The sequence below is a fragment of the Equus asinus genome, chromosome 21 (genome assembly GCF_041296235.1).
Source record: "Equus asinus isolate D_3611 breed Donkey chromosome 21, EquAss-T2T_v2, whole genome shotgun sequence".
Lineage (NCBI taxonomy): Eukaryota > Metazoa > Chordata > Mammalia > Perissodactyla > Equidae > Equus > Equus asinus.
The window spans coordinates 94930619-94999663 of NC_091810.1; the positions used below are offsets into that span (position 1 = coordinate 94930619).

The following is a 69045-nucleotide window of genomic DNA, read 5'->3' on the forward strand; positions in this document are numbered from 1 at the left end:
CTCCTGCTCCCCGGCCCTGCTTCCTGTGCTCGCTTGTTCTCTCATCTTGGTACAGTCCTGACTTCCTGGGGCGGCAGGTCAGGTGGCCCAGTGCCCACCACCGTCTGTCTGTAGTGGGCACGAGTGGAAGCATGCAGGAGTCTGTCGCATTAGTTCAGCTGAAACATGATCGCGGCTTGGACAAGGACATGTGGAGGAGAGCTACACAGAAGTGGGCAGACTTGGGCTGTGTTTAAAGGCGGCGTTGACCAGAATTGCTAAAGGACTGGATGGGGAGCCGGCGAGGAATGCTGGTTATAGGAGTAAGAAAAAGGAAGAAGCACAGGCGACCATTCTTCCACTCTCTCAAGAGACCATGGTTGGTCGCTGCTCACCACTGAACAGGTGGCCTTGAGCTAGGTCATATCGGCGATGGCCTGCCTTGTGAGTTTGGGGGTGTGTGAATTATTGGGGTTTGCATGAAGTTTTCCAGAAACTATGGGCCACGAAGATTCTCTGGGAGTAGGTTTAATTGTGGGCGGGGTTGGCCGTGAAACCAAGCTCTTACAGGGATGGATTTGAGAAAGGAGACCCCAGCCTTAGGAGGCCAGACAGGGCACTGCAGGACTCAGATGGTCACGAGGCACCTTCTGTGTCTCTGACCTTGGGTTGGGCGCTGGGACGTAGGGAGAACGGAAACGTGAGAGAGGGAGGAGGCTGTGAAGGGGACGGTGAGGGGACAAGGCTGCATCATGCACCGGGTGGACTAGGGGTAGTCAGGGAGGGCCTGCTGCTTTCTCTCTGCACGTCCTCCCAACCGCCTCAGCCTGCAAAATCCTCTCCCCCTCTCAAGGCCCACTGCACACAGCGCCGCCTCCTGCAGCCTCCTCTGATCCCGCTTTGAACCCCGCAGCAATTTGTCTGTCTTCTTACCTTACTTTGTAATGACATGGTTTATGTAGTCGTAGTTGCATATTGTGTGTTATTGTAATTTGCTTCTTTGTCTTATGCTTTCAGACTTCTGCTAGACTGTAGAGTCTGGATCCCAGCCACGTTTGCAGGCAGCAGGGCTATTGGAAGAGCTACAGTCCTGGGTTTGAATCCCATTTCCACCACTTGCAAGCTGCGTGTCTTTAAGCAAGTTACTTAGCTTCTCTGAGCCTCACTTTCTTCATTTGTTCCTGGGAATGATAACGCTCACCTCAAAGTGTTTTCTGAGGCTGAGATTATATCAAGGATGTACAAGCATAGGACCATGCACAGAGCGATGTGTGTTGAATGAGAAGAAACGAGTTAGGTCTTGGCAAGGAGCATTAGCACAGCCAGAGAGATGAGGGAAAGAAAAGTGTGTCACGGAGGTGTGCCCCCATCCCTCAGGGGACAAGCAAGAGTGTAGCTGGCTAGGGGATGGACAGCCCGACAGCATGCCACACGCTGGACGGGACCTCTCTCTGTGTTGTCAGCAGAAGCCACTGTAACTCTAGGACTCGGCAGCCCCAGCACTCGTCTGGCGTAATGGAAACTGCCTGCTGAGCTGCGGCTTGCTGCTTCCCTGGTGTCACTGTCCTGGTGTCCCCGTCCGGGGACTGGGAGCTGTGCTCGGGGCTGGTCTCTGGGGAAATGGAGTCCAACAGGCTTCTCAGCAGCTGTCACAGCCCACCCTCTCTCTCCTTGAACCCGATGTCTTGGGCGTTCTTGAGGAGCTCCCCCACCGTGACAGCCCCTCCCCAGCCTCGTGTCCAGGCCCTACAAGGTTGGCAGTCCTGGGACACAGGCCGAGTCCCACCCCACAGCCTAGATTGACACATGTGGTGATGGCCCTGGGAGGGCCCTGCAGCCGGCCTCTCCTTGGGACTCCGGACTCAAGCGAACAACTGTCTGGTTGCTGCCTTCAGCCCAGTGTCTCTCTGGATTTCTCCCCTAAACTGGCTTTGTCTCTTCTCTTTCCCTTCAGTAGGTGGAACTGACCTGGTCACTCTGGGTATACTCCCAGGAATGGTCGCCTGTGCTTCTTCCTTTTTCTTACTCCTATAACCAGCATTCCTCGCCGGCTCCCCATCCAGTCCTTTAGCAATTCTGGTCAACGCTGCCTTTAAACACAGCCCAAGTCTGCCCACTTCTGTGTAGCTCTCCTCCACATGTCCTTGTCCAAGCCGCGATCATGTTTCAGCTGAACTAATGCGACAGACTCCTGCATGCTTCCACTCGTGCCCACTACAGTCACCCCTCTCCACTGAGCAGCTAGAGCTGGTTTTAAAAATCTCAATCAGGGGCCGGCCCCATGGCCGAGTGGTTAAGTTCGTGCACTCCACTTTGGCGGCCCAGGGTTTCCTGGTTTGGATCCTGGGCACGGATGTGGCACTGCTCATTGGGCCATGCTGAGGTGGCGTCCCACGTGCCACAACTAGAAGGACCCACAACTAGGATATACAACTATGTACGGGGTGGGGGGGCTTTGGGGAGAAAAAGGAAAAAAATTAAATCTTAAAAAAAAATCTAGATCAGATCATTCACGTTCCCTCTTAAAATTCTGCAGTCACATAAAAAAAAAAATTCTCCAGTCGCTTCCCCTTGCACCTGAAAAGAAATCCAAACCCTTTGCTTTGGCCTCACAGAGAGAGGACTTGCTCCTTACTGACCTCCCCTCCAACTATCCTCCCCACGTCCCGGCTCCGGCGCCTCCGTGCTGCTGGTTCCGCCTCAGGCAGCCTCACTTGTTGTTCTTGCCGCAGTGCCTCCTTCCAGGTGCTGTCTGCATTCTTTGCATTCCTTGGCCTTCTCTGGCCGTCTAAAGTAGCTGCCTGCTCATCTCTAGCACGTGACCCCATTTATGTTCTCTGCAGAGCACTTCTTACTCTCTGATGTTTGTTTGTCTCCTCCACGTGAACGTACGTTCCATGAGACCAGGGTCTGTCTTTGTGCCCTGCTTTATCCTCGAGACCCTGTATGGGGCTTCGCACACACTGGGTGCTGTCAGGTCTGAGTTTGATTCCACCCAACTTTCAAGCTAGTAAGTTAGTCTATTACTATTCCATGGATAATGGCAGAGACGTGAGACCCCAGGGTCAGAAACAAAGGACGTTGTTACTCCTAGGACAGCAAGCAGCCTGAGCATCAGCTGTTTGCATCAGGTTCCCCTGGCCTCCGGCTCTCACGGGGGAGGCGGGAGACAGGCCACATGGAGGCTGTGCGTGTAGCGAGTTTGTGCTGCAGGTGAGGAACGCTGAGCCTGGGGAACCCACGACTTTTCTAGTAAGCAGTAAGCAAGCCTGCTCTTTGTCCCCAGAGGAGACATGACCTCATCCTTCAAGGTTGCTTGCTGACAACGCTACCCTGAGAAATGGCCCAGGTAAAGAGCAGTCAGGCCTTGTATCCTTGGCATACTCAGCAAGGTGTGTAGGAGCATGAGAGTCCCATGGAGGGGTGTCTCCCAAGAGGTGTATGGTAGATGTTTGTTGAATGAATGAATGAACGAAAGAAACCTAGCCTAGTGGCCAGGTACCAGGTATTGATGCCTGCAGATGGACTCACCTGAGGTCAACACCTGCCCGGGTCACTTACCTCTTAGATTCTCTTCTACCACTGCTCTCCTCAGCCCTCACGATGCCTCACTCCTGCCTGCACTGACTGAGGCCGCACACATGCTAAAACTGGTAGCATCTTCCGTTACTGCCTGAGCCAGATACCATCGTCTGCTTGCTGGATGGGCTTTCCCCCAGCGTCTGTGGCTGCGTCTGTGCCTCAGAATCTGCCCCGCCCCACCACCACATTGCATTGCTGTTAAATGGCCCAAGGCTGGCCCCGTCCCAGCACATGACAAGAGGAGTGTTAGCAGTGGTGCTGACGACGGCATTTTCTGGTACATCTTGGATGTGCCAGCCCAGGGGTGTCTGCTCAGCCCTCTCACTCCTCACCCGAGAACGGACTCCATGAAATGGCATTAAATTCACCTTTCCCATAATCCAGAGTCCAGACTTACAGATTTGGAAAGTTCACACTGACAGTGTCCTGGGTCGACATAACTTAGTGATGCTGACTGACCAACAGAGCTCTTAGAGAATGAAGAAATGTTTGAAAACCAAAATTAGCAGAAAGGTCTAACTATCAGATAGTTAGAACATTTGCAGTTGTCTGCCCAGAACATTCGCACCCTGTAAGCAAACTACATGGGGAGTTACATTGAATACAGAAATTTGTCAGGAGGCACAGAATTAGACCCCACCTACGAGAGGCTGACGAGGTGATAGGGAGGTTTAATGGCATCCTGCTTTGGAAGCCTCACGCTCCTGTCCTCATATTAGAAACACAGGTCAGCTTGAGCCTATGCTGTATCCTAAAGAGCTCTTGGTTAGGAGCCAGTCTGCCTGTTGGACTCTCGTTTTTCCGTGTTTCTGGGGTTGACAGTTCTCCCTGTTTGATCAGCACATGATTTTTCTCTCTTTGGATTTTACTTGCAGTTGTTTTCTATTCTTTGACCATACAACTAATATGTGAATACATTTTGCTGTGAAAGATTCAAGCAGGGGGCCGGCCCATGGCCAAGTGGTTAAGTTTGAGCACTCTGCTTTGGCAGCCCAGGGTTTCACCGGTTTGGATCCTGGGTGTGGACCTGGCACCGCTCATCAGGCCATGCTGAGGGGGTGTCCCACATAACACAACCAGAAGGACCTACAACTGGAATATGCAACTAGGTACTGGGGGGCTTTGGGGAGAAGAAGAAGAAGAAAAAAGAAGATTGGCAACAGATGTAAGCTCAGGTGCCAATCTTTAAAAGAAAAAAAAAGATTCAAGCAACACACAAATATAGGGAAAAAACACATGCAAGTTCTGCGTCCCATGCCCCCAGCGTCCGCTCTCCTGTGCCACTGTCAGTGGGACCCTGTGACAGTACAGTAAATGCAGAATTGGACAAGGAGACCTCACTGTCTCACTGGGCATCAGTCACTATTTCTGGGAGAGCAGTTTGTGAGTGGCTTTTATTTTTTTCTTTACATTTTTCCGTATTAAAATTTTTTTTTTAAATAATAACTCATATATTACTTCTATAATAAGAAAAAATTTTCTTAAGAAAAAAAGAGCATGGCCATTGGAGTCTCACAGAGGCGGGTGGGAAGGCTCGCTGCGGTCCTTTCTGTGTCTGTGTCCATGCCGCTTCCTTCTCTGTAAAGAAGGGGTGTGACACCTCCTCCCTCCCTTACAGGGTTGTTAGGAATAAAGGAATGAATAAAGGAAAGCACCTGACACATGACAGTCACTCACCAGATCAGTTTCCTTCCTATGAGCAGAAAATGCATGGCTCCCTGGGACCTCTTTGCAGATCACTTCTAATTTTAAATGTGAAACATTCCAGAGCCGCAAAATTATGAAGATACTGAAGATGCTGTGTACACATCCGTGTCGGTGTGTGCAAGAAGAAAAGGAAGTATGAGAATAAAACTATTACAAGGATGCACAACTGTGTGAATGTACTTAACCACTGAACCATACACTTAAAAATGGTTAAAATGGTAATTGTGTGTTAAGTATATTTTACTAAAAAAAAAAAAATGTTGAAAAAAAACCCTGCTAAAAGGAGAGAGAGAACTCCTCTTTCCTTCCCCAGCCCGCTGAGCCCTGGGCTCTCTCAGGTGAAGGTGCAAAGTCACATTTTGTGTTTTTGTGTAGTTTCAGCCATAGTGAAGGCATTTCTCCAAAGGGGCTATTTCTGCCTGTGTTGATTTCGCTGTTCTAGTAAGTGCAAGTCAAAATGTGGTATGGAAAGTGTTTTTTGTTTATATGTTTTTAAAATGCTAACAGTGATTGTCCATCTTTGAGTACTGTCACCAGCTGGGTCTACCATCAAGGCAGCAAGTTGGGGCCGGCGGAGCAGCCAGGGCGGGGCACAGGGGCTGGAGGTGGGGCATGGAACAGGAGTCCCCTTTGACTCCCTTCTCTGTGGACCTTGCTCTCGACTGGTTCTTCCTGCATCTCATGGCCATGGTCTCAACCGCAGGCTCCATCTTGGAGAACACGCTGGGCAGGCCCTGTGATGCTGTGGTCCTGCGCTTCCCACGCCGCCTGCGCCTCCCACGCCACCTGCCCCACGTGATCCGCCTCAGGAGGATGGGGGAGCCCCCATTTATCAGAGTACCACCTCGCGCAGACATGCTTTCCTCCTGCTTTGTGTGTTTCTCCCAGGGAGTGTCTAGGAGGGGTTATCATCCCCAGTTGATAAATGTGGAAACTGAGGCCCACTGGGGCTGGTGATGCGCCTAGAGCCCCACTGCTAATAAGCAGCAGCCTCAGGATCCAGACCTTGATCTGTTTCCTCTCTACAGTCACCCTCTTTTCATCTTACCTGGTAGGTCACTTCACCTGTTTCAACTGCAGGTAAAACAAGGGAAAAATAAAATTAGGCAGTGGGCTTGGACTAGCTCAGTGTTTCTCAGCTCCGGCTGCATGTCCAGCTCTCCTGGGGAGCTTTGAAAAGAACAGACGCTCGGCCTACTGCCAAGGACTCGAACTCAGCTCCCGGTGTGCTTTAAAACTCCCCAGGTGACTCGAAAGGGCAGTGGGTTGAGAGCCCCCTGGTCTGCAGCAGGGCTTCTGATGCTTGCATTGCATCCACAGCCCCTGGGATTGTGCTAAAATGCGGATTCTGATCCAGTACGTCTGTGGTGTGGCCTGAGATGCTGCGCTTGTAACGAGCTCCCAGGTGATGCTGAGTAGCGAGGGTCTGACTGATCTCTAGGTTTCTGTCCCCTTCCAACATGCGGTGACGATGGAGAAAGCCGTTCTGAAGCACAGGTTCTGTGTCCACTGAGCGTCCCGCATTGCTGTAGCCTCTTCATCCTTATCTGCTATGCATAAGCAGTATTTCTGTTGATGGACAAAATATGTGAAAGCCAAACGCCAGTAATGGTGGATCATGGGACAGAGTGAATGGGCGTGGATGCGCAGTGGGTTCATATGCCAGGTCTGTTGCTTATCAACTGTGTGAGTTTACGCAAGTTACTTAATCTCTCTGAGCCTTAATTTCCTCAACTTCAAATTGAGGATCATAAACCCTTAGTGTCTTGGGATATCAGGAGGATGAACTGGGTTAATATAGACAAAGCACTTTGTACCAAAAGGTGCCTAATAAACGGCCAGTGCTGTCATCCTGGTAGACTTTGCAGCTGATCTCATCTTGTCATCCAGTTCTCTGCAGGTCAGAGGAACCTTGATCTGTGCCCTCTGCAAGGATCACCAAGCACAGAGCAAAGTCTGCCTTTGGTCTGAATGTCAGGTGACTCTCCGACATAAGGAATTTCAGGGCCCAGAGCCTTCAGGCCAGCGTCTCTGTCCTTGCCTTGAGAATGACAGCGATGGAGGAACTTTTCATTTCCTCCCTTCTCTGGATTATCACATTATCTCCCCATGGCTCCTCCCTGCCTACTGCGGCAGATTCCCCAGTGAGTTTTGGTATAAAAACAGAGAACATTAACTCGTAAGGTGTTGGCTTCAGTGCTGTTTTCAGACCGACCATCGGTGGTCGTTTATTCAATCAGATATTCATCGGGTGCCCAGGTGCTAGGACACAGGGATGAAAAACTTCTCAGTCTCTGTCACCCTGGAGTTTGTTGAGTGGGGGGTCAGTGTTGAACAAATAAAAGACACAATTGCAATTGTGGAAAGTGCGATGAAGGAAAACGACAGGGTACCCTGAAAGAGAATATTAAGAGCTTGTGACACCATCAACTTCCATTAAGAAGCGCCTTCTGACAGATGCCACTCTGTGGACTGGGCTGGAGCAGGGCGAGACGGAGGAGGACAGACAGGGGCTCTCATGGTGGCCTGGGCCCGGGTGGTGGCGGGGAGCTGGGGAGAAGTTGGTGGAATCAAAACTGGGAGCAAATGCCCTTCATTTGCTTAATTATCATGAAGTGTCAGGGTGTATAATTCCCCCCCTTTTACTTGATACAGAAGACAGTATGTCATCATCACCAAAAATTCTAACCGGCTATGTGGTTTTGGGCCAATGGTGTTCCCTCTGTTGGCCTTTTCATTCATTCATTCATTCATTCTTCATTCTGTAAAATAGTGGTGGTGGTAGCCGGTGTTGGTGTCAACAGGGTCTAACATTCTTCTTTGCCCTGTTATTTGGGGACTCCAGCACAAATTAAAAGTATTCGCCGATAAGAAATTTTAAGCTTCAAATTAGTAGCAGAAGCCAAAGATTTAACAATACAGTGAGCTTTAAGAACTCTTGACTCCCTTTCTTCCCGGCCAGCACGGGTCAGTGAAGTTATAATCATCCTTCCAGCACAGAATGCGTGAGTCAGGAAAGGCGAAGGCCGCAGGGCGCTCAAGCCAGAACTACAGGGCGAACCTGGTGCTGATGCCCAGGCACCATCGCAGCTCTAAGCCATGGGCATCTGAGAGGCAGCGGAGCATGACCCACCTGCTAACACCGACGCAGGCTGGGCCACACCTTTCTCAGAACCGCCTCCCTCGAAGCCTGGCTGGAATGACCTCTTTACCTGGACTTTAAATTTAGATAGCTCAGTTGTCTCACAGAAGTTAGTACTCCAGTAAAAACATCTAGAAAATAAACCTTCAGATATTGCAGGGGAGGAAACTTGGGACCAGAGAGGTCAAGTGATCAACCTGAGGTCACACTGCTGGCTGCGTGGCAAGTCCCAAGAACCTGCAGTTAGGTACAAGGAAAACGTCCTTGGGATGGTCTCATAAGGGGGTTGCAGGATTCTGCTGCTAAGACAGAGTCACTCAGCCATGAGTTTGAATCTGTTGAAGTTCCGGGTTCTGCTCGGGGAGGAGTTGTGAGATGACGGAGGCCTCAGTGACTTCTCCTTTGAAGGTCCTGTAGTTGGCAACGGACAATGGACAATTCGCTGCGAGGACTCCACCCTCTTAATCCTCTACGTCTTAAGGATGCAGGGAAACCAAGGCCAGTTCCTCTTTACAGAAAGGTTGGGAACCCCTGATCTCAAGGTTGATTGGCTTAGAAAACTTTTGAAAATACAGAATAATGCACATACGAGTCGAACATACACCCATGTAGCTTCCTGCCACCCAGAATTAATGACTAGTAATCTTTTCTCCCAAGGTATTTTGAGAATCTTTTTTTCTTTAGAATGGCTCAGGCATCGTAAGACACAGGGGGAATCTACCGTCTTGCTTGATCAGCCAGATTTCTGTCAAATCAGAATATAGAAGTAGGATAGGAAAGAAAAATTTGTTTTATAAAAAATATGGTACCTGAGTGGACTGTGGGATGAGTTTTGACAAATGCCTATGGCTGTGTTTTAAATTGCATTTGCAACTGGAACTACATAAAAAGACATTTTAATTTACATAACCTTTCTTTTTTTTTTTTTTTTTTTTTTGCTGTTTTCACTTCCTCTTAAAACAGGGAATAACCTGGGGGGTTTTTATTTGTTTTCTGGCAGAAAATGCTTAGTTTGAAAAAAGCCACAGAGTAAAAGTTAAGTTTACAGATTTTCCAGTGAGAGATAAAAGGGAGCTGAATAATTGTGGAAAGTAAAAGTTCAGAGTTTTGTTGCCTAAAACTATATTTTCATTTGTTAAATTCTAGAAATATTTTTGAATTGAGAGTCAGGAAGCCTGAATTCTAGAATCAGTGCTGCCACCCACGCACTGTATGGCTGCTGGCCCATCGCTTTACCTCTTGGGGCTGAAAATCGAACCTTTTGGGCTGTTAGAATAATGTGATTCCACTATCTCCATCTTTATGGTCTTTTGATTATGGCTTTTCCCTTTGTACCTCGTGGACTAATGGGTCCTGATTCCCCATCACATATAACACGAATGGTAGATGACAGGTTTCTTTATGCACACAACCCATTGCTGGGTGTCCTGCGCACACAGGACCAGCTCTGCCCCTGGGGCTCCAAGTCCACCTGCTCCTGGATCCTGGTTTCACCCCCACGGCTCCTGCTAGATACCGGCTTGACATGTGACTGGTGTGGTGCCAAGAGATGTGGTTTTCATTCTTTTACCAAACATATTATAAATACCTTTTTTTGTTTAGGACACTATTTTTCAGCTTTATTTGAAGAATATCCTAGAAGATAAGTTGCTTTAGCAATTCCTTAACTGCCAGAACTCTGTCCTGGCTAAAAACTCAACACAGGGGCCGGCCCCGTGGCGCAGCGGTTAAGTTCGTGAGCTTGGCTTCGGTGGCCCAGGGTTTCGCTGGTTCGGATCCTGGGCACGGACATGGCACCACTCGTCAAGCCATGCTGGGGCGGCATCCCACATGCCACAACTAGGACTCACAACTAAAATATACAATGATGTACTGGGGGGATTTGGGGAGAAAAAGCAGGAAAAAAAAAAAAAAGATTGGCAACAGTTGTTAGCTCAGGTGCCAATCTTAAAAAAAGGCAAAAACAGCCTCAACACATTATCTCACCTAAAAACCCAAAACGACTGTAATGCCATCTTCCACCTGGTACTCTTCCAGTGCCATCCGGCCGCTAAGGTCGAGTCTTCAGTCCTCACTGAGCATTTGGGCTAATATTCAGAATTCTTTTGAGAGTTTAGGTTTGGGACCGAGGGAGTGGGTCATCCTGGCTCAAACCCAGTACTCAGGACATCAGCTTAGCCAAGCCTCTTCCTTCTGAGTCTGCAGGGCAGGAGAAATACTCTTCTCTCACCCGCGCTAGCACACTCAGACAGCACGGGCAGCTCCAGGGAGACCAGCGACACTCCATCGTCCAGAGGAGCGAGTCTGGAGCCCAGTGCTGCACTGACCTGCGCTCCGAGCTTGGACAAAGGACTGTGTGCTCGGGTGGAAAAAGGAAGGCTCCAAGCCCACATGGTGGGGGAGCTTTGCTGCACCTGCACACAGTAGGCACCCAGTTAATATACATCGTTCAGGTCACAAAAGGAAGCACGCCATTCATTTTTGGAAAATATTTATTAAAAAACTAAAGTGAATGTGCCAAAAAAAAACCCAACACAAACCTTTAAATAGCAAGCATATGACACTGGTTATAAAGCGTTTTCAACTCTATTGATCTAGTCTCTCCCAACCTCTACAGTCAAGGAGGGCCTCCAAGGGAGCCACGTGTGAACAGGTCATCGGTACTCGTGAGGAGCAAAACCTCATGACGTGAGCACTGTCAGTGGCCACATGACTCACCTTCCTAGGCAATCCGCCCCAAACACAAGAGAGTGACCAACCTCAGGCGTGTGTCCTGGGGCTGTAGTTCTGGTTTTAATGTGGGGGTGGGGGCGGTCGGGGGATCAAACAGTAGACAGACAGTGTCAGTAGAGGGCAATCTTTAAGCACCTTTAAAATCTGGACCCTTTTCCACAATTTAACCCAGCAATTCTCAAACTCTTCTGTTGTGAAAGAATCACCTGATGAGACTGTCGAATTCACAGGCCCCACAAACCCTCCTATTGAAGATGGGTACTCCGGTGCTTCTGTGCACGCTGGTTAGTCATCCAGTTTGAGAAACACCGTTTAAAATGCATTAAAACAATCCCTACCCCCTAAAAACAAGATAAAAGTAAAGTTAAAGAATCTGCTGACAGTCACTGTGCTTTTGTCAACTTGGAGGGACCAACATAGGGGGGCAGGAGCCTCCGATTCCCGACAGACTGGTCTACAGGAGCCCTGAGCAACCTGTCAAGTGCTGTTCAGCAAGTAAATAAAAGTGAATAATCAAGTTGATTTTAGCTCACAAGGCAGCCTCCGAATGACTAACAGGCCAACCCCATTCATCCCAGTTTAATGAACTCTGTTGGGCCGATGCCAGACGGGAAGCTGCTGTTCAGACAGAACACAGGGTAACTGGGTCCCGACGTGTGAAGACATAGTGAATAAAACATCTATAAAAACCTTTATTAACCAGAGAGCACGATGCCCGAATGATTTCAGGGCATCAGGGACAACACGTAGAAATAGTCACATTGATTCCAAGGTTCCCATTATCCGCAAAAAGGTGTGCTATGGCTGTGTCAAACACAAGGCAGTCGCTGTTCATGATGGCTGCAGCCACGCCGTCGTGGATGGACCGGGGCGTGGCCTCCCAGGTCAGTCTCCGCCGGTTCCCGTTCAGCTCCAGTCTGTAGGCAAAGTTCTCGGCCTGCTTGCGGGTGCCGATGAGCAGGACGATGGCGAAGAATTGCTGGTGGCCTTCGTACTTCTCCTGCTTCTCCAGCACCAGCATGAAGTGGTGGCCGAAGCACGACTGCATCATCACCCAGTCGACGGCCCCCGGCAGGTTAATGTCTGTAGCCAGGAAGACGATGTCTTCTCCCTGGAGGGTGGTGATGCTCTTGTGGGCGTGCATGAGATGGGACATCACGGCTTCCAGGGAGCCCTGCCACTTGCAGGAAGCACCAGGACAAGGGCAGGAGTAGGGCCGGTATTCACAGATGTCTTCGTGTTCCGGCTTCTCCGTGTGGTGCAGGGTCAGGGAGCAGCCCGTGGTGGCATACTGCAAGGAGGAAAGAGACACACTGAGCCATCGGGCCTCAGAGCCTCCACAGGTGCAGACCTCAGGCTTCCGGGGCTTAACCTGTATTCTCATGTCAGCTACTTTTGCTCCAGATGAGTTAAATACATAAAAGTCTCAGTTCCTATTCACCATCAGTATTGCCAGACATGAGATCAGGGGCACCTCCTGAGCCAGCAAGGTACTGCATTCCATGCCCCCCATTCGTGCATTAAAAGTGTGAGGACTAAAGTGCTCATACTATAGACACTTCAGACAACATCGCTGAGCCAGCCCTGGAAAGCCTGACCTGCCCCCTTATTTTCTGTGAGTTTAAAGAATTTTTTAAGCAATTTAAAGTTGCTTAGGGCTGAGGCTGGGCAAGGAATGTGGGTTATCTCCAGACTAGTTCTCACCTAAGACCATTTTGAAAATAGCCTAACTCCTCTTGGTTGTCCTCTGCACTTCTTCCCGGCTTCAAGTGGTGACTGGCAGGCCGAGTGTGGGGAAGGCTGCCCTCTGGACCCCCCAGGAAAGAGGGCTGGAGGCCCCTGACATGGCTAAAGTATCACCTCAGCTTCCTCATCTTTTAAACCCTCCCCCACCAGGGGCTTTAAACATACTTTTTGGGTAAAAGGAAATCACATCCAAGAGCTACTTGACCAACTCAGGAGACTGCGGCCAGTTTGGCTCCAGCCAGTGGAGGTTAAAATGCGAAGGGCCTGAGCCCGCTGGACGTTGCCCAGGCCGCTCCCTCAAGTCCAGTGCACCTGGCTTCATGAGCAGGGATGTCAGGGCCTCATGGCAGGCCCAGGAGGAAGGGGAACCAAAGTGCGCCCCGCAGTGGGCGCCTGTCCGAGATGAGTTTTCGGACATGGTCAGTCAGCCCCTCAAATGCTGCCTTAACAGGGTAGCAACAACCCCTTTTTCCCCTTGGCACCCGGAATGACGTGCCCAGTGGATAAATCACACCCATCGTGGAAAGCCCACAGGAACGACCGTGTGAAGTCCCAGGTGCCGGGGGAGAATCGGCCACAAGTAGACACTTGCCCAGCGCATAACGCTGGCATCTTGTAAAGAAGAAGGAAACCTGAATCACCTTTTTTGGGTGAAACCAGATGTCAGCCTCATCCCCTCGAGCACACAGTGGCAGGTAAACTGCTGTCTGCGTGCCCCACCTGGACTCCCCCACCCCCTCCTGAGACATGAGGACACCAAAGGAGGGCAGGGCCAGGTCATTTTTCTAAGATGCTGTGTCCAATTACTAACAAAACCAAGCAACCCCACAGCTCTTGTTGCTTCTCCCTACCCTGCCTTCGGGGATAAACCCCTTACGGACTTCCAGCGGGTCCAATTCTAACCTGTGCGGCTGAATTTATCACTAGCAACGTGCAGGCGCCGAGCACCTTCTCCATAGGAGACCCGAAGCTCGAGTCTCTGAGAGGGCAGGAGCAACGAAGCCGGTCTCCACTCCTAGGGAGATGAGTCTCCCTAATAAGGAAGAAGAGAGTGGCTTAGAGAAGGAAATGCAGCTCGCTCCTCGCCCGTACCTAAAGCGGGTCACAGTAATCTTCAACAGAAACTGGCAGAACCATCTCACTGTTACTTACTTTGCCCAAAGGAATTGCTTATTCATCTTTTTTAACCATGGACTAATTTTAAAAGCATAGGTGTAAAAAACTTAATCAGAAGGCAAAACAAATTTATTTATTTATTTATCCATATATATTGATGCTTTGTGTTCCTGACAAGAATAAGGCCCTAAAACACTCATTCCTGTTAACTGTGTTTGAAGTCTCGGGCGCAGCTAAGAACACAGAGCCTGCCGATGTTCTTCTGTGAGTGACGGTGAGGCATTTCTGCCCAGAGTTTAAAAACACACACATGCACCATAAAAATAGCAAGAATTAGCCCAGAGCCTGGCAGATCCTCTGGCTGAAACAGGCCATCAGTATTTGGATCTGAGGACCTCTCAGAATGGGCTGCTTCCCACAGCTGCCCAGGGATAGTTCCGGGAACGAGATGAACTTTGGCAGCGAGGCCGGAGGAGCACCACCCCCGTCTCCCGACCACTCCATGTTCACGAGCTCCAGCGTACGCAAATATTTATCGTCTAGCAGTCATTTTAGAACTTTTCCTTGAGTAACTCCAGTAGAATATTTAGATTCTGAGTTGTATTTGGTTTGCCTTAGAAGTCACACCCTCTCCCTTCAACTCAAGTCTAGAGGGCAGGGAACCGTCGCAGACTACACCAATAGGAAAGGGATCACCTAGCGTCTGTGTGGACGGCGACCTTGTGAAAGAGACCTTGCCGAGCCTCTGTGAGCTCAAACAAACATACTGTTGCAGTGCCAGGTGACTGCTTTGCTCTGCTTGTTCTAAAGCTGAACTTTAATGTCAATCTGTTCCTTCCCTTTTCCATCCTGAGGGAGAGCGTGTCTTCATCACCACTGGGGCCGCTTTATGACGGCTGGACTAGAGATGATCTCTGAAAAGATCTAGACTTTACACACGTGCATGCACACACACACACGCTGCTGCCACACTTCAAACTGGTAACAGTCTCAGCATTCCTGGAATGACATTCCACAGCATGGTGGGTGTTCTTGTCGCCTACAATAGGGGCTGTCATCGGAGAGATCAGAGGGCAGGCTTCGGGGCCTGTGAATTCCCTGAGACCGTATGGCCAGGGGCCTCTGAGCAGCGACACAGACTGCGCTGGCCCCTGGGCCGGTGTTGTCCTGACAAGCTCCAGGGGTTACTAAGGGCTGTGATTCTCCATCCTAGGACACAGAGATTCCAGATCAGCCCCAGATCCCACCCTTGTGTTGCCTGTGTGCAACCACAGACAGCTCAAATACAGCAAAATACAGAGAACCAAGGAAGACCAGGGGCACAGGTGATTTCACAGTGGGGACAGTGAGGAGGGGGAAGGAAGCTTTCACTGGACAGAGTGGAGTGTGGGTGGAGTGGTTCTCTCTGTCTAGCACAGGCTGGGTGGGGATAAGACCTAACTGGGAAGGCAGGCCTAGACTGCCAGGGCCTTGACTGACAGATTAGTTTACGTCAGAGCTTCTCCACAGTGACACTACTGACATTTTAGACCAGATAATTCTGTGTGCTGGGGGCTCTGCTGTGCACTGTAGGATGTTTAGCAGCATATCTGGCCTCTACCCGCTAGATGCCAGTAGCAAGTGCCAACCCCCCACCCCCCGTTATGACAACCAGAAATGTCACCAGGCATGGCTGAACGTCTCCTGGGGGGGCAAAATCACCCTGGTGGAGAGCCACTAGTTTTTCAATGAATGACAAAACCTGGCCAGGCCATACAACCACAGCTGGCGGAGCGCCATCCTGCCCCCCTCCCCCGGCCGGTCACTGCCACCCCATGTGCACTCCCAGGATGGCCCAAGACACTGGAGCACGGAGGTGGCCAGGGAGCTGGTTCGGCCAGTTTTACAGAGTGACAGGTCACTCGTGGCCACGCCAGGGGTAGAGCCTGCGGCCGTCCCCGCTCCTCCTTGGGCTCCCTCACTGCACCAACTGCTTAAGAGTCAAACAAAGAATCAATGTTTTGAGAAAAAGAAACAATTTACATCTGCCGTGACCCCCTGCCCCCAACCCAGCACCCGGAAAACCCAGGGCCCACAGCCTTCTAATATTAACTTCTTCCTGGGTTTGCCAGGAGAAAAACAGCCTCTCCCTCAGGAACGGGGCAGCAGCGCCTCACAAATAAATAACCCCCAGGGAGCCCTCCCCGCCTTCTCTGGCTTCTCGAAGGAGGTCCTGAGGCTCCACTTTGCACAGCCTGAAAGGGCTCGCCACCAGGCGTGCAGGGGCCAAGGAGCCGCCCGGCCCTCCGCTGCCCACTCTTGCTCGGGGCTGTTCGAGGAGGGCTGCCTTGTCTCCGGGATGGTCCACAGCCGCCAACGAGCTTCTCCGCAGGGAAATTCTGCTCCTGTCCCCGGGGTGGGGTGCAATGGGAATTCGCTGTAAGTAAACCTCTGGGGGGGAGGGCAGCTGGTGGGAGGGACACAACCACACACAGAAGCCCAAAGCTAACGAAAGGAGGGCGGGGAAGATGGCCCAGCAGAAGGAGAAACAAAGAAAGGTTGAAATAACATTTGTGACTTCTCTCTAGAAGCTTTCCGCGTTGCAGCGGCTCAGAAGTCTTGTGCAAACGTGTCCTGCCACGAAAGGCAATGTGTGACCTGGGGCCTCATTCTAAGTCCTTGAAGAGAGCAGTAAATAGTGCCAGTGCTTTTCCTCGGCATGGGGTTTGAAGGCTATATTTAAGCTGGAATTTGGACAGGGTTTTTCCCTTTTTGACACAGAAACCCCTTTACTCACAAATAAACATGACAAGATAGGTCAGAAACACAGTCAAATACTACACAGCTGTTAGTTACCTAATAACCACAGTCACATTATACTTGTTTATGTGTGACCATATAAACAGAATAACCCTTCTTAGCCACGGTGCTGTGAAGGTCATGGGTCCTGTGACTGGTTTAGAACAAGTCACTTAACCTATTTAATTAAATTTGACTCTCTGTGATTCAAGAACAATTTGCCGAACCCCGCCCCATGGGGGCGCTGTGAGCTCCGCGCAGAAGCAGGTCCCCTTGGGGGACTGAGGTCACCTGCTGCCACCTGCTCACCTCCCGGGAAACAGTGAAAAGTGTTAGCTAAGTGTCTGCCAGCGCCCCAAGTGAGAATGTCTCAAGAAAAACAAAGCACAATTGATATTTTGTTGTTGATGCTCATAAACTTTTGAATTAGATCCAAGAAATGCCCTGGTCTTGGAGTAAGCAAAAAAGCAAACCGCACTTTCCTTCAGTCTGCGTGAGCTGTCAAGATCCAAAATGCGCACCGGTCGGTAGGCAACGCGGGACCCTGGACTGGAAACCAAAGTGGCTACAAAGGGCGTTACTGGGGCAACCACCGAAATCTGCATATGGCCTGAGGATTAGGCAATAGTGTCTCCTGCAGGTCGCACTTCCCGATTTTGATAACCGTACCATAATGAGTAAGAAAATGTCCTTGTCGTTGTTAGGAGAAACACAGTGGGTCAAGGGGCAGCATGCCTGCAATTTACATTCAAATGGTTTAAAAAACACACGTACTAATGGAGAGCACACAAGTGGTAAGGCAAATGGGACAAAAAGGAGACAATGGTGAATCTGGATAGAGCGTATGTGGGTATTTTTGGTACTATTATTGCAGTTGTTATGTAAATTTGAAATCATATAAAAATAAAAACATTACAGAATCCAGGGGTTGAGTTGGCATATTTATCCTTATGGGACAGAGATTCCTTTTGCAAAGTTGGTTGAATGAATTAAGTTTTATTATAATAGTGTTTTGTTTTTTTTTTTAAAGAAAACCTACTTTCAACTCCACATCCACATGGAAATACAACTAAGTTAGTAATTTTTCTTTTTCTAGCTCTTGGGACACATTTTAGTGAACCAATAGCTGTGCAGTGCAGACGTCAGTTGGTGCAATAACCAACTCTTCTTTCACCTCCACAGAAGACAAAAGTCTTCTCCACTGCTCCTCTGATCCTTCTGAAGGTCTGTGGGCACCTGACAAATCTGGGGCCCTGGACTATGGTTTCCAGGCTCCGCGGTTTCCTTACCCACCACCCTGAGTGGTCCAAGGAGAACTCCTATTCGACTGCGGACCACATCTGAAGAGGAGCTCCAGCAATGACTTGCCCACGCCTCCGTCCTCTACACGGGTAGAGGTGAACCCAGAGATGGAATCAGAGCTTGTGAGTCCAGCTGGAAGGATGACTTCCTGGCTGGATAACTTTTTATGTACAATAGGGACCTACTGGTTGGAGGCTCTCTCCTCAACATTCTTTAGACTTGTTCAAATAGGAGTTGTAGCTATACCTGGTTTAGACCCAAAATCAGGGCAAAGCTTACATTTTAACCAGCAGTTAAATTTTACCACTTCTTAAAAGGACTTCTAGCAATTCAAGTTAGCTCCTTTGTTACTAAAAATGTGTTTATCTGCCCTCAAAATATCACTGAATGATCGCAGGTTATTTTCCAGTTAATTTATGGGCCTATTAAGTTTGTTAATTGGTTTACTGATTTATTGTCTGCTTCCCACCCACCCAATATTTGTTGGTAAATGAATAAATATGAGGTTTATCTGCAGAGGATGATTGTTCTCCACCATGTTAATTTTACTGTAATTAAAAGTTTTACTGTGGAACTTAGAATTAAAAAAAAAAGATTCAATACACCTTGAGATCATGCAAGGCAAAATGCTTATTTTAGACTTCAGTCACTATGGGTTTGTTTTATAATTTTTGATAAAGGCATTTCACACATTTTATTTACATAAACTATTTGGGGTGGGGGTGTTTATAGCTTTTCTGAAACCTTACACAAATGGGGAAATGATGACACTGTTGTCATTTTGACAGCTCTATGTCCCTCTTGCTAAAAATGTGTTTACGATCACTGGTCGAATAGCTATGATTAGAACTCAAGTGCCCAGTGTCCTGTGTGACCTTGAACCGAGCCTACCATGTCACTTCTGAGTGGGTCTGTAAAACTGCCTACAACTCATGCCTTGAGTATCATGAGCCATGGAGAAGTTCAGGCTTGGACAACAGGACAAAGTGAAAGCTCTTCTTGTGACTTGTACTTAACCTGTATCTGTCTAGTATCTTTCCTCTCAGAATCTTAGCGAATTTTCACTTAACTCAAATGGCAGATTCCTCACGTATGCTATGAAGTAGTGCAAAGAGATATTTATCAACCAATAGTGCAGTAAGGGTTCCACAGATAATTAAATGAGAAGACAATGTCACTCAGTACCAGGACTGTCCAACAGTGGTGAGACTAAAAAAATACTGACACTGGACTTTATCAACTTTGTTCTGGAGAAGGCAATTCCAATGAAAATCTCAGGCTCAAAAATTCCTCCTTTTTGCTTAAGAGAAAGTTGACAAACCCCACTTTGCAGTGATCTGAGAACATCCTGCTGTTGGGGGTGGTGGCGTGTGGCCTTATGAAGACCCCCTGAGCTGGCAAGGCTTTATTTTAAATCTTAGAAACTTTAAACAAAAGTTGAGTTGACCAAGTCTGCTTCTCATCTGACCATAGCCAGAGTTAGCAGGTGGCCACACACTGTCTTGGAGAACCAGTTCTAAGTCCCTTCAGAGTGAGTGGCTTTATGCCATGCTACCAGCACCCTGGCCACCTTCTCGATTTGCCCTCACCCTTCCATGCCAGGCCTCCATCTGCATCATCACACTGACGGCCCTGACCACTCTTCACAGTGCCACATCCCTCAGCAGTCTTTATTCCTCAACTGAAGCAGTCCAATTCCCCAGAAGACTTAAGTGGTAGGGTTGCCAGATTTAGCAAAGAAAAATACAAGATGCCCAGTGTGTCCCAGGCAATATTTGGGTTACACTTACACCAAAAAAATTATTTGTTTATCTGAAATTCAAATTTAACTGGGCATCCTGTATTCTACCTGGCAATCCTAATAAAGAGTGCTCTTCTGGTACCACTGCTGTCCCTGCCAAAGCCACCACGTGAGTCTGGGGCTCACTGTTCCTCAGCAGGGTGGAGTGGGCAGCAGACACGGCGGGAGGCCGAGGTGGGAGACACCGTACATGTCATTACAAGGCCATTCTGGAGCTTCTGCTCCCCACACTCACAAGCTGCATGAGTGTGGGCCAGTCTCTTGCGGAGGGATACCAACCGTGTCCTATTTCCTGTTCAGAGTAATTAGCAGGATAACATGAGATAGTACACCTAGTTCAGACAGGTAAACAACGTCCTCTCGAGCAGCTCCACTGGCCTCCCCACCTCACCCCATCGGGATCTTCCTTCTTCACCAGCAACCTGCCGCTCATCTTCATAACGCCGCTCCAACACCACCTCTGCAGGCAGGTCTCCAGGCCGCTCTGCTCCCCCGACTTCAGAAGGGCTCTACTGGCACCTCTCTCTCCACCGAGAGACTCAGAGTTTCAGAAGGACGAGGGCGGACGGGAGGCAATGGCTGGCTAGGCAGATGGTGTGTAGGAAGGAGCGGGCTCGGGGCTGCCGGAGATCCAAGGCAGATGAAAAGTGAGTGGGTAATGAGGAGGAGCCAACTGTGGCCTGAGGTTACTTCGGGGAGAAGCAGCAGGCAGGAGCACAAGAAACGAGCATGCCAACACCCACTGTGGGGTGCTGAGAGAGTGGGCCGCACTTGTCAATGACTCCCAGGGAGAAGGCAATCTGGCTCTACTATCAGAAGCTCTGCACTTCTGCATCCACCCTGTGGCCCCACCACTCAACTGCTAGGAATCTGTCATTAGGAAATAATTATTTTCTTATGCACGAGGATTCAGTTTAGCAGTACCTTTTTTTTTTTAATCACAGTAAGAAGACAGAATGACTTAAATGACCACAAACAGGAGCTTGAATAAATAACTCTGATACCATTGTGGAATTGTAAGACTACACAGTTCTTAAACATGACCTTAAAGACTATTTAACAATGTGGAGAAGCAGTCATGATGTGTCAGATGAAAAAGCAGGTTATGAAATAGCCTGTGGATTTCCTGTCCTACCTGCTTTGTTTTGAGTGAAAACTCCATTGATGTAGAGGTAAGTTTGCAAGGACATACACAAAAATGGTATAGGGGTTATTTCCAGGTGGGGGATTACAGGAGATCTTAATTTTTTATTACTTTCTATATGTTCGACATTTAAAACTAAAGATCATGACTTTAAAAAACATATTTTATAATGTGTAAAATAAAATACACAATTAAAAAGTGCTGCCTAGTCTAACTGGCTTTCCCTTCTAAAAGCATTGAAGAAACGAAAAAACGTCTCAGCACTGGACACCAATGCCGGGGCCACCTCAGCCGGCTCGAGGAAACCCTCCCCGATCGGGAGCGGGGAAGAGAATCTCGGAGAGGGAATCCACGGAAGAAAATTAGCAAGATTCCAGTTTTTCTTTTTAAAGTTAATGCCTGGGCCTGACCTCAGACGTTGGCCATGTGCTCTCTGTCAGCCTCTCGCCGTGACATTTATTCAGGGTTCACTCTGTGCTGGGCTGTGTGTGGCGCTTCACATGAATTAATGCTGAGTTTGATCCTCTGAACAAGCTAATCATCTCCCCATTTTACCAATGAGCCACTGAGGCTGGGAGAGGTCACCAGTCTGTCACAGTGGGGACAGATGGGGATCTGACCAGGAGACTTGAGTAAGGCCTGCCCTCAACACTAGCTGAGGAAGAGGTAATCTGGGGGAGGAGTGACCCAAAGACACTTCCTTTGTTGACTCAAGGTTGTGACATCGGGCCCAGGCCCACACACTTAACACAGGTGTACCTTGCACCCATCTCCACAGCGTCTGTGGCTAACACTGGGAGGGTAACCTTTTGTCTCAGTCTAATATTCATCACCTACAGTCTTTACCCAACTGGAAACGAGAATGACAAGTTTCCCAATTTTTAAGAAATTAATGGAGAAAGATGGGCATCTGGGGCAAAGTTGATGAAATTCTGCTAGAGAATTTTCAGTATCTCTCCTAAGCCTTAGAAAGCACACTCTAAGGTTTAATGTAAAGATACATTTGATCAGGAAAACGTCTTAGCTTTCTTATTTTCCTTTTCAGGATGTCCGGAGTGGAGTCACACTCCAACGCCCCGTGTATGACCACGCTCTGCACAACTCACCGCAATACACATGCCGGCACTCACTTCAGCAAATGTGTACCTACTATGTGCGCCTTTCAAGGAGTGGGGACATTATGGGTTTAAAGGAGAAATGCCGTTCACAAATTTTGTCAGATGTGCAAGTCTGGTTCTGCAGACATTTTGCAGGAGGTCTTACTATGGTCCTAGTACGTCACACTTCATATGGGGCTTCTGGAGGGCTCTCACACAGAACAGGAGAATTTAATCAGTCTCAGACTGGGGACTTCCCAGGCCACATCTGCTGTTCCTTTGGTTCGCCTCCATTCTAACTGTCCTAGAGATCAACCTTAAGTAACAATGATTTGCTCCAGTTCCAGGCTGTGGTAACTTGTGAAAAATCTTTGGCCAACTATGTGTAGAGTCAGCATTAAACTTCAGTCCTCCTACCTGGCATTCCGGCGCTTCTGTTCCTATTTTACACTCAAAAGCTGTCCTGTCAATTTCGTTCTCGACGATCTCGCGGGCTTGGCTGCAGCCAGCGCAGCTTTTATGAGACAACCCACTCAGCTCCAGCCAGTAGTGAAGACCGCGGGGACAAGTTCCAAAGGAAATGATTTGTGTCTTAGGAGAATTTTTGAGGTTAAAAAGAGATCTTTGAAATGGTTTTGGCAAATCGGCTATCCCCCCAGGCTTCTAGGTGATTGATCACCCCTCACCTAGCAACCACCCCAATACCAGCCATCCGCCAGCTGATCTGGGGAAGCAAAAGCCCCCTGCAGCACTTCCGACCTGACCTCAGAGCGCCCCCCAGCTGGGCGTCGTCTCCATTCTCCTTAACGGAAGAACAGGCTCAGGGAGGACTGGACGGCGGGCCTCCAGAGCCAGGGGGAGGACCCTGTCCTGTCCCTTGCCTCCGATCTTTTCCCTGGGACAGCTTACTAGACTGCGCAATCTCAGGGCAAAAAAGATCCTTGGTATAATCATTGAGCCCAACTCTTTCTCTCTCTCTTTTTCTTTTTTTGGGAAGATTAGCCTTGAGCTAACATCTGCCACCAATCCTCCTCTTTTTGCTGAGGAAGACTGGCCCTGAGCTAACATCCGTGCCCATCTTCCTCTACTTTATGTGTGGGACGCCTGCCACAGCATGGCTTGCCAAGTGGTGCCATGTCCTTACTCGAGATCTGAACTGGTGAACCCCGGGCCGCCAAAGTGGAACATGTGAACTTAACCACTGGGCCACCGGGGCAGCCCCCCAACTCTTTCTCTTAAAGACACTTGGGTACAAAGAAATAAACTGACTTTACAAAGTCAAACATCTAGTCACAAGACAACAGTTCAGGTCTCCCAAAGGCCAAAGGAAATCGTCCCTCGGCAAAATAGAGAGGAGAAGAAAATGAGCTGTAACCTCATCTACAGCTGGAGCCTCCTGGGGTTCCCGAGTTCACGTATGGGAAGAGCTCAGCGAGAACTTCCACTCGTGACCGCTCCCCACAAGAGCCCCAGATCAGGGGCTGCACAGGGGCGGGTGGAATTTGGTCTCCAGACATGCTTGGATTGGCCTGCAAGCGCTGGCTTTAAATTTGAATTTGGCCAATGTTAGAAAAAGAAAAAAAAAGAAAGAAAGAAAAAATTGAGATATTTAACATTTTAAAAATCTAGACTTATGGCTTTTCTTGAAAAACTTCAAAGGTGTGGCATGGCTGCATCCACATCCCGACCTGGGCCAGTCAGCCAGAGCTGAGCCGAAGCTGCCCGCTCGCAGGCGGCCCGGGGTCCCCAGCGCCCAACCATCTCATCTGCTCTCGAGGTCTCCTGAACCCGGAGGCCATGGGTCAGAGGCCACGCCCCCTGCACACCTGTCCCTGCTGGTGTTCTGAGTTTGTCTCCACTGCACAAGATGAGTCCACAATGAGGAGCTTTTGGCTTTCCACTGGGTTATCTGACTTGCCTTTTTGTGGTTAAGGAACAAAACAACACTGTCACGGTCCCGCTGCTGGGAAGACTCATCTCACCGAGGCTTTCCAGTTCAAGAGCCACCTGGAGATATGCTACGGGAAACTTGCAGAGAAGACAGAGAGAAAACGGAAGGAAAACGTATCATAGCCTGAGTGGGCTGCAGTAGGTCAGCATTTCCCACCGTTGTGGAGAGAAGTGCCTGGCCGATGCTAAAATGCACTGCTGAGCAGGGGCACGTGTGTCAGCCTTCCTTTCTCTCCTCCACCCACACTCCACTGAGACGGGGGGTTTGAGATACGGGGACAGGATGTCAAAACTCCTCAGGCGTGCAACAAGCTGTAGAATGGACTAAAAATACCACAAGTGGAAGACAGCCCTGCCCTAATAGAGACCCTTTTTTTTAAAAGGGGACCAGAGCTACTAGTGCATGTGGTGCCCTCTACATGAAAGAGGAGCTGGCAGCACTCAAGCCTGTAACCCAGGGGCCCCACACCTAAGTAAGGAAGCCATCTGACAGCACCGCCACTGTGGGGCCAACTGAAGCAGGAGCAGTTCAGAGCCGTGATGAAATCCCCCCAAAATGAGGTTTGTAGCCTACTTCCCCCCATCTTCCCAACCCACATGCCCTACAAAATTCCCACCAATGAATTTTACAGTGAATTTATGTTGTCTCACTGGGATTTTCCCATCAGAGGCCCATCTGGGGAACTCGTCAGTCAGAGGGTTTTACTACTGTTGTCAGCCTTCAGTTATGATGTACACCCTTGGAGTATGAGCTCACATTCAAAAATCCCCACATAGTGAGCAGTACAAAGGTGTGATGTGTGCCTGTGGGGTGCAGGTGCATGGACTGGCCACTGCGTGACCTTGACAAGTCACTCAACACTTAACCTCTCCATAGACGTTTGTTTCCTCACCTGGAAAGAAGAAAGGCAATCTAGTAACAGTCAACCCAGCAGAGAGGCTGGCCCCTTGAGGGCGCCGCGGAAGCAGCCCACCCAGCCTCCCTTCTTTTCATGGAATGCTAGAGGCTACAGGTCCTTGGATGTCGGGCAGTCCGATCTCGTCATTTACAGAGGAGGAATCCAGGCCCCCAGAGGTGGTCTCCCAGGCAAGCAATGGCGGCTCCATGCAACTCTGCAGACCTGGGCTCTGGTACTCTACCCAAAACTGGTTTTCTCACATGAGCCAGCCCATGGGAGAGATCTGAGGGCAGGCAGGGGCAGTGACAGGGAAGTCCCTATGATCTCCAGTAGCAAGTGCAGGCCACAGGGCCAGCTACACAGACCTGTTTTGTTGAAGCTGACATAGGCCTTACCGCTCCCGATTGCTCTCATCCTCCCCAGCTGACATAGCTGGGTTGCCTGCTGGGCCTCTGAATACATCCAGGTTTGGTTTATCCAAACGAACTGGCCGAGCCGCCCTGTCCACAGTTTGGATTCCTAGCCAACCAAAGCTGGGACATGCATACTTCAGCTTTATAACTCTCACCCACATGCACACACACAGAAGGGACCCCAAAATCACTTTCTTGGTTCCTGGTCTGTAGGGGAACAGCTGGCCCTGTTTAATTTCAGCTTGCAAAGTGACGGCTTTGCCCAAGTGCATCCCTACAGAACAGCGTCTTGGGACATCACTGACATGTACAGAAATGCTGGGAACCCCTGGTTCCCAAGAGAACTAGTCTTCCCGAAAGACTTCACTAGCACGTTACCCGTTAGGAAAGAACATACGCTTCAACAGGAACCAGAATCCAGATCCTGAAGGTGAAACCTCACACTTCACACAGAGTAACTGCTTCCTCCTCTTTCTCTTGGGAGCAACACAATGCGCTTACAAGATTGCTTTTTAAAAATAAGTTATGGAATACTGACTGATATCAAATGCTCATTTGTGAACGGTAATTCACCTGAAGCCATTTCTTCTATTGGCCACGGAAGGTTTGGGGGGAAGTGAAGGGCTGAGGAGATGGCTCCCCAGAAACCCTGTGGGGCATCCCCCACCCCCACAATATACCTCAAACATCAGATATCCACTCTTAGCTCAGCTGTCACCAGGCTGCCACCTTCTTCCTGACCCTAAGAAAATTATGGAACTATTTTGTCTAAATTGTATGAGAAACAACTCCTGGGCCGGGGGAATTAGTAAACATTAGATGAGGACTGCCTGAAGGCAGAGTCATTTATTACGACTGCCTGAAACCCGCAGCCCAAACATGGATTCAAACCCTTATTTGAATATGCTATTTTAAAACTGATTTGTGGCAGGGCACAGACCAAATTAAATCACTCATTTTACTGACTTGAGTCCCAAGCTCAGTTCTCTGGTGGATTATTTTTAATTTAAAAATAAGCTGTTGCCCTATAAAAGTAAGCAGCACCAAGGAGAAATGCAGGACAGCCCAAACAGCCCAAAAGGCAGGGCGGCTCCTCTCAACAAACTTGAAAGTATTAGTGACATTACTCCCATTTCCAACTTTAGAAAACGAACTTCATGGTATAGCCCTAGGTTCTAAGAGGTGATCTAGACAGGTATGTCTCTGACACTGCTCCTGAAGATTTTTAAGAGACAAGAGTTATAATATGACCACATGATGTAATACCGTGTAGCCAGTTAAGATACCATGAGGTACAGCTCGGTTTCAGACACAGAAAAATAGGTGTGATAACATGAATTTAAAACAGCAAGTTGCAGAAACCATTTTTGGAGAACAACTTATATCTATGCGAGTGGATATATAAACCTTCCAGGCATATACTGACATCTACGACTCTATACTCAGCTGTGAGGCTGTATCTACCTGTGTTTAGAAACCCCTATAAAGATGCACACGGACCCTAACAACAGCGGAAGGAGGCCAGACGGCTTGCTCTTTCCCTTGACTTTTCTTGTCTTAGTGGTTTGCATTTTTTGCAGGAGCATCTATAACTTTTTAAACTACATAAAAAATAAAGTGATGGGATTTCAAGAACCGTAACAACAGCTCCCGCGTGCCCTTCCTGTGAAATCCTTGGTCAACTCTTGTTTTCACCCTACTGAGCAAAAAACACAACTCGCCAGTCCTTGGAAGGCTAGGAGAGGGAAAGGCGTGGCTTGCAGGGTTTTCTTGTGCTGGAGAAAAACAGGCTTTAGGCGCCCTCCTTTTAGCTACCCTCCCGAGGGCTCCCACGTGTCAGGGGTGCGCAGACGGCAGGCGCGGGGAGCAGGAAGAATCCAGGACCAACCCTTCTAAGCTGAGCGCTGGTAAAGGGAGCGTTTATCTCGCCCATTTCCTCCGCCTCAAACCCCCATTGAGAGTCAGCTTCCCAGTCCAAGTTGTAGTTGAGCGGCCCAGCCCTGCCGAGCACAGCCGAGTACACGTCTGCAGAGGCCGCGGGCACCGCGCGGGGAGAGTGGGGATGCGTTCTAATCACGAGCGCGTGCCCATTAGTCTGGGGTCAGCGCTCGGGCAACCGTCAGCCCAGGGCTACTCCCAAAGCGGACAGGTGGGCATGGGGAAGGGCGGACAACGGGTACACTTTTTTTTTTTTAAATAAAAGATATGTCACCTGCCTCTCAGCGCCTGCGGGTGGGCTGGAGGACGCAGGAGTTCCGGGAGGTGACCGGGCGGAGTCGCGCGGAGGGCACCTGGGCTTACCTTGCAGGGAAACAGGACCGCCGAGGCCACCTTCTCCATAGCCAGGTTCCTGATGCTGGGCGTCAGGGCGCCCCTGCACGTCGGGCAGCAGCTCAACTTCTGGCGGCATTGGTTACACACCAGGTGCCCGGCCTGGCACTGCAGGATGGGGGGCAGGACATAGTCAAAGCAGACCGGGCACTCGAAGAGCGAAGTCAGCTCGTGGTGCTGCGGGGACACCGGGCCAGCCCCGCCGCCGCCGGGGCCCGAGATCACCGCCGCCGCGGCGGGCACCGCGGACGAGCCGGGGCCCGCAGCCGAGATGGTGGCGGCGGCCGGGGGCGCAGCCGGGGACGGGGCGTGCTGGGGCTGCGGCGGCGGCGGCGGCTTGCTGCAGGGTTTGTTAGCGCTGGGGCCGGTGGAGGACGGGCGGCTCATCGCGCTCCGAGCCCACCATGGAACTGCGGGCGCCTGCCTGCCGCGGGGCCGCCGGGGTCAAGGCGGTGCGCCCGCGGGCGCCGGGCTCCGGGGCCACGCCACCGCGCCCAGCCGGGCCGGCGGGGGACGGCGCGCCGGGGCCGGGGCCTGGGCTGGGGCTGGGGCTGGGCCGCGCCGCCGCTCTCGGCCCCGCGTGCCCGGTGCCCCTCCGCGCGCGGAGCCCTCCTGCCGGCGGCGTCGCGGGCCCGAGCGAGCGGAGCGCAGAGCCCCGGCCCCCGCCTCCGGAGCGGCCGCTGACGCAAGCCCCGGGGGCGCGCGCGGACGTGACGCCTGGACACGTGTGCGGCCGCCCGGGCGGCGGGGACTGGCAGAGCCACCCTGCGCCGGGCGCCGGCTCCGCCCGACTCCGGCTGGCGGCGCGGGGGACCGCCCTGCGCCGGCGCTTCCTGCGGGCGGCGGGCCGGCCGCCCAGTGAGCATGCCCGGCGCCGCGACCGCGCGGGGCGGCTGTTCCGGGGCGGGGCGCGGCCGCCCCTCGCCGAGGCGTCGCCCCAGTGCCCCGGCCACACCCCGGGGAGCCGCGCCGACGCGTCCCGGGCGCCAACCAGAAGGCCGAGTTGAGGCGGGGCGGGGCGCGGGCCCCCTGGACGGCTCGGAAAACCCGATCTCCTCCGCCCGGGGTGTGGGGGGGGGGGGTCCCTGGCGCGCGCGAGGGGGCCGCCCCGGCTCGCGGTCGGGATCGCGGGGTCGGGACGCGGGGCTTCGGGCCGGAGTGGGGTCGGGGCTCGGTTGGTCCGCAGCGGGCACGGGACCGTGTGCCGGGCTGTTCGGGCCACCCCTCGGTCCTGCTCCCGGTGCGGGGTGGGGCGTCAAGTCTTTATTCCATTCTCAGCGGACCTGCCGAAGGCTTCGGTGGATGAGCGCCTCTGACTTGCAGAGCAGGCCGGGGAGGGAGTTCATGGACAGCGCCTGCCAAAAGGAGAGTTCGAGATCGCCTAGGAATGACAGAAATGTGGGCTGGGTCGTGAGGCCCCGGGAAGACAGTGGGTGACCCTCCAATACGGCGCGCCGCGTCCTCCTCTTTGAGATCCCGCCGAAGTCCAAGGCTTTGATGCGACGTGTGGGCTCTCGCCCTGCACCCCAGTGGACGCCCTGGAGAGGGGTGACAGCCTGGGGAGAATCACATGTTAATTTAATGTGTGCTGTGTGCTCTCAGCTAAATTACTTTTCTGCACACTTGGAGCCACTGGCGCTGGAATTGGGGAAGGGGCTACCTAGAGGGAATCGCATGCTTCTTTGCAGGAGAGACGGTGGGAGGGAACCACAGTCGCGACTAGGGGAAGAACGGTGCCCTCCGCTTACCGACTGTGTGACTTTGGGCCAGTTCTTTAATTTCTCTACGCCTCAGTTTCCTCATCTGTAAAAGTGGGATAAAAACAATACCTATTTTATAGGTGGGATGATAAATGCCAAGAACCTGGCTCATCGTAAGCACTGCTTAAACGTTAGCTATCTTTTAAGAAATATCATTATTGAATGTTTAATATTAATGTTAATGAATATCAGTGAATAAACACTGTCCAAGAAATATGCTGTTAGAGCCCAGAAGAAGTTTAATCTTAGGGCATCTAGAAAGACGGCAGGCATGGAATTGGCGAATTTGATCTAAATCTTGAAAATAATTAATAGAAGTGATGTCGTTGAGTCATTCAGCAGGTGTTTCCCGGCATTCGGCCTGGACAGCCGTGTTAGGGCCCTGAGAATGGCTCTTCTGCAGTCTCCATTCTAGTGAGGGAGCAGAGCTGTAACCAAACCCTGGTGGGAGAGGATTTTGGAGGTTAGGTGGGGCAGGGGTGGGGGGACACGTTGTAGCAGGAGATAAAGCGCAGTGAGAATGCATTCGGGAGGGCACTGGGACTTGGGGAGTGGGGTGTCGCGTGGGAGCCCCAGTCTGCCTGAGAAGACCATTAACTCAATGACCAGGGGTCTCCACTTTAGGTTTTTGAAAAGCACTACTGCATGGCTGAATCTGAGTTTGTAGAAGGGTGTTTGGAGGAATCCAAAATGATCACTAATGTTTATTGAGTGTCCACTCTGTGCTGGGCACGGCTGCTTCTAAGGACTTCACAACAACCCTACACTATGGGTACTATTGTTGTTATCTCCATTTTGTAGTTGAGGAAACGAAGACACGGGGAGATTAATTTGCTCAAGATTGCAGAGCTGATAATGTTGGAAAAGGCTCCACAGCCGTCCGTCGTAACCACTCGTCTCTATCCCCTTCAGCGAGCCCGAGCCTCCTTACAGGCTGGTTAAGGCATCAGGGTTAGTGGGCGCCACAGTCAGAACACAGGGGCACAGCCTGTAAGAAAGCCCTGAATTTTGTGGGCACGCTTTACATAAATTCTTTCCTGAGCTTGTCTTGAGAGGAAAAAAGTTAAATTGTATTCCACTTATTCCATTTTTACCTTTTTATAGCAAAAAGAACATCATACTGACAACAACAGAAAGAACTCACCCACAGTTTCACTTTTATTGGAGAAAATAGAATGTTTTCCACTTTTAATTTAAAACCCAAGCAAGTGGAATTTATTACCAGAATTTATTTTCTTTCCCTCCGCCTCTGGCCTCTCAGTGCGGGCGCCCCTCCCATTCGCAGGGCTCGCCAGCTCTCACTGGAGCACGGGGTCCCCACCCTTGCCATATTGACGTGAGCTTTCGGTGTTCCAGCCAGCTAGGCCCTGGTCGTTCAGAGAGCAATTTGGTTTCAGAGGTGTTGAAACAAAGAACAGGAAAAGCAATTCTCTGCAGAGAGAATTTGCCTTATTTTTCGAAAAGTACAGCTGACCCATCCACTCTTAGGCTGGCAAATGCCCCTGTGGTGTGGCGAAATTTCTCCTTGCTTCCTCCTTCACATCACTGCTCTCCTGATTAAGTCGACCAGGGTCATTAAAGAAAATGACACCGCTCTGGGCAGTTGCTGAAGGTGGGTGGACAGGCCTGCTGGCTGACCCACATCACTGACCTCTCCAGGCTGCCAGACTGGCCTTTCCAGTCCTCTTTCTCTCTTCCTCCTTCCTGAGGCTATTGCATCAGAGCAAGGCAGCCTTTGTACCCTGGGCGCGTGAGCCAGAGCATCTCTATCAGGGGTCATGGGTGCAGAGTTGAGTCGTGTGATGTTTATTTGCCCTTGGGATTGCTGCTTTGCTGGGCTTGTGTTTAATGGGTGACTTTGTGGCCTGGGGGTGAGGGCGGGGGGAGGTCTAGCCTGCGTTATCTCCTGGCTCATGACTCATTTACCACATCTGCTGCATGACAGGTTGGCGCCCGTCCCCCACCCCTGGGCATCTGGGATGGTACGAAAGGACACCTCTCCTTACCCCATCTCCCGCTCTGTGCCACCCTTTAAAGGCTAGGGGTGTACTGAGTCATTTTTCTTTCCTTCAAAATCAGGGTGAGTCTTGTTAAACAAAGCTCGCAGGTGGGGCACTCCTCTCCCCTAAGCTGCTGAGCACGATGCGGACCGCCCCAGCCTGGCAGACAAGCTCTCACCCTCCTTTCTCTAACTTAGGAATTGTGTAGTTTTGCGCATGGGGCAACTTCTGCTTTCGGCCGAATGGTGTGCATTTTCAGAGCAGAGTGTGGTCAGCTCTTTCTGTTTAGGTTTAGAGATGACTCAGGGGTGCACCAGAGCTTGCTGCGTGGAAATTTCTGATAAGGGGAAAGCTTGTGGGAAATTTAGAGGTGACTGAGAGGCCCCCTGGTAATTATGGTAGGAACTTTTACTTTTATCAAGAACTTTTGTTTCGGGGGTAATTTCCACATGCTCAACCTTCTTTTGAGTAACTGTGTGTCATTTAATGCAGGTGTTTCTTGAATAATCGCCACGGAGTTGGGACTGTCTGTGGCACCGAGTAGGTGTATGTACTTGCGTTATTTTGTGCCCGGACTTAGCTACTATTTCTCTCACACTGTGCGCCAAGTACTGTTCTGAGCACTTTACACGTTTAATTCTTTTAATCCTCACTATGTCTCTTATGAGGTAAATCTTTACAGATGACAAAACGGAGCAACAGAGAGGCCAAGTTGGTTGTAGTAAGTAGCTTTTATGATGGCTGTGATGGTCCCTGCCCCTGGCACCTGCCCCCTGTGTAATCTCCTCTGTTCACGTGACAGCTGGACCTCCCAACTCACTTTAAATGAATAGAATACAGCCACAGAGATAGAATGTCACTGTCCAGATTAGGTTACAAAAGGACTAAGACTTCTGTCCAGCTGTCTATCTCTGCCTGTCCCTCTCTGAGCCCTGTCCGTGGGTGAAGCCGCCTGCCACTCTATGAAAAGGCCCAAGCTGCAAGGAACTGATGTTTGTGGGCAACGTCCAGCCAAGACCCCAGGCCTGGCAGACAGTTTGATTGCCCCTATGAGACCCTGAGCCGGAGGACCCAGCTAAGCCGACAGACAGAAACTGTGAGACAATAAATGTTTGTTGTTTCAAACCCCTAAGTTTAGGGGTAATTTGTTACACAGCAATATGTAACTAGTACACTTGTCCAAGGTCCAAAAGCTTGTGTGTAAAAAGAAATGCAAAGTATAGACCCTCTATTTTTTTCTCTTATTTCTATTGTAATGCTACTTAACTATATAGAAACAACCTAGGAGAAAGGTTTTTGTGATTATTGTATATAGCTATAAAAGCAGAAGAAATTAGAATACCAAAAAATCCAGAATTCATGTTTTTATTTCTTATTTTGATATTCCTATTTTTAAAGTGGTAATTTCATGTGATGGAAGATGTACTAAAATGAAATAGTCGTTTATTTTGGAAACAACCTTGATGTCCATCAAGAGGAAAATGAGCTATTTAAAGCCATCCTACAAAATCCTCTGCAACTTGGAAAAGGTCTCTGAGACAAAGTGCTATATGAAAAAAGCAAGTTGCAAACCAGAAACCCCCAAACAATCCCATTTATGTAAAAAAGAACCATGCAAAACAAAACTAGTATTTCTTTACTTGCTTAACAGGGACTAGAAAGATCTGGAAGGACACAGTGGACTGATGACAGTGCCGGTTTCTGGGGCGGAGTATGAGTGGATGTCAGGAGCTTTTGCTTTGTATTTCCTATATTTCTGCAGTTTTTTCTTCTCTCTTTTTCCACAATGAGAATTTATTAATATGTTTCTTGTGTAATTTAAAAAAAGTGTTGTCCTTGCTTTTCTGGTTTATTTTAGTGTGGCATTTATTTAGCTGGAGGGTCGGTGCCAAAGGAGTGATACATAGATCAGCCGGCCAGCAGAGGTGGTCCTGACTCCGTCATGGAAAGACCGAGAGCTTCAGTCCCATCTTTGGATCTGGGAGGTGACTTACTGAAATTGGTACTTTAATAAGAGTAGCTCAAAGGCAGTGTGCGAATAGAACTTGGAGACCTGGAGAGAAGGAAAGAGACAGGCTTGGGGGCCTGGTGAGCCCGGAATGCTTCCTGGGACAAGAAGAAATTCTGTCCTGGGGCAGAAGGGAGAGTGAAGCTGTGAGCCAGGTAGTTGTGGCCCCTGGTCACTGCCCAAGTACAAAGATTTATGCAGGCGATAGTGTCAGGTTTGGAGGCCAAGGGTAAAGTCAAACCCAGGCTTGATGTCTTGGGGAGTTAGTGGCCCAGAAGGGGGGTGATATTAATGATCGCTTGCTCTTACACGGCACTTGCTGCACGTCAGATACCCTTTCAAGCATGGTACATCCAGTCCTTATGAGAACCCTATGAGGCATGTACTTTTATCTGATTTTTTAGATGAAGAAAGGATGGATTTTGGAGATTTAATCCGTTGCCCCAGGTCACACTGCTGACACGTGGCAGAACCAGGATTTGGCTCCAGGTGGTTTCAGCTGTGGTGTCTGTGCTCTTAACCACTTGGCTATCCTGCCAGAAATCCTTTTGAAAGTCTAATGCAGTGTGATAAATGCCATAATAGAGTTGGGAAGAAAGGAGGGTGAAACTAGTGCTTCCTGGACAAGTAAGAGGAAGATGTTAAGATAAAGGGACATTATTTGAATTGGGTCTTGAAGCAAGAGTAGGAGTGTGCTAAGCAAAGAGGGGTAGGGAATGCAGTGTGGGAGGGCCGTGGACAGGAGAGGGAGGGCACATGAAGGGAGGCGGGCAAGGGCAGCTTGCACAAAGGGGAGGGCACATGAAGGAGGAGGGGTGGTTCACAGGGAGGCATGAGGCTCTTACAGCTGTTATCTACTGTTCCGGCACACGCCCAGCTGGATACACAGTACAGGATAGGTTGCCAAGAGACCAAAGAGAAGACCTGGAGATGGCAAACGAGACATATGGATTTATTGGGCAGTTTCTTACAGGGAAGGTCCAGTGGCGGCAGCTGACGGAAGAGTACACCACTGCTGTCCCCTGGGAGAAGTTTGTTTAAGTCGGCAGAGGAACAAAGGCTGCGTGCTTGCCAAGGGGGGTTCTCCCTGCATGACCTGCATTCTAAGGACCAGAGCTCCCCCAGAGGGCCTCCATGTTGTCTCAGACCGCGCCGGTCTTTATGGCAACCCTCCCACGAGAAAACAGCTGGATCGGCCAAGCCCTGGACTGTTACTGTGAGTGCTGGCCTGTAGCCCAGACAAAGGGCTTCAAGGATGCATGGCTCTTACAGGGCACAGAGGCTGGTGCCCCTACATCCACCCAGGAGTCTGTTGTCCTCTAACCCTTGTGCAGCCCCACATCAGACCTCTATTGTGCCCCCTCTGAACTGGCTGTTGAGGTGGTGTTCCCTGCCGGGCCCCTTTCCCGGGACTGTCTGTTCTCAAATCTTTCCCTGAGCAGGACAGACACCCTTTAGTCCTCAGTGGAAACTGAGGAAAGGCAGAGAGGAGGGCCTTGAGTACTTTCCCCACTCCCCCCACATCCCTAGGCATGATCTAGGATCTCCCAGAACTTCATCTGTGTAGGGCCCAACACCACGCAGAGTGTGGATCACTGAGAACCAGCAAAATTGACATCACCTGAGGCCTCAAATAATACATTCCTCTCCTTCAACATCAATTTCATCAGATTAAAAATCCAATAACAGGCTGTCATTGAACCTGAGAAAAGAGATGATAATAAAAAGGAGATTCTGACTCCATAATAGAAAGCAGGTGACCTTTAAAATTGGTTTCTCCAGCTATCTGTGCTACAGAAATGCAGAACAGGTGGAAAAACCTGTGCTTGTACCTTTCTCCCCAGTTCCTCCCATTTCCCCACAGACCTGCTCCTTTCCCTTATGTTTCCTTGGACTTGGTGAGTGGCCACATTACTGCCCGTTTACCTGGCTGGGACTCATGGAGCCATCCCCACTTCTCCCTCCCACTGGCTTGGCTGAGTTCTGCCCCCTCAGTGTCCCACGTCCTGCCCTTCCCTGCCATTCCTGCTGCCCTGCCTTTACGGGGGCCCTGCTTAAGTCACCTTGGGCCTCCGCCACCCTGTCACCAGCCTTCCTCCTCCAGCACCTCTTCTGCCACCTCTGAAGTACAAAGTAACTCTGGCAAGTGAATGGCTGGATACGGTATAATGAGTAATAACATGTAAACTGTTTACCTTATTGTTGCATTTACCAAGTGTAAAAGTGAGTGCTTCCTTGGGTTAGGTCTGCCTAGGCCCTTTGGATTACAGAAGATGGGACTTATTTCAGACTAATCCAGGGGGTCTCACATGGAAAACAAGGGTCGGCAGTGCTAGCAGGCCTTGACATTGGAATGAGGAACCAGAAAGCCTGCAGGAAGAGGCGACTTGTGCTCTCCAATTCTTCCTCGGAGGGAGTCTATTTTCCTTCCTGTTTCTGAAAACTGGCTCTCACTGCTTGCCAGGGCCCAGGGTCAAGTCTAGTCAGCCGCACATCTTGAGTTTATGGTGCTCTCTATTCCAGCTCCCTCCCCGAGGGATGGGGCTCAGCCAGATCTCAGCTTCAAGCCCAGGTCTTAGTTATCAGTCCAGTCAGCTAAGGCCAGGCTGGCTGGCTCGCTCAGTGCAAACATGGCTGCTAATTGCCCACCGTTGTTGGGGGTGGAAAGAATTCAGAGAAGGGGAGTTCGGGGCTGCCCAGATGCTCCACAAGTTATCTGTTATGTGTTGTAAGAAAAGACATGACCTCTGGCTTCTCAGCACTTAAGCCCCATCGGGGAAATTGAGTGGTGAGTTGAGGTTACTTCAAACAAAAGTGAAATCTTTGTTTTGTGGAAAACACTTGGAGTTCAGGATGGACGTATTGTCTCGTCTTTAAAGAAGCATAAGGCTTTGGGTTTGGGAGAGAATGGTTACTTCAAATGAGAAGGACAGAAGTGTCGTCAGTTCCCAGCAGGAATGAGTGAGGGCGGTGAAGTCCCTCCGTCTCAGAGCAGCTTCCGTTTTGAGTGACGAGAGTTGAGATTGGTGGGTAGAGTGGGAACAGTCATTGGAGGGTTTGAACCCCAAATAAAAAAGCTTAGACTTGGCTCTTTAAGCACAAGGAATTGGCATGGTCGAGTGGAAACTGAGTGTGTTCTGGACCACACACATCTGGATTTGAGTCTGTCTCTTCCTGTGGTTTATGTGACTCGGGCCGGTCCCTTACGTGCAGAATCCCGTTATCCTCATCTAGAAAATAGGAATACTACTACTGGCCTGCAGTGGTCATCTGTTGTTTTCATCTGCCCAGCATCCGTTCCTGCTCCTGGTAAATGCTCCTTGGTGTCACTGAGGGACCACTCTGTGTGGGTTGGATAGGTTCAGCCGCACCTCCCAGCTCAGGGAGGGACATAAGGTTCTGGCCAGGGCCACCTGCACAGCACCCTCCTCAGGATACTTTCCTTCCATCTGCTGGAAATTGTTGTAACTCATATATAGATCTATGATATCCGGTATACTGCGTGTGGTGCTTTGTGTACGACATAACCTGCCCAACTGTACAAAGCTGCTCTGACCTTGGCCAATTAAAAGTAGTCTACCCCTGGCCACAGATGAGGAAGCGGAAGTGACCCAAGCCAGGCCAATGGGAGGTAGTTGTACCACATAAAAGAGTCTGCCTCAAAGTAATGCCAACACAGCAGAGACAAGAACTGAGAGCCAGAGAGAAGCATAAATGCATCATATGAGCTACTTGATCCAGCCATGCCTGAAGCTGTAGAGTTCTTTCTGGAATTTTTCAGTTATGTTCTCAAATAATTGTTGAGAGAGATGGTCCTCCATGGGTCCCTCTCACTCCTATATGTCTTGCTGGGTGTGCAAAGAACTGACCTGACTAATTTTGACTGGGCCATTTCTCGTAGATATGTTTGCAGCAAACAGTCTTGAAGGATGGGGTAGTGTCTGCTTCTAGCGCAAAGAGTAGGCTTTCTTATTGCTTGCTAGAAAAGTGATGGAGTTCCCAAGCTCAGTGTTCCTCAACTGTGATGCAAAGCTGCTGTGTGCAGAGCATCCATCTGAGCCCTATTGTGTCCCCTGAAGGGCTCAGTCAGGGACCAAAGTAAACATGCTGATGCACATGCTGATCGTTGTGCCCTGAGTCTTGAAGCCCTTTGTCTCTGATCCAGGAGTCTTGTGTCTTCTGCCAGCCTCCATAAAATAGTGACAGGCCGACTTATTAGCTTGTAAGTAGAGTAAAATTAATACCAGACTTGACAATAATCCGCTCTGCATTTTTGTTTCTTAAACCAGAAAGAATCAAGATTCTGTCACTTGTAACAGTAAAATTCTAACAAGTTGTCTTCCTTATCAATTGAGGTAGTGTATGTGAAAACTTCTGCCTGGGGCTCCCGCGTAAGTGTGTTTCTATAACAGACTGTTTTATTGAACAACTTTATTGAGGTTTAATCGACGTACAATAAACCACACATGTTTAAAGTGTACAATTGGACACTTTTTGACCTATGTATGCAGCAGTGAAACTTTACCACAACTAAGATAATAAACCTAAAGGTAGATTATTTTTCCTTTTGTTACACTGATTTTTAACATTTTACTATGGAAATATTAAACCATACACAATAATAGAGAAAATAGTATAATAAACTCCCAGGTACCCATCACCCATCATATCAACATTCTGCCATTTTTGTTTCATTTACCTCCTTCCTCCTTTTTTTATTTTGCTGGAGTATTTTAAAGCAAACTCCAGATATGATATTATTTTACACGTAAATACTTCAGTGTATATCTTTAACGCATGAGGACTTTTCTTTAATATAACCGCAATAACATCATCACATCCAACAAAATTAACAACCATTTTTTGATATCATCTGAAAGACAGTCTCTGGTATTCACTTTCCCAAAATGACTACAAAAATGTCTTTTTCCAGTTTGTTTTTTCAAATCCACATTCAAACAGGGTCCACAGATTGCATTTGGTTAATATGTCCCGTGAGAACCCTCTCATCTATGAGTCTCCCCCTCCTTTTATTTTCCCTTACCATTTATTTGTTGGAGAAACTGAGTCCTTCACGTAGAATTCCACCGGTTCTAGATTAGACTGGTTATTCTCTGGTGGACACAGGCGTTCCTCTATTTCTCACATTTCCACAAAACTCTGAGTAGGTCTGGAGCTGCTGTCCATGTGGCACCCACTGGCCGCCTGTGGTGAGTGGCATTTTCAATGTGGTTCATCTGAGTTAAAACATGCTCAGTGTAAAGCGCACATCATATTTCAAAGCAGGTCTTCAGTCAAAAAGAATGTAGAATATTTTATTGATATTTTTCTATTAGTTACATATTAAAATGATAATATTTAGGATATATTAGCTAAATAAAATACATTTAAACATTATTTTCACCTCTTTATTTTTTGCTTTTTAAAATGTGGCCACTGAAAATTTTTTGAGGAAGATTAGCCCTGAGCTAACTACTGCCAGGCCTCCTCTTTTTGCTGAGGAAGACTGGCCCTGAGCTAACATCGTGCCCATCTTCTTCTACTTTATATGTGGGACGCCTACCACAGCATGGTGTGCCAAGCAGTGCCATGTCCGCACCTGGGATCCGAACCGGCGAACCCAGGGCCGCGGAGAAGTGGAACATGTGAACTTAACTGCTGCGCCACCGGGCTGGCCCCCAAAATTTTAAAACACATTTATAGCTTGTATTATGTTCTACTGGATAGTGCTGGTCTAGAGGCTCAATTAGATTCAGATGAGTTTTTTTCTTTTTTGACAAGAGTGCTTCCGAGATGATGTGGTATACCTCTTCTTGCGTCCCCTCTGCAGACACCTTATCCAGCTGCACGACTGTTAGTGACAGTAAGATTGATCAGGGATGACCAGGTCCTGACGGGAGTGGGCCTGGCACTCACGGCTGAAACCTCGGTGTTCTCCTGTCGGACATCAACAATGTCACAGAACACCAGCATCATGCAGGCCACTCTGTGACCGCAATGGAGCAGGAGAAAAACACAACGACCCCATAATCATGTCTGAACATCTATGAAAAAAGGACCTTGTCCAAACCACAAAACTCCCCCCTTTATGGGCTAATATGAGTGGCTGTTGCTCCTTTACCGATTACAGCTCTCACTTCACTCTGTTCCTTCGGCCTCTTAGATGAGAATTACTAAAATAATGACTAATAGAATCAGCCTGCTTCCTGACAGCATCCAATTAAGAGCAAAGCCCGTTTCCTTGAACTACCCGCAGATCATCAGCAAGCCCAGATCTTATAAGGCCTTTCTAGCACCCTCTCACTGAGACCTCCATGGCTCCCTTTGGTGTGCGTTCTCCCTTGTTGCAACGAGACTAACAACTTTGACTGCAGCTGTGTTTCTGGTTGACTTTGGGTAGAGAGCATTAACAGCGGGTGTAGGTGGAGTCAACCTCGTCCTTCCATTGTCAAGTTTCTTCGGTAGATTTTTAAGTAGGGGTACAATTTAATGCAATCAGATGTTTTGGGAATTGCCCAGTGAGTAGCTATTTGTAACCCTTGTTAAATTTGACTCGTCAGTCCAACAATTTTTGGAGCCTTTCTACAAACAGACCTAAGCTTAATTGTTCATTGTATTAGTTTGTGGGAACTTCTGTAAAAAAGTACCCCCCAATGGGTGCCTTCAACGACAGTCTCACAGTTGTCTCAGTTCTGGAGGCTGGAAGTCCAAGATCAAGGTATTGGCAGGGCTGGTTCCTTCTGAGGGCTGTGAGACAGAATCTGTTCCATGCCTCCCCTCAGCCTCTGGTGGATGGCTGGCAATCTTTGTGTTCCTTGCTTATAGACACATCACCCTGATCTCTGCCTTCATGTCACATGGTATTCTCCCTGTGTCTGTGCCGGTCTCCAAATTTCCCCTTTTTATAAGGACACCAGTCATATCAGATTACAGCCCATCCTAATGACTTCGTTTCAACTTGATTACCTCTGTGAAGATCCCATTTCCAAATAAGGTCACATTCTGAGGTGGCAGGGGTTCAGACTTCAACATATGAGTTTTTCAAGGACGCAGTCAACTCATAATAGTCATTCACAACTGTTAGATTCTTTCTGATAGGTGTCAGTAGCCACCAATCTTAGAGGTAAGTGACAGTGGATACTTCCTGACGGTCTCAGCCTAACTAGTTTATATTCAAAGCAAATCTGCAGTCAAGTTCTACACACAAATAGACAGTTATTTAAGAAACACGTGTTAGGAAGTAGGCTCAGGAACCGTTCACATCGCCTGTTCTGTAGTCTCAGGAAGTCCCAGTTCTCTCCTCTGCAGGGACTCTGACCACACCTTGTATGAAGGCTTCATCTGAGGCAGATGCCCCAGCTGGGGCAGAATTCAGGTAACCCTATCGTGGCATCAGCCAACCAGGGTGCTCTGAAGTCAGGGCTGGACATGGGCCATTCCTGATTCTAGCTCGGGGGGCCAACCTTATGGCCAAGGTGAAGGATTTACCTGGATTGTGAAAGGTGAGGAGTACCTCCAAAACACTTTGTCATGAACAGCACCAGTTTCACCAGTGGCAACCCATTTATAGTGCCCATGATGCTAACAAATGAGTCACTAATTTCACCAATGAAAGCCTATTAGTAACACTTACTGGAATTAGCAAAGCCTCTGGTGCTGATTGAAGGCAGCTGCAGTCTTGTGACGCTCCTCTGGGGTGTGAGCCATGTTGATTAAATGCTGGCTGTGAGTTCTTGATTAGGGCAGCCAGCTGTCCCTGGAGTGTACATCGAGACCAGCAAACACATTTATGTGCCACTGTCTGAGCTGAGGTATCCAAAAGTAAATTCCAGACGTCATGACCGGGCCACACCATTTCCAGAGCGTACTTGGGAGGTTGCATAGGACATGGATGCATGTAGGGGTGGAAAGACCATGGAATGGGTCAAGGATGCCCTTTTTCAGCTATCTTTGTGACCTGGGCAAATCACTTAAATTTTCTGAGTTTCAGTTTCTTCATCTATAAAATGAAAGGCCTGAATTAAATGATCTTTAAGTTCCCTTCAGCACTTAAATTCTGCACTTCGGTTCCGAGAGCTAAGCATTCAACAAGTATGGAGTAATATAATTCAGACTGAGCCCCTGGCTGCTGAGAGGGCACGGCTTGCAGGCGAGATTGCATTCGTCAGGGAAGACTTCGGAGAAGCAAGGCAAAACCAGTCGCCAGTGAATTATGTCATTTGATAACATTTGTGTGTGTCTGTGTGTCTGTGTGTGTATGCATATGTGTATGTGTTTGTATGTGTGTATGTGCGTGTGTGTTTATATACGTGTATGTATTTTTTTGGCCTGTACGTCCATTGACCTGTGTAGATCAAAATGATTCCTGGCACTCTAAGATTCAAACGTGGGATATTAGGTATCGTGGACAGATCTGGGGGACCCCTCCCCCTGGTCTGACGGGCGAATCTAAGAAGCAAACTGCATAGGCTTTACGTCAGTACAATAAGACCCGTGCTGTCCTGTGAGGCAGCCGTGCAGGCCATCGTCAGCCGGTGTCAAATGACCTTGCAGCCCTGCATCTCATGGCTGAAGACACCAGCTGGACAGATCCACAGCGGGAAGAGATAAAGGTATCGGGCTCTCGCATTTCCCCTCTGCGTTTGTTAGAGATTGCGGGAATAATGAATGACAGTGGTCCATGCCTCCCTCCACACGTAGACAGCGCTAGCATCTTCGAACTTTGATGTATAACCAAGGAATTCTTGTTTATGTTACCTTCAATGTATAATCTAGAGAAAAGCCCAGAGGTACTCTATCCTTTGTTTTTGTTTTTTTTTTAACATATATGAACTCTAAGTTTTTTTTTCTCTTCCCTGAACGTACACTGTTTTGTGAAAGACACATAAGCTGCACTTAACCTCACGCCCCTCGGAGCAGCTCCATCAGAGCACGCTGTTAAACTGTTTCCCGGGGTTCAAACCCCTTGTGCAGATTATTGAATAAACTCCTCGCTAATATCACTCCGACTCTTTATTTCAGTCGACAACATCATTGGAGGGAACTTACTGGCTTTTAGAATTTGCTGTTGGTCAAGAGGCAGTGTTGGTTTCGCTGGCCGTGGATGAGTGCCCTCGAGGAGGTTCTGTGTGCCGGCTTCAAACTCAGTAAAGTCATGTGTCCCACAGATTTAGTTCTGTGCCTCCTCTGCTGAGTCTTGGAGTAAAATGGCCATTTGCAAGACTAAAGTCTGAATAAAGACGCACGTTCCTTTATGGTCAGAATGCAAAGGGAAGGACATACTGATTTCATAGACCTTGGTGAAAGCAGCATTCAGACCCTAAACACTGCCATGGACACACAGCTCAAATGAACCCCGCAGCCAGTTAGCTGTACTTTATATGGCAGTGTGTGCTTCACAGCACTTCCCACACTTCCTGCCAGGGATACTAGAGGAGAAGGACCAGCTTCCCTTTGTCTGGGATGGAAACACATGCTGGATGGAAGGGGGATGGGACGAACTGCTATGTCCACGAGGGCAGGCAAGTTGAGTCAGCGAATGAAGCCAGCTGCTCTGAGTCAGTAGGATATGATGGGGCAGGCCTGGCACTTCAAAGGGGGAAGGCCCCCAACCAGCCCTGTGGACAGGGCCGACGACAGCCGTACATCAAGGTTGCCAGATATTCCAGCATGGCCACAGTTGCCAGAGAGTGCAGTATTTTCTCTCCCCTAAAGCTGGAAATCCAGATTTTTCTTTTTTTTTTTAAGGAAGATTCGCCCTGAGCTAACATCTGCCAGCAATCCTCTTCTTTTTGCTGAGGAAGATTGGCCCTGAGCTAACATCTGTGCCCATCTTCCTCTACTTTATATGTGGACACCTGCCACAGCATGACTCGACAGGCAGTTCCATGTCCGCACCCGGGATCTGAACCAGTGAACCTTGGGCCGCGGAAGCAGAATGTGTGAACTTAACCCCTGTGCCACTAGGTTGGCCCCTGGAAATCCAGATTTTTACATGAAAATTCTTGATTGTTGAATGTTTGTAATGAATTCAACCTTTTTAAAGCTTCGTGGGCTGAACATAACATCTAGTATCTGTGCAACGTGGATGTGTAGGCCATTGGTGTTTCATGGAAAAAACAAGGGCTTTAGACACTCCTGAGAACAAAGTTCAGCAAAACCACTAATTGGCTATGTAACCTGGGGGACATACTTAAGATGCCTGAACCTTATGTTTCTTGTAAGTGCAAGTCAGGATACTCTTACCTATTTAGTAGGATCATTGTGAGTGTTGGACGAGAGGAGGCAAGTAGCAAGGCATGCAAATACACCCGGCATTTAGTTCAGAAAAGCAGTCCTCGTGTGTGCTCTGTGCAGACAACCTTTGGACCAATGGTTGTAAAGGGAGTGCTCGCAAGTCAAATCCAGCCCACAAATCCTTTTTCTTTTTAAATTGAGACATAATTGACATATAACATATATTAGTTTCAGGTGTACAACATAATAATTCGATATTTGTTTACACAGTCACCCATTTCTTAATGACAAGGATATATTTTGAGAAATGCATCATTAGGTGATTTTGTCATTGTGTGAACATCACAGAGTGTACTTACACACACCGAGATGGTATATAGCCTACTACACACCTAGGCTATGTGGTACTAATCTTAGGGGAACACTGTTGTATGTTCCACCTGTCATCGACTGAAATGTCGTTACAGGGTGCATGACTGTGTTGTGAAATGATCGCCACAAGAAGTTCACATCCATCACCACACCTAGTTGTAATTTTTTTTTCTTGTGATGAGAACTTTTAAGACATAAATCCTTTTTTAAAAGAATTTTTTTTGTGGGGCCCACCCGGTGGTGCAGTGGTTAAGTTCGTGCGCTCTGCTTCAGCAGCCCAGGGTTTGCCGGATTGGATCCCGAGTGTGGACCTCTGCACCACTTGTCAAGCCATGCTGTGGCAGGCGTCCCACATATAAAGTAGAGGAAGATGGGCACAGATGTTAGCTCAGGGCTAATCTTCCTTGGGGCGGGGCAGGGGGGGAGGGGGCGGAAATTTTTGTTTTGACTTTTTCTCCTGGGTTTCGGCCTGCCCTCCACCATTCTGCTTACTCTCAAGACTGAGCATGGGCATGCAGGGCAGCTGTCCCAGAGGAGCTTCAGTCTTCTCGCCTTTGCTAACCCTGACCTGGCTGGGTCTCAGGATGTACTTCGTTGTAACTGTAGCCAGTAATGTAACATTTGAAGGAAATAATAATAATGGTAACAGACTGCTTATGAAATGGCTATGCCAGGTCTACAGCACAGGCATCACCATCGGGCCATTGTTTTCATATTGCAGACTTGACCCTCCGTCCCCCTGCCTGGGTGTGACTGTGCTAACACTTTTGACTTTCTTAGTTCTGTTACCCATCAGAGTTGCAGAGTGTCTTCTGTTTACAGAGCAGAATTCCATGGCAACTTTCATCCCTGTGTTACTCAGTAATTACACTGAGGGCCTATAAACTTTGCTGTTAAATTTTACTATGACCTAGACAGTTACAGTAACCCATCCTTGTCAACGTTTTACAAAGCGTGTTTCAATACTCTTATCTCATTTGAACTTCAAAGCAACTCTGTTTCTGTCCCCACTCCATGATGTGAAAAGCAAAATGCAGTGAAGACGCGAGACTTGCCTATGGTCGCAAAGCTGACAGATCCCTTTTTAGGACAGCCTCCAGCTATCTGGAGTGGCGTGTCAGCCTCCTCCCTTGAAATGAGGCATGAGCTCTTCACTTGCTCACTGTCCCCACCAGCCTGCTAGTTTCAGCTTTGCTACATGCCTGATTCCTTAGCCATCTGGGGTTGTGGCCCCAGCATATGGGATATTCACCTGACCCTGAACGCTGTATAGTGCGTTTTCAATCCCTACTGCATCAAGCGCTGTTCAGTGATGAGAAGCTTGATGATGCTGACTGTGGAGAAACAATACAGACTTCGTGGCCCATGCAGAGACTGGCCCGTGCAGTCAGCAGGATAGTAAACTCAACATGCGTGTCGTGGCTCAGACTTCTCCGGCTTCCGCTCTCCACCATATGTAAATAACTTAGTGGATTTACATGGCTTCGGTCAGCCATGGCACCAAAGCATAAATGCTCATTTTCCCAGCATATTCTGTGCTAAAAGCATGATATAAAAATCCAGCAAACAATGTTTCCTCTGTCAAACAATAATTAAAAGGTTATGTCTCAGGCGTTTGGGAAATATCATGGCTTCCCCAGGAAATGGCTGTGGAAAGATTTCCCATGGTGGCTAACAGCGGGTGGTATGGAAGTAAATGCAGCGGCCCTGAAAATATGCGCAAGTCACACATCCTGGGCCTCAATGAAGTATAATGGGCGCCTGGTGGATCCTAACATTTTCAAGGCTGGAAAATTGTGATTTGGGGAGTTGTAAGCAGTTCATGCTTCCTAGGGTAGAACCACAAGTTTGTCTTTGGGGTTACATCAATGAGAGTCATTTGGTGCAAGCAACAGGAACTTTGGCTGGTTTCAGCAAAAGGGATTTTTTTTGGAGGATATGGGGTAGCTTAGAGAACAGGAATGAAAATGGATGAACTGTGGTCTTTGATAGAACGAGGAAGCAGGTGGCAAGAACTACCAGGCCGTCTCTTTGGGATTGCGTTTAGGGTGAATGATCATTCAACTTCAGCCTCAGAGTCACTCAGCTCAAGGTGCGGATTCTAAGGAAGAATATTTGAGTTTCTAACAGGTCTCTCACTCACGCCTGGGAGGAAGTGCACCTTGACTGGCAGTCCCACCATGACTGCCTGCCATGGGCTGGATGGTCAAACCCAAATTCTGATGCTGATTCCAGAAGATGGGGGCGCACCGCCAAGAAGGCATCGCCCCAGGCAGACTTTCCCTTTGTTCCGGGAGGGCCTGCTTCTCCAGACAGATTGGTCAAGCAGCTAAGACAGGTGTCTACTGTTTAGGGGAGAGGATTCAACCAGACCTGTGTCAGATTCCCAGGGAAGGGCATCCGATTGTCTGAGATTGGGTCAGATGTCCCCTGCTGGTCCAGGGTCACTGCTGTAAGCAGCTTGTTCCCCAAAGAGATCAACTGAGCAGTTAAAATGCTATGAGCATGGTTTTGTAAATGATAATAAACTATTATTATTTTCAAATGAATTCATATATAAATAATTAAAAATTCATCACTATTAACTTCTAGTGTGGGAAATAGCCGTAGGTATAACCCAGATGAACAAAAGCTCTTTGGGATCCTTGATAATTTTTAAGAATTTAAAGGGGTCCTGAGACCAAAAATTTGAGAACTGCTGCTCTAGTGAAACTTCTTTCGTATGGAAGGAAGAAGCGTCAAGAGTGGAAGACAAGATTCCCTCTTTGACAACTAAGAAGCTTATCTCGGGAGCTGTTTTGGAAGACACTGTGGGTTGGCCACTGAGGGTTATTCCCATCTCACTATAGAGGTTTCTACATAGTGTTATAGTTTCTATATAGCATTATTCCTTACATTTCAGCAGTGGATGGTCTTGTGTGCTGGAAGGGTTGACCCAGCTCATTGCTTTAATATCTCCTAAAGACTCAAGGAAAAATACCTTTATAGTTCATAAAAATGTGTTATTTGGGCTCATACTGGCTAACTCTTCAATTTGTACTAATAGCACCAATGTTTGTACAAGGTAGAAGAGTACGGTTGAATGGCGTGGGTGTCAGGACAGTAGGGCCTTTGTTTGGATGGTGATCCCGTGTACGATCACAGCATCTCTTTGTCTCTTGGGCCACTATTCTTGCTCTGTGCATATGCATCCTATTATTTGTGGAAATAAAGCTTGTCCTTAGAGTAATGAATCTGCTGGAGACAAGGACATATTGTTTGAAAGGCACCGAATGCCTCAGGTTTGCATGCTGTTAAATCTTGCAGTTCAACTTGTTAGCACAGGTTTATTGAATGCCCACTGTATACTAGGCACCACGAGGCCTATGGTGATGACTCAGGCATGGCCTGCCTTTCTGGAACCAAGATCTGTGGGGTCGCAGACGTATACGCGGGTCACCTGGATAAGGGCTGATGCTGCAATGAAGATGCTAATCAGGTTCTGTGGGACTTTGAGGGAGGGAAGGAAGGATTCATTTCATGTTGGAGTTTGAGTAACGGCATCTAGATGTCAGTAGGAAGGAAATGATGTCTGTGCTTGCTATTTTCTTTAACCTAATTATGTCTTATGGTTGTTAAAGTATGAAATCCTTTCAGATGGTCTAACTCAAATGGATCCTTACAACACCACCATCCTGTGGGTCATGTGAATTTATCCAGAAAGGGGTAGGCTGAGGCTCAGCAAAGTTTAAAGCACTCATGTGGTTTCAAAAGATGAAGAACCCAGGTATTCTAACCCCAGCTTTGTTCTTTCTCTGTAGACCAGTGCTTACAGCCCACAGCAGTGGTTCTCAAATGAGGCTGCACATTAGAATCTCCAGGGAGGTTTTATTTATTTTTTATTTTTTTTAATTTTTCTTAAAGATTGGTCCTGAGCTAACATCTGTTGCTAATCTTTTTTCCCCCTTCTTCTCGCTAAAGACCCCCAGCACATAGTTGCATATTCTAGTTGTAGGTCCTTCTAGTTCTGCTGTGTGGGATGCCGCCTCAGCATGGCCGGATGAGCGGTGCGATGTCCTCGTCCAGGATCGAACTGGTGAAACCCCAGGCCGCCAAAGTGGAGCACGGGAACTTAACCACTTGGCCCTGGAGCCAGCCCCACCTGGGGATTTTGAAAATCCCCATGCCCAGGCTGTACTCCAGACCAATTAAATCAGACTCTCTGCGGGTGAGACACAGGCATCAGTGTTTTGTTTTTAAGTTATTATTCATTAACATTTAGTTTTAAATTGTGGTAAAAAATACATAACATTTATCATCGTAACCATTTTTAAGTGTGCAGTTCTGTGGCATTAAGTACATTCATCGTGTTGTGCTACCATCACCACCATCCATCCATAAAACTCTTCATCTTGCAAAGTTGAAACTCTGTACCCATTGAATAATCGCTTCCCATTACCTCCTTCCCCAGCTGCTGGCAGCCAGCCTTCTACTTTCTGCCTCTGTGAATTTGACTACTTTAGGTACCTTATATAGTTAGAATGATGCAGTATTTATCTGTGACTGGCTTATTACACTTAGCATAATATTCTCAAGGTTCATCTGTGTTGTCCAATGTATCAGAATTTCCTTCTTTTTTAAGACCAAATTATATTTGTTTGTATTTTTCTGCCACATTTTGTTTATCCGTTCATTGTCAATGGGCACTTGGGTTGCTTTCACCTTTTGGCAATTGTGAGTAATGCTGCTATGAACATGGGTGACCCAGCTTTCAATCCTTTTGGGTGTATATCTGGAAATGGAATTGCTGAATCATATGGTAGTTCCATTTTTAATTTCTTGAGGGCCCACCATATGGCTTTCCATAGTGGTTGCACCATTTTACATTTCCACCAACAGTGCATCAGTATTTTCTTAAACCCCTCTGGTGATTTCAGCAGACAACCAAGGTTGAGAACCCTGGTAACAGACTGACCTCCTCAAGGATAAGACTCTATTTTATTCATCTTTGTGTCCACAGCACCCTGCACCGTGCCTGGCACTCATGTTGAGTGGAATTCTTCCCTGTCATATTCATTTTATTTCTATACAACTTTGGCGAATCTGTAGCTAAACCAGTTTCTCCTGTAAGGCAAATGGACTGACAGACTTCTGGAGTGTTCCTCAGTTATGAACATGTATTTCTGCCCTAGTCACACTTATTCTTTGGTGTTGCAGGCACTAAGCACACGGTAGAAAGAGTTGCTTCTTCTAAACCAAATGGAAGAAGAGAAATAAAACAAGAGAAAGGCGGGCTGCCAGGTTTCCTTTGGGTCTATAGCATGTCGACCCACTATTTTGCACGACTGACTAAAGATCTTCTAGATGTGGACTTCTTAAGTAAACTTCTTCACCAGCCTCTCCCCGATCTTGGTTCTTGCAAGCCAGGAAGAAGCTTTGATTATGTGGAACACATTGTGTTTTCCTTGTTGGAAGTAGACAGCAGTCTCCTCAAGCTAAGAGAAAGTTTGGGGACTTGATCCACTGCTGTCTTAATCTAAGAGACCCCCCCGCACACCTTATTAAGAATGAGAGTCTCTGAGTTTGTGCGGGGTTGGCAACGGAGAGAAACACAGCGTGGGGAGTCGTTGCATTGTGTCTCTGTTCTCTCTCTGGGTCAAGAAGGACTTATGTAATCAGCCTGATTTAGAAGACTTTCAGTGTCAGTGAGCAGTCTTTATTCCTTCTGTCTTCTGCTGGCCTTTCCTGGGCCGCTATTTCCGTCAAACTTTTGGCATTCTGTCTGAATCAATAGCAGGCAGAGGCCTCTTTCTTGGATGTGCAGCCCAGGATATTCTCCCTGGGATCAGAGATGAAGAACGATGGTTGTTTGGAATCAAGAGAGACTTTGAGAGATGAACTTCTAGCCCAGTCTTGCTTTCGTCTTGGCCTACAGACACTGTGGTGTAGCTGCTTAACAGCAGAGTCGAGACGAGGACCCGGGTCTTCTCTCACTGAGTCCATTACTTTTGCCATACTCTGTGCTTGCATTTCCTCATTTTTTCATCCAATATTTCTTGAATATCTATTATATTTTAGACACAGTGCTAGGCATTGGGGGATGAGCAACATAGACATGTTTCCTAGTCTTACGGTCTCTAGTGGAGGAGATACCTAATTAATCATGCGGTGCAGTACAAAGGTAGACACCCAACCCCCTTGGTGGGGGAGATGAGGGAGGACTTCCTGGAGGAAGTGACGTTTAAACTAAAAACCGATGAGCAAGTAAGAGTTTGCTGGGGGAAAGGTGGAGGGGGTCCCAGGAAGAGCAAGAGTACACGCAAAGGCCCCAGACAGAAGAGAGTGGTGCATTTGAAGAAATGAAAGAAATTCCGAGTGGGGCAGGTAAGCAGGGCCTGGATCAGGTAAGTCCTTGTAGGCCATACTGAAGTTGTGGACCGAGGGCAGTCCAGGTTTAAGCAGGACTGTTGCAAGGTTTAAGCAGGATTTTAGCATGATCAGAATTGCATTTGAGAAGACTCACTCTTACTGCCACCTGGAGAATGGGCTGAAGGTGGGCAAGACTGGGAGAAGAGACCAGTTAGAGGTCCTTGTGAGAATCCACATGAGAGAGGATGGGGGCTTGGACCAAGCTTGTGGCGGAGGGGCTAGAGAGAAGTGAGCAGATTTTTGAGTATGCCTGTGATGGACGCACCGCGGGAGGCGGTAAGCCAAATGGGCACCATATCCCGGGAAGGGCCCACAGGCAGAGGATGAGGCCTGAGGAGTAAGGATGGAGACGATGGTGGGCGTGTTGATACTGAGGTTGCTTCCGGACTTAGAGACACACATCTTAAGTTGACATATCAAGTAGATGCCTGTTACGGGCTCAATTTTGTTCTCCCCAAGTTCATATGTTGAAGCACTAACCCCCTAGTACCTCAGAGTATGACTGTATTTGGAGACAGGGCCTTTAAAGAGGTGACTAAGTAAAAATGAGGCTGTTGGGGTGGGCCCTAATGCAATCTGACCGGTGTCCTTAGATACCAGGAATGTGCGCACTGAGGAAAGAGCACGTGAGGGCAGTGGGAAGGCGGCCATCCACAGGCCAAAGACAGAGGCCTCAGAAGAAGCCGGCCCTGCCGACGCCTTCGTCTTAGACTTGTAGCCTCCAGAAACTGGGAGACAGTAAGTGTGCATTGTTTGAGCTCCCAGTCTGTGGTATTTTGCTATGGCCGGCCTAGCAGACAATACAATGCCTCAGACAAGTGAATAATTTATCTCCTCCTCCAACTAATTCCCTTTAAGTGGAGATGTCCACAGGCAGTTGGGTTTGGGGTCTGCAGAGGGCCTAAAGTTAGAGCTGTGAGGTCCTCAGCATGTAGACTGAGGCTGCAAGACGATGGGGTCACCCACAGTACGTGGGTGGAGGAGACGCGGGCCTGGGCCTGAATGCCGAGAAAGGCCGCCATTTCAGGACCAGTCAGAGATGCAGGGGAAAATCCAGATCCTCCGTGCCACGGGAGCCCAGGAGGGCAGTGACCGCGGGGGTCAGGCTGAGAGAGAGGCTGGGCAATGAGGCGGCAGATGGGAGAGCATTTTCAGAGGAGTGAAGGGGAGGCAGCCAGGCTGCCGGGGTTGAGGAGGGCGAGGTCAGGAGCTGGAGACAGTGGGATCCGTGTGGCTTACGAGAAGTTTGGTGAGGCAGGAAAACTGATATTCAGACCAGAACCTGGAGTGGGGCCGAGGAAGAATCTTTTTTTAAAAATAACATGAGATACTTGAGCAAGGCTAAAAGCTGATTAGACAGGGCCAGGTTCACTGGTCAAGTGAGAGGGGACACGCCGTAGAGTCCAGGCTCCCAGGTCAGGGCCGAGGGCTCTGCTGCCCCCGTCAGGAGATGGGCCTCGTCCAGAGGAGGGAAGGCGCAGACTGGGTTGCAGGTGCCGGGGCTGAGGGGGCTGCCTGCTGGCCGCTTCCGTTCTCTCTGGGAGGAAGGAGAGGTCCTCAGCAGAGAGCAGGGCAGCTGGGGAGAGGCGTCCCGTGAAATCTGAGGAGTGTGGAGACAGTCCCCCTGAGTGACGCACTGGGGGCCAGGCAGACCCCACTATGAGCCAGACCACTGCAGGTGTTTTACAAACGCTGCTGAAAATAAGCTGACGGATAAAATTATCCTTATTTTACAGCTGGGAAATCCCGGGCTCCGGAGGTCAAGAATCGGCCCAAAGTTACATACCTTGTAAGTGTCCTGGGCAGGATTTAAGCCCAGAACCCTCCACGCCTTGGCCCTATGCCCTTACCACGGTGCCTTCCCTGCCCTGGACTGGATGAGACTGGTAGGTGCCTTGGCAGGCTAGTAATTTGCCCACCCTTCAAGCCTACATGCATTTGAAATTTCCCCCGAGTTTATTTAGAGGAAGGTTGAGTTCTTTGTGCAGGAAGGGGAGGAAGGAGCCAGCAGACCCCAACCTGCACCGTCATCTCAGCACAGCCAAGGCCGAAGTGAGTGGGACCCACTCTCCGCGAGAATGCGGTTCGCAGGCTCCCCTCTGGAACTGGGTGCCTGCTGGGGAGTGGGGAGTCGGGGTGGATTTCGAGGGTGGGAGGGAGTGGGGACCTCCACACCCTCCCAGCCTAGTGGCTTATCAAATTGCAGATGCTTCTCTGTTTACAAACGGCTTAGGTTTGGAAGGTAGTTCCTAAATCCATTTGTGTGGAAGTCCAACTACACATGCCTTAGGCAAGCCGCCCCCACACCATCAGTGGGGGGATTTTCCTCTGACTGTCACTTTGTTTCTGTCTATCTGGGAAAGACTTAGAGGGGAGTAGCGGTTGTATTTCTTCCAGCCACATACAGTGAACTTCCCAAAAGGAGTTCTGGAAAATTCCATTGTTTTCCTCCCTTGTTACATTTCCAGTGACATTTTAACTCCTTGTGGTATTTAGGGCTATAGATGTGTCCTGGACAGTCATCCTGCTGAACCGCCCCAGGCCGCTCTGGCCATACTGTGCCTCAGTTTCTCACAGGGTGTGGGATAAGAGACCTGCCTTGTTTTGTGGGCATGGGTGATTTGCTGCTGAGGTCACGGAAGTCTCCTGCTGTCAGAACCCATGGGAGCTGCCATAACCCTGTTTACATGAGTTTCTCACGGTTCATCAAGCCGCAGGACGTTCAGCCTGGGGAGTGGTGAGATGCTGCCTTGCTCCTGTCTCAGGAAGGTTTCTTTTCTCACTGTGGATGTTTCCACTGAAGCAAACTCCTCAGTGTTTGCGCCTTGATGGTTTGGGGTCAGTTGTGGGAAGCAGCAAATGTTCCAGGCCTAAAAGATACGAGGTAACAAACAAGAACCTCAGACAGGGAGAGCGAGGAGGTTAATGACGCATTCTCAGCGCCTCCTAGGAATCTGCCTTGCGGACCTGGCTGGAGGCTTGGGGGTGATCAGCCCTCCTGTTTTGCCCTGAGTGAGAGGTTTCCAGGGACACCAGACTTTCTGTCCTGGAGCTGGGAAAGTCCTGGGCAAACCAGCATGAGTTTATTATAGAATAGTTTTGGATTTAAAGAAAAATTGCAAAGATAGAACAGAGAGTTCCCATATACCCCGGACCCAGTTTTCCCACTCTTAATTTATGAGTATGGGACATTGTTCACAATGAACGGACCAATATTGGCACATTATTATTAACTAAAGTCCACACTTGATTCAGATTTCCCTTGTTTTTATCTCGTGTCCTTTTTCTTTTTTTTTTAAGATTTTATTTTTTCCTTTTTCTCCCCAAAGCCCCCCAGTACATAGTTGTATATTCTTCGTTGTGAGTCCTTCTAGTTGTGGCATGTGGGATGCTGCCTCAGCGTGGTTTGATGAGCAGTGCCATGTCCGCGCCCAGGATTCGAACCAACGAAACACTGGGCCGCCTGCAGCGGAGCGCGCGAACTTAACCACTCGGCCACGGGGCCAGCCCCTCGTGTCCTTTTTCTGTTCCAGGATTCCACCCAGGACACCACATTACGGTGAGTTGTGGTGCCGTCCAGCCTCCTCTTGGCCATGACAGTCTCGCAGACGTTTCTTATCTTCGGTGACGGTTTGAGTCGCACAGCTCAGGTATTTTGCAGAATGGCCCTCTGTTGGGGTTTGTCTGATGTTTTTCTCATGGCGAGACTGGGCATATGGATTTTGGGGAGGAAGACCCCAGAGTAAGGTCCTCTTCTCATCACATCCCATCGAGGGTCCGTGCCATCAGCATGACTTGTTGCTGCAGAGCCCCTTAAACTCCTGCCTCAGGTGGCGTTTGTCAGGTGTCCCTGCCAGGCAGTCACATGCCATCTCCTCCCTCTGTGTTGGGCTCTGTGGAGGACGTCTCTCCACGCAGCCTGCACCTGGGGGCCTGGAGCTGTGCTCCCCGTCCTTCATCGGGGAGGAGTTACATAAGTTATTTGGAATAATTTGTCGTGGGAGATTTGTCTGCTCCCCCCTGTGTATTTGTTCCGTCATTTGTTTGTATCAGCATGGACTCATGGGTATCTGTTTGTACTTGGAGCTTCTTTATTTATTGTGCTGTAGTTCCCTGAGGACAAGTGCTGCTGAGCATCTTTCCATACGCTTATTTGCCATCCATGTGTTTTCTTTGGTCGGGTGTCTGTTCAGATCTTTTGCCCTTTTTAAAATGGGGTCATCCGACTTTTGAGAGCCATCTGGGAGGCCAGTTGTGTGTCTGTGTGTGCAGGGGTGTGTGTGTGTGAAGACGGGGAAACCCTGCCAGCCCCAGATTTCTTCAGCTGTGGCTTCTGAGAGTCTTCTTCGGGAGGCCCAGCCCGCCACCCAGACTCAGATCTGACCCGGGCAGCCAGGGTTCGGAGTAGACTGGCATAGACCTGGGTGTGGTTCAGTCAAAACCACTGGCCTCAGTTCTCGGCTTCTTTCCATCCCTTGCCAAATGCTTCACAAAACAGATTAGTAACTGAAATATTTCACAATCCCACAAACTCCCATCGTCTTTCCCCACCATACAGAACTAGCTCAGGCAGCATCAGCCACAGGACACACCAGCTTGACAGGACTGCGAAAATACCCCGGTTTCTAGGCTTTCCTCTTCACGAAGCCTCGAGCAGGATGGGTTTGGTGGATGTGTGGATGCGCGGACACTTCCTCAGCTTGGATGTGATTCTTTCCTCCTTTCTTCAGACACACCTCGAGGCTTTGGGACCTGAGCGTACGGTCACAGGAGAAAATCGATTTGGGAGAATGCCATGCAGCACCGTCACACGACAAAGGACTGCTTGTGTTGACTGATGTTTAGGCATCTCTGGTAATTTCTCTGAAGTTTCCTTGTTTTGAAGACCCCCTTAAAGCTGGAGACCCATTACTGTGGCAATTTACAGTCGTCAGTTTTTCAAAGGAAGTGCCGCTTGCCTCTCAGCAAATTAGAATTTTGACCAGCCAGCAGATCAAGGAGTTTCATCTGTGCAGTGGAAGGCGGGGTGGCCACTAGGGGTCAGGCGATGTCCTGACAAGGGAGGCACAGTTCGCCGGGGGCGAGGCCAGGGGAGGAGAGGCGCCCGGCCCACTGGGTTTTTGGCGAGAGGGACGTGCACCGATCCTGGATGGGGCTGCAGGGTAGGCGTTCTCAGCTTCAGCAACAGGAGTTTAGTTTTGTTTTCTGGCTTGAAAGCTAATTCTCTGAAGAGAACCAAAGATTTTGTGTCTGTCATTTTGCCTACAATTTCTCTTCGTTGCAGATGTTCAAACGTCATTTCGTGTCTCTCTCACCAGCCTTGTCCGGCCATCCCTGGTGGACTTGGGGTGCAGAGAACCACAGTGTTCTCTCTGCTGCCCAAGACGTTTTTATTCACATGAATTCTGGATAAAATGGAAAAGATCAACGAAGAGGAGGGCTGGGGGAGGGTGGGATGAGCTGACCCCGCAGCCCATTGAGGAGGTGGGCGAGGGGCCGTGATGTGGAGGATGTCTCTCCTGCCGCCAGATCCCAGAGCTCCGGGCACCTGGGAGATCAGATGCCAATCCCGCTCTTCCCACTTGCCCTGGGTAGCGCCCCTCTAGATTCTAGTGCCCAGGGCACATGCTGCTACTCAGTTTTTTCCAGCAAGCCTGATGGGCCTCCGAACGTCTCCCGGCCCAGCGCTTCGGGCAGGCACCATGAGCTCCGCCTCCCTTCCAGGCGTGGCAATGCCTTGCTGTCAAGAACAAGTTTCTGTTGAGCTTGACATTCCTCTCTCCTGCTTCTGTGGTTGTGGTCACTGTTTGCAATTTAGATGTCTCTGGAAGATTTTCAAGAGTCTTCTTAAAATGTGGTTGAGGTGTTATTGCACAGTGGCCGACCATGGGCTGGGTTCAGGCACTGATTTGTTTCTGGCTGAAATGGTGCTCTGGGTAACGGTTACAGGGTATTTTGCTAGAGATTTAGTCCAACTCCTCCATTTTACTCATGAGCGTAGTGTCTGTCCAGAGCCAAGCTCCACCCTACTACCTGGAGTTTGCTGGGGTGAGTGTCACTGCACCAGCATTCAGAACTGCAAACAGTGGTGGGAGATACCAGTTTTTTCCTCATCAAATGGCAAAAATTAAATAAGCTAGTGACCTACAGCACTGATGGGGAGTGAAAAACAGGCCTCCTCATATATTGTAGCTAAGAATGTAAATTATTACCATCTTTGGGAAAATAGTATAGCAATATCTAATTAAAATAAAAATTGCGTATTTTGGTCTTGAATCTCATTTTGGGGAGTATATTCTTCAGATATATGAAAGTAGAAAAACATAAAAATAAATAATCAAGGTGCTTGTTGCACACATTCTAGAGGCAAAATAAAACATAGTTGAGACATCTCCTGAATGTCCATCACTAGGATATATTATGGTATAAATATAATTTGGTATATTCATACTTTCAATCTGAGTATAAATGAATGAGGCAGACCTGTGTGAATTGTTCTAGAGGATATCCATGGTAAATTGAGTGAAAAAAGGAAACTGGAAATCTTGAACATAATATGGTTCAGTTTTTGTACGAACGAAAAACTTAAAGTCTCTATGTAGGAACATATGTTGTACACAAGCATGATGAAAGGTTTGGAGGGTACCCACTGGGCTTCTGAGCTTTAGGGCTGGGAGAAGAGGGGGTGCACGTGTGTGTGTGTTTGCATGGGGTGGAAGTATTATGAATTTCTCTCTTTAATGTATTTTAAAAATAAAATGCATATAAATACTTCTGGGATAAAAAAAAATTGGATGAGGAAACACGGTCCCTAAAAGGTTAAGGCCGTTGACCAAAGTCTTGACAACTGGTTAACGGCCAAGCGGGAGCTATGACACAGGCCTGCTGAGTCCAGATTCCCTTTCAGTCCTCTGCACAAGTTGCTATTTAAAAAATGTAGCTGGCAAAACTCCTTCCTGCTTCTTCTATTCGATGTTTTCGCCCCTCCCTTTCCTTCTCTACTTAGCAGCCAAGCTCAGAGAGCCAGCACTTTTAGTTGCAGCCAGACCCTCTGTTGTTCATCCTCAGGCAGACGGTTTCCTTTTGCCTGGATAAGTTAATTTCCATGACCTGGTTAGTTGTTGAATGGCAATCCCCAGAGCTAAAAGAATTGAGGAGGTTACTGAAGACATACATTTTCTCATTGTCCAGTCAAGACGCTCTCCTTGGTCTGACGGTTTTTCAGAAGCCAGCATTTTATTTCATTTCCAGCTTCACATGACAGTTATTGTGTCCTTGGGGTTACAAGAAATAGAATCTCACCTGTGACCTCCGTCCACACTGCCAGCTCTCCAACGACATCACGGAACCCGTGCAGCTTAATTTGGGCTTTGCTCAGCTTTCTTTGGGTTAAAGTTAACCTGTGGACCCTTCTGAATAGTTTGTCATTTAATCCAGGGGGAGATTGTTGCCCGTCAAATGGAACACATTGCTGTATCCACTTAATTTTTTCTTTTTGTACCTGGGAAATACTTTTTTTCCTGATGTTCTTGACCTCTGGAAGAATGTTGGAAATAGACAAGCACAAAGTATGAATCTGGGCATGAAGAAATTATAAGGCCGTATGGTATGCAGAATAATATCCTCCCAAAGCTGTCCACGTCTAATCCCGAAATCTGAGACTGTGTTAGGTTACACGGCAGATGGGTCTTTGCAGCTGGGATTCAGTTAAGGGCTTTGAGATGGGAGATTGGCCATTACTGGGGTGGGCCAGATCTAAGCACATGGGTCTTTAAAAGCAGGAACACTGTCCTGGCTATAGTCAGGAGACGTGGCTATGGAGGAAGGGTCAGAGAGAGGCACCATTACTGGCTTTGAAGATGGAGGAAGCAGCCAAGAGCCAAGGGATGCAGGAGGCCTCTAGAAGCTGGAAAATGAAAGCAAACGGATTCTCCTCTAGAGCCTGCAGAAGGAACGCGGCTGTGCCGACATCCCGACTTTAGCCAGGGAGCCCCGTGCCGCCTTCGAGAGTCCCAGTAAACCAGGCGTGCCACAGGGTGGGCTCTGGCTCCGTTTCTCACTCTTCTCTTGACTTTTCCCTCTTCTATGTGGAAAGGTCCTCCAGCTGATTTTCCCCCACAATAGCAAAAGGATCAGCTGTGGCTGAGCGATCGACTCCTTGCTCACATCCATGGAAAGGAGAAGCATGAAATACGCTATTTTCTGTAGTGCGGCTGGGCCAGTTGGATCATCTGCTGGTCCTGGACCAGCCCTGGGAGTGCCAGCTACTGATGAGTAAGCCTGGGTTCCTAGACCAGTCCTGGCGGGGGATAAGATGACTGTGACAGCATCCACACAGAGGAGGGCAGATCCCAGAGGAGAGAGGGCACATCTGGCTCGCCCTGCCCTCAAGGTCCCGTCGGGTTAATAATACACTCCACACGATTCAAGCAAGTTGAGTTGGGTTTCTGTTACTTGCTGCCAGAAATATCCTATTAGCCATGTGCTCTCCACACTCAGAAGGCACAGGCCCCTCCTGCCTGCTTCTTTCTTCCATGGTTCCTGCCTAGCTCCCGCAAGCCTTTCAGTTCATGACCTTCTGAACCTGACAGTGTCTGGTAAGACTCAGCTTTCCTCCTGAGAACTGGCCCCCGGGCCCAGGGCCAGCCGTGCGCTGCCTGCCCGGTGCCTCTCCCCGCTCCTCCACCCACGCTGGCTTTGCTAATTGATCCTGGCACTCCTTCTTGCTGAGTCCACATGTGGCCTCACGATGTTCAGCACCACACTCCAGGCAGCCACGGCTGGTTGATCAGAGTTGGCACAGGGGATGGACCCAATTTGGCATATTAGTGTAACTAGACATCGTCTTTTTTTCTTTTTAAGTAGTTGCTTTGCCTTGTCAGTTTATATTGAGATAACGACCAGTTACAACTCTCAGACCTCCCTCACTTGTCTGTCTCCATATTTCCCTAAGCCTGAGCTCGGCACAGCCTGTAGGTAGCCAGCCAGAGGAACCAGGGCCTGGCCTGTTTGTGTTCAAACCTGAACCTCCGATGCTGTGCCATTCTAGTTTAAAACAGGCTTGAGGGCTAATTTCCCTACTCCTAGCCTCTTAGATGATTTATATGTTTGTGGTATCATTCACTTTTTATAAAAGGAATATAATTCACTAGAATTCCAGATAGGAGGGGGGTTGCTCCCTTTGAGAAAAACTATCAGGACAGGAGACATGCGGCAGGTCCTGGGGGCCGGTGGTCACCTGTCAGGCTTATGGCTTTTGGAAGAAGGCAGTGCGTGTGCAGTGCACCTCAGAGCAGGAGGAAACGGGCGAGCAGCTTGTGGGAACCACGTGGAGAAGGACAATGATGGAATTCCCCCCAGCTGCTCAGAGGTGGCTCTTTGGCAATGAGCTGCGGGAAGGGGCCTTGGGAGAGTGGTCCTGCAGTCCTGTGCACTGTCACTCCCCGCATCTTGCCTCCACAAGACCTGCAGCAGTGACTTCTGTTTGTTGTCATTCTGTCTAGAGGCAAACGTGGATTTCTTCTGGATATGACACCATGCTGTTCCACCCTCAGGTCCAATTTATTCAGGTAACAGTTTGTTTCATGGTGGTATCTTTTACATATTCGAGCCATCTTCTTCAATCTGTTTGTGTCTTCATAGTTGTGGCTCCTTTTGAAGGCTGGCAGAATATGCCACCCCAGAATATGCCACTTTTGCATAAGGGTTATTTTGAACTGAAGGCCATCGAGAAGAAGCAGATACAAGAAAAGCGCTCTGCCCTCCCCCTATTTGCCTAAAAGGAGGACATAAGCTTGGAAAGGTGTCCCCCCCACCCCCAACCAGGAAGGATGGAAGTTAATCACCTGAGACAACTTACACCCTGTTCAGCCCAGAGAAGGCGCCAGAGGAATCCTCATGACAAATCTTGCTAACTAGCCCTTATCTTCCATTAGTAAATGTACCCCAGACATTTACCTTCCCACAATTTGCTGTCTTAGAAGCTGAAGGTCCTTTTCTTTGTCTTGTCACTTCTCTAAAAATTTATCGTTCCTTTGTTAAGATGCTGTATGAGCCCAAGTTCTAACCATCTCTTTGAGTTACTCATCCCTGAGTGCTCCCATGTGTACGTAAACTTCTCTTTACTTTTCTCTTCTTAATCCGTCCTTTGTCAGACTTATTTGTGGGGGCTGGCCAGAGAACCTAGGAAGATAGAAGAAAAAAGTTACCTTTTTCCTCCCCTACACTCTTCTTATTTTATGCAAACTTCTTCTCTTTTTTTCTTCTTTTTTGAGGAAGATTAGCCCTGTGCTAACTACTGCCAGTCCTCTTTTTGCTGAGGAAGACTGGCCCTGAGCTAACATCTGTGCCCATCTTCCTCTACTTTATATGTGGGACGCCTCCCACAGCATGGCGTGCCAAGCGGTGCCATGTCCACACCTGGGATCCGAACTGGCGAACCCCGGGCCGCCGAGAAGCGGAGCGTGCGCACTTCACCGCTGCGCCACCGGGCCGGCCCCGCAACTTTCTTTTAGTTCACTTTGACATTTTTCTTGGCTTATATTTATTGCATCTCATTTTCTCTCATTTACTTTTATTTTTGTTTTTCGCCCTCCATTTTATTATAGCTTTTTTCTTTTTATGATTTTAAATCATCTTTTAAATTTCTCTTATTTACATCTTTTTTTATTGTCAAGTATCAACTCTCTTGGCTTACTCAGTGGCAAGCAGGAAGGGGTGGGACTAAGGCCTCAGGACCCTGAAGAATCTTTGAATTTCTCCTGACAGTCTCAGTGTTTTCTCCATCACCCCTCTTTAAACTTTGATCTGAGAATTCAGGAAACTCACTAACTCCTCCCCAACCCCAGTAATGAGGATTGGTACAAATGCACATCAGATTCCGGAACAGTTTTCTTCTCCGGAGTAGAAGGTTGGAGGAAATTGCAGTCACAGGTGGAAGCTGAAGTCGCAAGTAAGGAAACAAAGGGAAGAAGCTGGAGCTTTGGAACTGGCCAGCTCACCGGGGCAGGAAAACAGCTGGGAGGCCCCATCTGCACCCAGGGTACATTCCAGCCGTATTGGACACGAACTTTATGGCCCTGTGACCAGCTCCAGTTCCCACGGGACAGTGTACCTGGAGCTGCCGGCTGTTTCCTGCTCAGACGTGGGTCGGCCCATGTCTGAGCCGGGTTTAGCCTGGGGTGAATTTACCAGGAGAGGGAGAAACACTCACTTTTGCCCCGGTCATTGGGCAGTAGCCCTCTGATGCATGATGAGAAGGGAACATGGCTATTTGCAAGTTAGATTCGGTACACAGGAGAAATGCCTGCATGCAAGACGCTGATCTCTTGTAGGGACTTAATGAAACTAAAAGTAGGGGGAAAAATCCTTCCTTGGGAATGTGCTACTTTTGTTGAAAAAACTTGAAGAAGGTTTTTCTGTTCTCGGTTACCTTGGCTGACGTTAATTGGCGCCTTCTGACTCAGTCGGTCAGCAATGGCTCCCCTCTTTCCCACCATTGATAACAGACATTTTTGCTATGTTCTACTTTTTAATCTTGGCAAGAAGGAACATTGGCCAAAGGACTAGCTTATTATTCAGCTTTTTATGCCAAATATTTATGAAACACAATGTGGTCAAAATTAAATGCAAAACCTTACTGCGCTTCCTTTTCTCCATATAAGGATGGCTACGTTTCAGTTGCTCTGTGCTTGGAGCCCCCAACCGTGAAACTTGCAGGGACTTCCTTGGTCCTTGTCTTTCAGAGGTTTGGAACACATTGTCACAGTTTGAGCCACCGTGAACCAAAGAGAATGAAACTCTGGAACCACCACTGGCTTGCCGGCTGTCTCCCACCCCATCAGGTTTCTCTCTCAGGCATTCACTTGGGCCTTACTTAGAGCCAGTCGGCCTCCATTCCTTCTGTCACTGCTGTCAGGTTTATGGAGCTAGAAAGATGCGTTTAATGTAGCAGCTCTTGGTCATTTTGGGAGTAATACTTTTTTTGAGGGTTTGAGGAAAGCTAGCCTTTCCTGAGAAAAGTTCACAAAATGTGGGAACATTCCAAATGCTGCCTACAGTTCAGGCTCCCCTGGCTCCTGAAGTGCATCCCGGGACCTCAGGTTAAGAATCGTCAATAAAGGATGGGACCATGGGCGTAATGTCAGTTTTCTTAGGTATCGTATCAGTCGGGGTTAACCAGAGAGGCAGAAGAGCAGGAGACCTATATTCAGACGTTTACTGCAGAGTTGGCTTGTGTAATCCTGGGGGCTGGCTGTGTGATTATGTCCTTCCAAAATTCGTATGGCGAAACCCCCAGGGTGATGGTATTTTGACGTGGGGCCTTTGGCAGGTGATGAGGTCATGAGGGTGGAGCCTGCAGGAACTGGATTAGAGGCCTTATAAAAGAGACCCCAGAGAGCTCCCTTGTCTCTTCTGCCGTGTGAGGACTGGGCGAGAAAATGGCCATCTATGAACCAGGAAGCGGGCTCCCACCAGACACCAAATCTGTTGGCGCCTTGATCTTGGACCTCCCGGTCTCCAGAACTGCAAGAAATAAGTGTTTATGTTTAAGCTGGCCTGTTGATGGCTTTTGTAATAGCGGCCTCTACTAAGATGGCAAGCCTGAAATCCATAGGGCAGGCCGTCAGGAAGGGCCCTGGGCGAAGCTGATGCCTGCAGGTGGAATTTCTCCTTCCAGGAAGCCTTAGCTCTCTTCTTGAGGCCTTTCAACTGATCAAATCGAGCCCCCTAGATTATCTAGGATGGTCTCCCCCACTTAAAATCAACTGCCTATGGATTTTATTTATTTTTTTCTTCTTCTCCCCAAAGCCCCCCAGTACATAGTTGTATATTCTAGTTGTGAGTGCTTCTGGTTGTGCTACATATGAGACGCTGCCTCAACATGACCTGATGAGCAGTGCCATGTCCGCGCCCAGGATCCGAACTGGCGAAACCCTGGGCTGCCAAAGCGGAGCGCACGAACTTAACCACTCGGCCACAGGGCCAGCCCCTGCCTGTGGATTTTGATCATGTCGGCAAATTGTCTTCACAGCAGCACCTGGATTAGTGTATGATTGAATGACTGGGGACTGTAGCCCAGCCAAGAGGACGTGTATAACTGCCCATTGCAAGGACGAAGGTATCACAGTTATGTAGAAAACAACTTTGCTCCTAGAAGATGCATGGCGAAATATTTAAGGTGAAGAATCACGACGTCTGCAACTTAGGCTCATGTAGCTTACGAAATATGCATATGGAGAGAGCAGATGTGGCAAAGGTGAATAACTGTGCCATGTAGATGGAGGGGATATGAGGGTCACTGAGTGTTCTGTCAATTTTTCTGCATGTTTGAAGTTTTTATAGTGAAATTTGTGAACTAAAGTGGTCCGATCTGCCTGGCAGTGTTGCTGGCCCATGGCATGCAATCGATAAGTGTTGCATGAATTAAATTGGATAAAGGACAGCAATTTGCTCATAACCAAAGAGGTCAGCAAGGTAATGTGGCCGGGCTTGTAGTAATAAGAGACTTCCCTTGCTCGTCCTCTATCCTTGTTCACAGTAATTCCATTGATAAATAACTAATAGCTAAGGCGTTTCTTGAGGTGAGTGGAGGCTGTATGACGTAGCAAAGGAAATATTAAAATAGGAGCCAGGAAGAAGAAAAGAAAGACAACCCTATCAAGTTTGCTTTGGAAAAAATGACCTCAGGTTAAGCCAATGATACCTTTGAGTGTTAGGGCTGAAGAAATCCTAGATCTGAATGCATGATGTCAGGGGAGCAAGGCTTCTTTCACTTTTGGTTCCTGCTGTCTAGATGCTGGCTCTATTGTCACCATCACACTTCCAGGGACTCCCTGAGACTCGGCCCCAGGGTCGTGCCATCTCTGCACACACAGGACTTTTCAGCATGTTGGGATGGGCCCTCCCCTGGGTGAGCTGCACTGCAGGCTTCCGTCAGTGACCTCAGGGTTCCTCCTGCACTGCCAGCTAGGCTCGGGGGCCTCTGGGTCCAGGAGCCGGGGTGGTAAACACAGGACCTGCAGTAAAGGCTTGTGTTTTTGCTGACTGGCAGTGTGAGGATTTAATTGGCACGACCCCTCCTGCGGAGGGAAGCATGTGAATCCTGCAGCCTGTGTTAAGTGCTTCCAACCAAAAGGCACAAATCACATCCCACTGCAAAGGCTCCAGCCCTGCCTGCTCAGCCAGTGCCCCTTTCACAGTTCAGGGGCAGCAAGAGAGGAAAAGCATCCAGCAGGAAAGCACAGCCAGAAGGAGCGGGTGGTCCCAGGGCGGCTGTCCAGAACCACTGATCCACCTGCAGGAGTGGGGTCTTCTTTTCTCTGTAAAAGTCTGGGGAGATGTCAATGGAACCCTAGAAAAGGCATCTAGGATGCCAGCTGTTCTTCTTGATGAGTCCTTCCCCGGTTCTCTCAGTCACTTGGCTTTCTACTGTCCTGTCCCCCCCACCCCCCCCCGCCCCCTCTGCCCCTCTACCCCTTACCTCCTCTTCTTTCCCTTTTCCTCTCTCAGCAACTGAATGCTTCATATTCATGCTATTGTTTACGTCTTTTATTTATCACTCTTCTAACACTATCTCTAAGATTTTAAAATTTTTCCTTTTGAAATAATTTCACCTACAAAAAAATTGCAAAAAATGGTACAAAAAATTCCCAGATACCCTTCACACAGGTCCTCCAAATAGTAGCATCTGAACAACCAAATTTTTTAAAAGATAAAAATTTTCATAGAGAATGCCATGCATCTGGCTCAGAGTGAAAACAGTCTGAGACCACACACGAGAAGTCTCCTTCTTCCCCGTCCCCATCCGTTCTGTCTCTCTGCCGCTCCTCTTCCACAGGCAACTGTGAAAGCTGCTTCGGTAGTCTGTCAGTGTTTTTAGGCAAATATTAGCAAATACGCATCTTTCTCCTATCTTAAACAAACGGCAATATCAGGCACATTGTTCTACAGCTGATTTTTCTCACCTAAAGTTATGTCCCAGAGATGTTTCCACATTGGTACTCAGCATTCGCATCCTTTTGTCTGCTATGTAATTTTCCATTGTGTGAATGTCTTGGTCCGTTCTGGCTGTTCTAACAAAATATCACAGACTGAATAGCTTATAGGCAAAAGAAATTTATTTTTCACAGGTTCGGAGGCTGGCAGTATGAGGTCAGGTGCTGGTGTGGTCAGGGGAGGGCCCGCTTCTGGGTCACAGGCTTCTTGTGTCCTCACATGGTGGGAGGGGGAGGGGAGCTCTCTGGACTGGCCCCTTTTATCAGGGCGCTAATCCCATTCACGGGGCTCCACCCTCGTGACCTTAGCACCTCCCAAAGGCCCCACCTCCTGACACCATCACACTGGGCATGAGGATTCCAACATGTGAATTTGGGGGGGCACATTCAGACCACGGCAGTGGATGCATCTCAGTCTGTTTAACCAGTTCCCTACGATGGAAGCTATCGTTTGGCAGGTTTTCTTTTTTTTTTATTACTTGCGGTAGAATACATCCTAAGTGATACCCCATCAGTAAAGGGCAGGATCAGGGGAAGAAGCCCCAGGAAACCTCTCAGAGGTAGGACGAGTTTCACCAGGCTCATGCATTGCACAGCTCTGGGTCATCCTCGGTTCTAATTGTGGATTTAATTGCTGGGGGCTGGTTGTGAGGTGAAATAAAACACTGGAAGCACAAAAGGAAACCAGGCCGCATTGTCCATCCTTCGGAACCTGGTTACAAAGGGTGAACGAACAAGGTGCTCTGTAACGGGCACTTGAGTATTGTCTCGTAATGAAGAGTCCTGCATGCCTAGAAAGGGCAGCAGGCACGGAGAGAGGGGAGTGGGATCCAACCTGCAGAACGACAGATTTCTCAGAGAAAGTGCTGCAGCCCCTCCTGCCTCAGGATCAGACCCCCAGATTCACAAGACGAGGAGGGGGGCTCTTCCTTGGCCTGGCAGTTGGTGGCCGGGGCCAAAGCTTAGACAAAGAAGCCCTGTGTTCCCTACATTCTACAGAGAAAGACGCCAAGGAGCCTCTGAAAATCGGGGCCAATCACTAGCTCCTCCTACCCCCCAGCCATTGCCCCAGTGCTCTTTGCCATGTTTAGAGGCTGGCAGGGGTAGGAGAGAGGGTGGGAGGTGGGGGCCAGTGGAGAAAGCAAAGTATTAGGGTGTGAGCCATCAGTTTATGGGGGCGGAGAGTGTTGTGGCCATTCCCATGCAACTCCAGAGTCAGGTGAAGGGATCTTGGGGGTCACTTGTAAAGACAGGGGTCCTGTAGGAAGAGTGGGTGGTCATTGTGTTTGTTTTCTATTATTGTTATAGCAAATTACTGCGAATTTAGTAGCTTCAAACACCACAGGTTTATTAATTTCTGGCTTTGGGAGTCTGAAATCAACCTCAGTGAGCAGAAGTCATGGTGCCGGCAGGGCTGCGTTCCTTCTCTCACCCCGATTCCATCGTCCCAGGGCTTCTGACTTGACCCTCCTCTCTCATTAGGACCCCTGTGATGACATGGCGCCAACCTGGATAATCCAGGATAATCTCCCCATCTCAAGATCCTTAATTTAACTACATCTGCAAAGTCTCTTTTACCGTGTAAGTAACATAGTCACAGGTTTCATGGGTCAGGACATGGACATCTTGGGAGGCCATTCTTGAGCCAATCACAGTCGTAGTTCCTTGACGGGACACTGACTCCAGCGCTGGGCTTGTGGAACTGCCCTCCACCTCCCTGAGCAGGGCAAGAGAGAATTGGGGAGGGCTGGTGGAATTGAGGGGGGATGGCCATGGGGCAGCCGTCACTGACTGGTTAGACAAGGAGATGAGCATTCCTAGGGGGTCCAGAGAGCTGCCCGCTAGGTGAGGGGGACCCCAGAAGCAAGAACCTTTGGGCAAGACTGCCGCAGGCAGGAGCTAAGGGGATGGATGAGGTGAGCTGGGAGCCAAATCTCCCATCAGGGAGCTCCACGTGGGTGCAGGAGAGAGAGCAGACCACCACATCTCGCCGTGTCAGCCCTGCGGTCACAGCCTGCTTGATTATTTGGAAGGCAAAAGCTTTGCATCAAGTATAAGCTGGGGAGGGATAAACGCACGGACTTTTTGGTAACTTCTGACAACTAGGAAGCTAGATCTGCTCGAGATGTCAGGCCACCCAGTGGGGAAAGAGGAGACGACACTTGACAGTTGGGTTCAGGGATGGAACAAAACCCACGACTATTTCATGTTTGCACTACAAGCAAGGGCAGGCTCAATAAACTGGTCACCTTTCTTCATGTCGGAGAGACTGAAGAGTCTTAAGAAGAGTAAGTAACAGCAGCTCTCTTTGCTTGGCTGCCACTTGCAGCGCCTCCAGAATTAGCATTTGCCCTCTGGAGCCAGACTGCCCCTCGTCGCGTGTGGCTATCGGCATGGCTGAACAGTGTGGAGCCACTTCTGGCTGAGCTAGAGACAAAGTTCTCCAGTTGAATGGTGCTTGGCTAACACTCCTTGCAGGTTTACTTTTCTAGAGGGAACGTCATCTGGGCCTCAAGCTCGCCTGGAAGGAGGCATTGGAAGATTTTCTATCACCGAGCTTTCTTCCTGATCACTTATTCCTTTCCTGCAACCCTGAGTTCTTGCCTTCTGAGAGTTTCTTCTTCTTCTTTTTTTTTTTTTTTTGAGGAAGATTAGCCCTGAGCTAACATCTGCCTTCAATCCTCCTCTTTTTGCTGAGGAAGCCTGGCCCTGAGCTAACATCCGTGTCCATCTTCCTCTACTTTATATGTGGGATGCCTGCCACAACATGGCATGCCAAGCGGTGCCATGTCCACACCCAGGATCCAAACCAGCGAACCCTGGGCTGCCAAAGTGGAACGTGTGAACTTAACTGCTGCGCCACTGGACTGGCCCCTGTTTTCCGAGAATTTCATGGGAGGCTGGAGAGCAGAGCTGTTGGGAGGGCAGGTTTAGGGTCAGACAGTCCTAGTTTATCACTACCAGGTGTGTGACCTTGAGCAGGTTTCTTAACCTTTTGTGCAGACATACCTCACGCAGGTGACAAAGCACAAACGGCTCTTGGCAGAGGTTGGGCCCTCCTCCATATCTGGGGTGTGGGGGACCACATTCCGTGAACTGCCGCAACCTCGCCTGTGAGTTTCAAGGAAAAGAGGTCTCGGGCTGAATCCTGCACGTGGACGTTTCTAGGCAGCAGGTGCAAACAGGCACGCTCCCTCTTCAGGGAGCTTCCTGCAGTCCCAGCTCTCGAGGCCTCCTAGTGCTGCCTGCGTGAAGCTTGCCTCTGAGACAAAGGTGAGTATGTTCTAACGGCCAGATTCCGTGAACCGTTGTGCTGGATTCAGGCGACCAAGAATCCTCTGGAATCAGCAGTGGACACGGGACCCTTTACAAGGCTTGATCAGCCTTGGGGGTCATCGATCAAAGTTAAGTTTCTTACGTGCCTTTCATGTCTGTCTGTTCTTTAAATTATTTTAGTCATCCTTATATCTTGACCAAACTGTTAGTTTTACCCATGGAAATGCGTTTTTAACCTCCGTTATGCCAATAAAAAACTTCAAGTGCTG

The 69045-nt window shown here is 48.9% G+C and overlaps 1 protein-coding gene and 1 long non-coding RNA gene across 2 annotated transcripts; one reads left to right on the forward strand and one right to left on the reverse strand.

Moving 5' to 3' along the window:
- Positions 1-10884: 10884 nt before the first annotated feature.
- On the reverse strand, positions 10885-28389 carry SIAH2 (siah E3 ubiquitin protein ligase 2). The gene is made up of 2 exons (XM_044754477.2): positions 27691-28389; positions 10885-12434 (listed from the first exon to the last, which is right to left on the reverse strand). The coding sequence occupies exons 1-2, from the start codon at positions 28105-28107 to the stop codon at positions 11877-11879; spliced, it is 975 nt and encodes a 324-aa protein (XP_044610412.1). The 5' UTR covers positions 28108-28389; the 3' UTR covers positions 10885-11876.
- On the forward strand, positions 12441-27581 carry LOC123279338 (uncharacterized). Its single transcript, XR_006517327.2, has 2 exons — positions 12441-21058; positions 21265-27581. It is a non-coding gene; the product is annotated as an uncharacterized lncRNA (long non-coding RNA).
- Positions 28390-69045: the final 40656 nt, after the last annotated feature.

Coding starts and splice junctions, on each gene's coding strand:
- SIAH2 (XM_044754477.2), bottom strand. CDS start 28,107: ATGAGCCGCCCGTCCTCCACCGGCCCCAGCGCTAACAAACCCTGCAGC. Junction 12,435..27,690: donor CGGTCCTGTTTCCCTGCAAG/GTAAGCCCAGGT, acceptor TCCTCCTTGCAG/TATGCCACCACGGGCTGCTC.